The sequence below is a fragment of the Papaver somniferum genome, unplaced genomic scaffold, assembly GCF_003573695.1.
Source record: "Papaver somniferum cultivar HN1 unplaced genomic scaffold, ASM357369v1 unplaced-scaffold_19, whole genome shotgun sequence".
Classification (NCBI taxonomy): domain Eukaryota; kingdom Viridiplantae; phylum Streptophyta; class Magnoliopsida; order Ranunculales; family Papaveraceae; genus Papaver; species Papaver somniferum.
Genome location: NW_020628818.1, coordinates 14,971,746 through 15,039,988, shown reverse-complemented (window position 1 = coordinate 15,039,988; position 68,243 = coordinate 14,971,746). Strand labels below are relative to the sequence as shown.

Sequence of the window (68,243 nt, the reverse complement as noted above, 5' to 3'; positions counted from 1 at the left end):
TGGTTTATTGGGTTTTGAAAACTTTGGTTTTATGGGATAAAAGGCCAAGCCCACTGTTGGGTTTTGGAAAAATTGTTGTGAAACAGAGCCCAACTTTCGGCCTAGAGTTTGGGTACACGGCCCACTAACGACTTCAGCAAGCCCAGAAACTAACGAAGCCCAGCTGAGTTGGTAGGTTCAGTTAAACTTTTTTAGGTTGTTTGTTGGGTTTTTGAAACCCAAAATTTTGATAGGGACAATCCCACAGTTAAGCTCAAATACAAACCCAAAAGTTAACTTAAATTACAAGCCCAACAAAAAAATGGAAAAAATTATTACAAGCCCACAAATTAAAAATGGAAGCCCACAGGTTGGGTTCTCTTAATGGGTTTAGGCTTACTTGCTTAAGCACAGCCCAGCTGCTTAGTTTGGTTGCAAAAGCCAAGTTGGGCTTTGGATCATCCTAAGCTTTTGTCTTTGTTGAGGCCCAGTTGGGCTTGGCTCAACTTGTTAAGCTTGGCAGCAACTTCAGCAGGCCCAGTTGGGCTTGTGATTTTCTCCTCAGCAGCACAGTCCTGTTGGGCTTGGTCTTCAGCAGGCTCACCAGCTCAGGGCTTTGCAGCAGGAGCAGATCAACAGCAACAGGTGCAGAAGGCAGCAGCAGGCAGCAACAGGGAGAGTAACAGCCTCAGTTCCACCAGTTCACCAGCAACAGCAGAGGCAGTGCAAGCAGCATCAGCACCAGGTTCAAGGCAGAACCAGTAACAAAGGTGCAAATGGGCTAAGCAGTTCACAGCAGTGCACTAAAGCAACAGGCAAGAAGATGCTCTGATGCTGTGCAAGAACATCAAGCAAATAAATAGATGAAGATGCAAACAGCAAGAATGCACTGTACACAACAAATGATGCAAGTGCAGCTGCAAGCTAAGAGCAACAGCAAGCAAATGAGCAAGGAAAGAAAAACAACATATGCGCCACAACCGAGTCCCCGGCAGCGGCGCCAAAAACTTGGTGGCTCTCTAAAAGAGTCACAGAAATTATAACCGCAAGTGCACGGTGTCGAAAGTGGCAAATGTGCAAGTACGGGTCGATCCATAGAGACTTGGGGGAACAATTGTTGTTTTCTTTCTTTCCTAACTATCTCTAACTGCTAACAGAGCATGAATGGACTGAAATGAGAGCTGTGAGAAGTGAACAAAATCAGAACTAACAGTTATAACAAAAGTGAAAACATGAAAATTAAAATTTGAAAACAGGACATGAAAGAAAATTAACAAGAACAGGACATGGAAGATGTGAATGTGGATGGGAATGAAGTGTATGGAGATGGATGAGAATTCTCTTTCACCTAGCTAGTTAGCCTAGGATAAATCCTTGTCATGTGGCTGGTTAACTACCTAAAATCCTTAGATTAACCCCTAGCATTTCCTATCTGATTAAAGCATAAACAATCACAGGTCATTTAGGTTCCTAGGTTTCTAACTAATATGGTTTGTTCCTCCCTTAGATTATTACTAACTCCTAGAATTAATGGTCTGTTTAAAGCACCACTAATCACAAGCCAGTGAACCCTTGGAATGTCACTAACCTAAGTGTTTTGAGCTCAACAGGGTCTAACCCAAATGGCTAACCAACATGGTTCAATAGTCTTCTCTAAGATTTAAACAGGAAATTAAACTAACTAACATGTGAGAAACAAAAATTGAAAGATGGAATTAAACATCAAAGAACAAATATGAACAGAAATTGAAGAACCCTAAATTGCTTTGAAATGGAAATTGAAATGAAATTAACCCAATTAGGGGGTATCTCGGATGACCCAAGAACCGTTTAAAAATTCTACATCAGTTTCTATTTATAGCTTACATCAAATCCCTAATTTCTAAACCCTAAAATTTGGGGATTTTCAATTTCTCTCACCCATTTGCGAATTCAGCTCGACCCATGCCCTGTTGTTGTTCCCTCTGCTCCTCCTCAGCTTGAACTTCTCCCAATTGCGTCTACTGATGCCCTAGCTTTTCTCTTTCTTATTTGTAGCACTTAGGGTTGATGCTAAGAACAAGAGAGGGAAATACTAGGGAGCTGGATGATGGTGATGGCTCTGATTTGTTCTGGATAATGGAGATGGTGAAGCTCGAGGTGGTGATGGAAGAGATGGTGGTAGCAGTGGAGTTGCAGGCGGTATGGTGGTAGGACTGTGGAGTTTTTGGGGAAGATGAGAAGAAGAACCCGATGGAGAAGAAGGGTCTGTTTGGTTGGGTAATAGGGTTCGGTGACTAGGGTGTTAGACGGACTCATCAATTTTAGATGTTCTGATATGGGAAAACGTTGGATGAAAAGATGATAGAATGATCCAACGGAGCGATGGAGATGGGGGTGGAGCGACCGTTGGATGATGGATACATCAAAACTGACGGTCCAAGATGGGGTTAGGTACTATGGTGTTTGACAGGAGCTTTGGATTTTGATGCACAATGATGAGGTGGTCGTTGGATGATGAGATGGATCCAATCTGACGGCTCTCATGGAAATGGGTATGGATAATGGAAATGGATTTGGGTAAGGGTTTTGGGCCTTGGGTATGCCAAGCCCATATCTTCTTTAAGAAAATTCTTCCTCTTCAAGCCCACTTCTAATTGATCCGGCTCTTGCAAACATCATTCTTCGCTTCCTCCTAGCGGGAGTCTTTGCCGTTCCTTTGCTCTTTTCGCTCCGTGAGATATCCAGGCTTTATTTAGTACCTAAAAATGCAAAATTAATTAAGAAAAGTATTTATTCTTGAAAACAACGAAAACACAGAATATGGGATAAAATGTAGAATTAATGCACAAAAGATGAGTTAAATGCCAAGAAAAATATATAGAAATATGCACTTTTTAGCACTCATCATTAGCATAAAAGCATATGTGTTTCACAGTTTTCAACTTTTGCTTGCAATAGTTAAAATCGGTTTTCAACCTTTCTCTGGTAAAGGTTGGCTGTTGTTATTCTTTTGTTTTGCATAAGGCTGGATGTTCTCTCTGGAAGAAGATGCAAACATATTGGAGAAGATGATGCGAAATTTGAAGTAACGACTTTGTTAGTTAATCGTTTCATGTTTAAGAAAAGCCCGAGTTTATTGCATATATTTATTGCTTTTTCTTAACAAAATTTCGGTACAATTGATGTTTTATTCCATTATTTGTGTATGGATGTGTGTGTGATTCAATTGGTTCTGGTTAAGAAAAAATATTGTTATCTTGCTTTATTGTTTGGTATCAATCGTTTAGGCTTACAAAATTTCGGTGCAATTGCGGTGATTTAATATCTACGTTGTTTCAATTGCTTCCGGTTGAGGTGAATAATTATGCAAATTGATTTATTTTGGTTTGTATGAATTGTTTATGGTTTAACGAAAGAAAAGGTTTACGGGATTAATTGTTTAGTCCAATTCGATTCCGGATAAGAGAAACTAAGTTAATTCTGATCTTAGTTAGACTTATCAAAGTGGAGGTTTTGGTTATTCAAGTCTAATCGAATGCATTAACAAGGAATACTAGTTAACTAACCTCGTACTTGTCTTGTTTAAAATTGAAAGGTCTAAGTTATATGGATAATTAGAACCTGATGAGAAAAATAGAGTTATCTTTATTTTGGTCTTATCGAACAAGCGATTGTATTTATACAATCGGTTTAGTAAAGGAACTAAGGTGCTTAGTCGATTTTTGGTTTGCTAAACTATTAGGGAAAATTGCTTCGAGCAATTGTTTCCTTGGTAACGTATCAAAACAAAATTACTTTGTAGTTTCGGTTTTGATATTGGTTATTAAAAATGGTGTGTGGAACCCTCGTTCTTAACTCTTATAGGTTTGCAAGTCTATTTTGAGATTTGTAAGATCCTTTCGGTTTGTGATGAGTTCTAAAAAGTGCATATTTCTATATATTTTTCTTGGCATTTAATTCATCTTTTGTGCATTAATTCTACATTTTATACCATATTCTGTATTTTCATTGTTTTCAAGAATAAATACTTTTATTAATTAATTTTGCATTTTTAGGTACTAAATAAAGCCTGGTTAACTCACGGAGCGAAAAGAACAAAGAAACGTCAAAGACTCCCGCAGAAAGGCAGCGAAGAATGATGTTTACAAGAGCCGGATCAACTGGAAGTGGGCTTGAAGAGGAAGAATTGTCCTTAAAGAAGATATGGGCTTGGCATACCCAAGGCCCAAAACCCTCACCCAAACCCATTTCCAATATCCATACCCGCCTTCATCTTCAGCCGTCAGATTGGATCATCTCAGCATCCTACGGTCGCTTCATCATAGTGCATCAAAGTCTGAAGCTCCTGTCTAACACTACAACACCTAACTCCATCTTGAGCCGTCAGTTTCGTTGTATCAGGCATCCGACGGTCGATACCAGACTCTTCACTTGTAGCCGTTAGATCAATCTATCATTTCCGCATCCCACGGCTCAGCTTCGCGTATCATCGAGACTTGATGAATCCGCTCAACACCTAAGAACCAAATACCTATACCCTAACCCAAACACACCTTAAACCTAAAACTATCGGCTTCTCCTTCTTCTCCCCCTTTCTTCTCCTCTGCAACTCCACGACCACCACCTGCTCCGCCACCAACTCCTTCTCAATCACCACAACCACCACCATCTCTTCTCAAATCATCATACACACTCGACCCATCACCTATATCACGTTCTAATCTCTCTCAAACAACTAATTTCGCCTATTCTCTCACCACTGAACCCTAAGAGTGAGTTGGTGAAATTAGTTGATGATATAGATCAATTGGAGGCGTGGGAAGCATCAGAAGATCGTAAGGAAGCATGGGTGAGAGCTATCAAGAGTTTGCAGTGATTAGGTAAACCTAATTTCTATTTCTTATAAACCCTAATTTCATAATTTGGGGATAATTGGGGGAACATGATTGTACGTCTAATTGAAGCATGGGTTGATTGATTGGGTTGTTATCAGTAGGTTAGGTGAACCAATTTTGGGTTTAATTGTATTTTTTTACAAACCCTAATTTTGTGTTTTGTAAGTATAAATAGGGGGTGTATGTTGTGTTGTAAGGGGGATGCCTGGGCTAGCCAGAGCTTCACCCAAGAGGACTGGACTAGCCAGTTCCTCAACTGTGTTATTTTCAATTGTTTTGCACTGTCAATTATGTTCATGATGTTTTAATTCCATCTTCTATGGTTTAGATGAAGCTCTAGTTTGTTACTTGTTATTCATGCTCTTGATAATAATCTTGTTGTGCTTAAATTATTTATAATAGAATTCCATCTTAGGGGCTTCAACACTAGCCTTTCACAGTGAATGTCATGCATCCATTGTAGTTAGAACACTCCAGTGTTGTAGAACTGCAGCTCATGATTCATTACACATCTTGACCCTTTGATCAGCTGTGCCTTAAACAGACAGTTGATGCTTTGGAGAAGATACCTTAGCTGTTGTGATTGATTTATTCATATAGGAGTTACCTTAGATACACAGAAGACTTGCATCTCCCCTGTTATCAACTATAAGGACAAGGTTAGGATCACTAGTAGAATAACTAGTATAAGTTAGTGGTGGATTCACTGCCCTAGTACCTTCACTCTTAGTGTTTACACTCTGTGTTCTTTGGCTCACTTCCTTTGTTTCTTTATCACTGCCTTTGGCTCACTGTCACTGAAGTTCACATTCTTGTTTACTGTCACTGCTTAGTTTAGAATAGTTTAGGAAACTTCAACTTACACACCCTAGTCCCTGTGGATTCGACCCGTATTTGCACAAGCTACAACCGACACCGTGCACTTGCGGTTATAACATGTAGGCTTCTTATTCTCTTATTTTACACACATTCCCAAGCCTACCAGTTTGTCGTTTATTTTTTCGTTTTTTTTGTCATTTTGTGACAAAAAGGAGGAGAAATATATGGAGCAAACAAGTGATACTGGTATTGATTTATATTCATTGGTATCACTAAGGGAAAGTACATTGGTGCTTAAACGTTTATCTAACGAAAAGACTAAAGCATAGACTAAGGGGGAGTAGCATATCATATGGTACTTGTAGTTATATGGGCTACAAAGGAATAACAAAGACGTGCGGATTGAAAATCTACATATCTTACCTTTAGGGGGAGTATTAGATTTGTTATTATAATGTCAATAGCTGATAAGTGCATAATTCATATGATTTTAGTGCCCCTTCCATACTTGTTTTAGCTATTATTCTTGCATGTATTCGTATTATTACTTTGGTTTTCTCTTATTTGTATCAATTAGGTGAATCATCCAAAAAGGAGATACAAAGTACTGAAAATAGCTAGGAAGAGAAGTATTCCAAGTATCCAAGTGCCCAAGTCCAAGAGAAGTGGAAGAAGTGCAACGAAAAGGAGAAAAACGCTCAAAATAAAGAGACGGGACAAATACGGATCTTAACTCATTAAAATTAAAGATTTATCATCACCATCTTTAAGATAATTGAAATATAAAAAGAATTCAAAAAGAATGAGGTCATTCCGAGTTCGGATGAAGAAGTTGTGTCCAAAACAGTTTTTATCAAATACCGAAGACAGTGAAGTCCGCGAACTGGGTTCGCATACCGGGTTCACAGACTAAATTCCGAAAATTTCTGCTCGATTTTGAAGTTCGCGGACTGGGTTTGCGAACTTAAAAAATGGGAAACGTGTATTCACACCTTGGAAGACCTAAGGGCACGTTTGGTTTCGTTATGTCGTGTTTTCGGGTCGGGTTCTTGAACCGAACTAAATACTTGGAGACCAAGCAATGTAAACCTATAAAAAGGTATTAGGTCATATCATCGAATAGGATATCACAATTTCTACATCAAAACCTATGGTTTACACCTTTAGGGAGAAACCACCATTATTCATCTTCTTTGTAATATGAGTAGCTAAATCCTTGTTGATTAAGGATGAATTCAATGTTCTAAGCGTGAAGCTTTATTATTAATACAAATATATTGAGAGTTTTTATCATCATCGTTTGTCTTTGCCATATCTAGGGTTTATGAATGATTCTTAGATTTATTTGGGATGTATATTAGATTAGTTTATTGATTGTTCTACTGCTAGTAGAAGTTATGAGATAAGTAATCGTCGATTAACTCTCTACACAAGTAGAAATCGCAATACCTTACAGAGGGATTTTGAGGAGGAATCGTGTGTGAAGACAACACCAGCAAGTAAACCTTGATCTAAGAGTTTAACTACTAGGATCAACCTAAATTCACAAAGTGCAAAGCGTTCGATTGGATTACACCTTGAGTGATCTACTACTTGGTGGTTCGTTGGATAGAATCTGGTATGCGAGAACTTCCGTATCCAGTGATTGAAGGAGTTTTGGGGATAACACTGATCTAGCTGTTATTCTACGGTTGGTGATGAATGGTTCTTACGAACAATAGATAAGTATTCTAATCCTGTTAACACTTGGTAACGGCGAAGGATTCCCTGATCATCTCTTTTCTTCTTATTGTCTTTTTATCTATCTCACAACCAAACCCCCATTTGTTATTTACTTTATCTTGCTGATCAAATAACATATCAATTACACAGCTCTCTGTGGGAACGATCTCTTACTACCACTATATTACCAGTTAATTAGTGAGAAATATATTTATTAATTTGTTGAGCCTACGACAACCCATAAAATTTTGGCGCCGCTGCCGGGGAGCAGTCGCTAATTGATTTTTTATTTATTTAATTTTTTTTTTTTTTAGATTTTTGTTTTGGTTTTCTTTTTCTTGTGAGTCGTCATGTTTCTTTACGGAAATAACATGTACGGAGCACAAGAGTGGTAATCAATATGGTTTTCAATTTCATTCATATGACAACTACCAATCATCCTATGGGTATAATCAAAACCAATCTTTTGGTTATGATCAATATCCCACTGAACCTTTTGGTTATTCTCATACATATCAAGAACCTTATGACGGCTATGTAAGTGAACAATCACGAGGATGGAAGGATAGTTATGCTTCTGATCAATTATTTTCTAGTAATGTGCAGATGAAAGGGAATTTGTAACTAAAAAGTTGTGATACTGAATCAAAACCTATTCCTCTTTCTCGTGTTTTTCCTTCACTCTTTCCAAAAGAGGAGATTGTGCACAAGGGTGGAAAGCGTGTTAACATCAGAAAACTATATGCGCGATACAACCAACTGGAAAAAGCCGGTGCATAACAAGAGACTCTTGATGAAATTAAGAAGTCCATAGACATGGAATTCGAACGTCGTTGGGATGTTAGCGGTTTTGAGGTTGATAATGATTCCGATGAAGATGAACAACCTCTTGAAATTCCTTGCAACAATGATACGATTATTCTAACTACGGATCATAATAAAGATCATTCGCCTATTCAAAAGAAGGAGATTGGGTATGACATATCTATTGTTATAAACGGTGTAACGTACTCAAACGAAGAAATTAGGAGTTGTATCAATGAACTAGACGTTTTAAGGCAGGATTCCAATTCGGATAATGAGAGTGTTGATGAAGAGACTGCGATTGAGAATGAAACCAAATTTATTAAAGTCGTGGAAGACCAAATTGAGCTTTCCAAGGATTATAATGATGCTGAGATTCCGATCAACGTAGAAACTGACGAAGAATGGCTAAATAGTTTGATAGAAGACCACGATACAAATGAGGTAAATAATTCATTAAAATTCTTTAAGAATTATGAAGATCCCGTAATACAAGATATTGTGAAAGGTTTGTCTAATCCTTTGCATTATTTTATATCTTTTGATTCTCATATCCCAATTGAAATAGTTTCCAAAAGAGTCGTTAACCTGATTTTTAAGGAGCTACCTCACTTAGTTTTGGGTATATGTTGGTGTAGAACGTTAGTACTAGGGAATCACACAATGTATAAAACTTCTCAAAGGAAGAATATGATTATTCAAAGTCCGTCTTCTTTTCTTTTAGACGAGGACATATATAGGCCTTATTAGGCTTAAAGACAATATCTTCTAAGATTAATGCAAATAAAAGGAAATCTACCCAAATACGATATCATGCAAGATATCTCTTATTTCTTAACAAAAATAACAAACATGCAGATATTCTTGCATGGTTAACGAATATTCTTTCGCTGATCTCTTCCTTTCAAATAAGATTCTGCCATATCTTGCACTACATCATTCTCCCCGGGAAAGAGGAAATTCGCCCTCGAATTAGGCAGGTTAGGAAGATCATCATCGGACGAGTCGCTGTGGTAGGGAATTAGATGACGCACATTGAACACATCAGCCGTATGAATATGACTGGGAAGCTTCAGATGGTAAGCATTTGGGTTGAGTTTTTCAATTATTTCAAATGGACCAATCTTGCGAGGACCCAACTTGTTGTATGTACCCGCCGAAAAACGTTCCTTAATAAGCACAGCCCAAACGAAATCACCTACCTCAAATTCAACATGACGACGATGCTTATCAGCGGCCGTTTCAACATGACCGGTGCTAGGTCGAGTGAGGAACGAGGGTTAAACCCACAGACCACTTGAAAAGGACTAAACCCTGTGCTTCTATGAATTGCTCTATTGAAAGCGAATTCAGCTTGAAACAGATGTTGATCCCATTGCTTAGTGTGAGACCCAACCAAACTACGAAGTAAATTCCCAAGAGAACGGTTCACTACCTCTGTCTGCCCATCCGTTTGTGGGTGATAAGCGCTGCTGAATTTTAGCTCCGTACGTAACAATTTCCAAAGACATCTCCAAAAATGACTAAGAAATTTAGAATCACGGTCAGAAACGATGGATTCCGGAAGACCATGCAGACGGTACACATTTCTGAAAAATAATAGCGCCACATTAACCGCGTCCGTAGTCTTCTTGCATGCTACAAAATGTGACATCTTGGAAAATCTGTCAACTATAACAAAAACATAATCCATTCCCTGTTGAGTGCGCGGTAAACCGACGACAAAGTCCATACTAATATCAATCCATGGCTTCGAAGGAATTGGCAACGGCATATAAAGACCCGCATTCGTAGCTGACCCTTTAGAGATCTGACAGACGTGACAACGGGAGACAAATCGTTGGACCTCCTTAAAAAGACGCGGCAAAAAATAGGAGAAAGAGATCAGTTGGAATGTTTTGTCACGACCAAAGTGACCTTCGTTATGTATCTCCTGGATGATCTTCAACCTCAAGCTACAGGACGGGATGCACAGTCGAGTACCTTTGAAGATAAATCCGTCCAGCAAGGAGAATTGTGTATTATTGCCAGCACGTACAGCTTCCAATATGACAGAAAAATATGGGTCTGATTGGTATAATGTCGCAAACGAGTCAAACCCCCATACTTCAGTCCGCAGAGATGTTAAGAGGCTCCGACGACGACTCAGACCATCAGCCACACGGTTTTGAGTACCAGCCTTGTGTTTGAGGACGAACGTGAAATCCTGCAGATAGCTAGCCCACTTAACCTGGCGTGCATTCATCTTGTCTTGATTACCTATGTGCTTGAGAGCGTCGTGGTCAGTAAACAAAACAAAGTCGGAATGAATCAAATAATGACGCCAGTGCTTGAGAGTCTGTATGATGGCATAAAATTCCAATTCGTACGTGCTATAATTACGTTTGGCTCCATTCAACTTTTCACTGAAAAAGGCGACCGGCTTACCTGTTTGGGTTAAGACGGCACCAATACCCACCTTAGAGGCGTCTGTATGAACCTCAAATGGTAAAGAAAAATTTGGTAAAGACAATATAGGGGCAGAACAAAGCTTCTCCTTCAGCAAGATGAAGCTTGCTGTAGCTGCGTCTGTCCAAGCAAACTTGCCATCCTTCATGCAGTCGGTGATTGCTGCTGCAATAGTGCTAAAGTGGGGAATAAACCTTCTATAAAAGGATGCGAACCCATGAAAGCTCCTGGCCTCATGGATTGTTTGCGGACAAGGCCAAGTACGCACAACATCAACCTTCGATTCATCCACGGAAATACCATCCTTGGATATGACGTATCCAAGAAACAAAATGCGATCTGTACCGAAGACACACTTCTTTGTAGCGGCAAAGAAATTTTGCTGGCGTAAGACTACTAAGACCTCACGAAGATGACGCAAGTGCATATCCAAGTTAGTACTATAAACCAAAATGTCATCGAAATAAACGACCACAAACTTACCCAAAAATGGTTTTAATACTTCATTCATGACACGCATAAACGTACTTGGAGCATTGGAGAGACCAAACGGCATCACCAACCATTCATAAAGTCCTTCCCTAGTTTTAAAAGCGGTCTTCCACTCATCTCCAGGCCGTATACGAATCTGATGGTAGCCACTACGCAAATCCAATTTGCTAAAAATCGTCGCACCATGAAGCTGGTCCAGGATATCATCCAGACGAGGGATGGGAAAACGATATTTCACCGTAATCTTATTAATAGCATGACTTTCCACACACATGCACCATGAACCATCCTTCTTAGGAATGAGCAACGCCGGAACTGCACAAGGACTAAGACTCTCCCTGATGAGACCCTTGGCTAATAACTCCCCTACCTGACGCTGTAGTTCCTCGTGTTCTCTTGGGCTCATACGGTAATGAGCTCGATTAGGAAGAACCGATCCTGGTACTAAGTCTATCCGGTGCTGAATAGCACGAGATGGAGGCAACCCCTCCGGAAGGTCAACAGGAAAAATGTCTGCAAAGTCCGATAATACTCCCTGGATACATGACGGAACCTCCACAGCCGTCGCAGATGCAGGAGAAAGACCACACAAGATGAACACAATACCCTCATCTATCATCTCGGTCTCAAACGTACGCCAAGACAGAAAATTGGAAGCCAGGTTAGAGAGTGGTTTGTGCACAGCCTCCTTGGCAGGGACTAACGTGATGCGAGTCGATTTGAACCAGAATGAATATGTGTTTAGTTTACCATCGTGCATTACCTCCCTGTCGTATTTCCAAGGTCGTCCCAATAGCAAATGACAAGCATCCATAACCACGACATCACACCACAAAGCATCTTCGTATATAGAACCAATGGAAAACTTCACAAGACAACGTTTGGAAATAGTTACCTCCGAACCTTTACTCAGCCAGTGAAGAGAGTACGGACTAGGATGTTTCTCTGTTGATAACTTGAGATTTCTCACAGCTTCTTCAGACACCACGTTCTCACAGCTGCCTGAGTCAATGATCATTCGACAGACTTTGCCTTCTATGGTGCACGTTGTCTGGAAGATGTTCTTTCTGAGCCATGACTCGTCAGCGTCGACCTTCGGCGCCAGGAATGATGGTCGAGAAATCATCAAGCAGTCACCTTGGTCCCCTGGTAGAAATACTTCATCGAACTCAGTTGATGTCTCCTCCGCATCAGCAAAGACATCATCAGCAGCAGTAGTCTCTACGAGTAAAGCTTTGCCAGGTCGACCAGCCTTACGACAATCGTTTGCCAAGTGACCAGGATCACCACATCGGTAGCATTTAGGACCAGGCCTCTGAGACGTACTAACATTCTGTTGAGCGGAAGCAATCTGTGAAGGAGCAATAGTAGGACGGCCAACAGCTGCTCTAATTGACTTACGGGATAATTGCTTTTCCAAACGCAGACCTCGTTGGTGAACCTCAGACACAGAAAAATAATCAAACATATTTAGTGTGTCCTGGAAAGTCTCACGCAGACCACCTATATAGCGGGATACAAGCTGATCATCGGTGTCTGTAATACCTGACCGAGTGACCAAATCATAGAACTCTTTCGTATATTCATCAATGGATCGAAAACCCTGACGAAGATTTTGTAAACGAATATACAGTTCTCTGGTATAGTTAAATGGCAAAAAGGCTGAACGCATACACTTTTCAAGCCTTGCCCAGGAAGTAATAGGAGGTTTACCTTTCTGAATTCTAGATGCTTTCAACTGACGCCACCAAACAACAGCCCTTCCGCGAAAGCGCGTAGCCACAAGCGGAACCACTCGATCATCAGGAACCCTCTTAAATTCCAGAACTTCCTCCACGGTAGAGAACCAGTCTATACAATCTTCCGGTGATAAACCGCTACCATGAAACTCAGGAATCTTTATGCGGAATGACGATTCCCAACTCCTAGAAGCACGCTCACGCCCAGCAAAGGGGTTTTCAGTATCAGTATCGTCATCTGTTCCATCCGAATTGGATTCATCCGTAGGAGGACGACGGCGCTCATGTCGTTGTAAAAATGTTGCTACTTGACCGGAGAGCTGCTCAACCGTGCGTGATAATTCATCGTATCTAGTTCTCTCCATCACCTCATCAACTAGAGCTTCGCGAGGACCACCCTGACCTCTACCACGAACCATGTTGGAAGGATCGATACCCAGATTCTGAATACCAAATGGTGTAGAACGTTAGTACTAGGAATCACACAATGTATAAAACTTCTCAAAGGAAGAATATGATTATTCAAAGTCCGTCTTCTTTTCTTTTAGACGAGGACATATATAGGCCTTATTAGGCTTAAAGACAATATCTTCTAAGATTAATGCAAATAAAAGGAAATCTACCCAAATACGATATCATGCAAGATATCTCTTATTTCTTAACAAAAATAACAAACATGCAGATATTCTTGCATGGTTAACGAATACTCTTTCGCTGATCTCTTCCTTTCAAATAAGATTCTGCCATATCTTGCACTACATCATATGTGCTATTAATATTCTTAATAATTATTTTTCTTATAAGTATCCACCACTTGATGTGTTTGATTCGAGTATTGTGCAGGTTCACCAAGCTGAAGAACCTTTTGAAGTTCCCGAATTCAATGTTCTCTATCCACTTCCGAGAGTAGAAAGGACTAAGTGTGGGGGAAACTTCAGTAAAGTGATAGATTAAATATTTATATTTTGTGATAATGTATTTGTGAAGCTATTATTTGAATTTCAAATTGTTATTTGGAAGGATTACCAAATTTTCAGATTGTTGGTAAACGGACGATAACAATAACATCGGGCTTTGACGATGTTAAACCAAGCGCTAAATGGGAGGCAACCCATCGGTTTTGTATCTCTATACCTTTTGTTTTTATTTTTCTTAGTTTTTCATATCATATCTTGCATTCTCATCTTAGATTTTACAAGTCTTATATCTATAATGAAAGTTTTGACGAAACTATTCTCGTCAGAAAATTCTGACTGCGCACTTGTTATGGAAACAACTTTCGAGACTTCATACAGAGTCCGATTTGAGTGGTTGACCCCAACTTTGAAAGAGTATAGACATACCTTTCTTTTCCAAAAAGAAAATATGAATTCGGAGTCTGTTAAATTTGACCGATAATCCTGGACATTTGAGTTTTGGTATTTTTTCAGAACCTTTTCAGATTGCATGTCAGTCAGTCCGGAGGCCATAAAAGTCAGACCGCTTATCGAAACACGGTGCCTTTTTAACACATCATATATAAGACGTAGGTGAACAACTTTTCTTTAGGATGTTTTTCCTAGTTCCCTACCCATTGGTACATTTTGCGAGTTTAATTTGCTGTAATGTCAGAAATCAGAATTTTCGATTTTGAACATTGAGGACAATGTTGAGTTTAAGTGTGGGGGAGTAGTTAAGCATGTTTGGATTGCATAAAAAACAAACAAATAATACTCTTTGATTTCTTGAATTATTGAGACTTCATCTTTTGGAGTTAGTTATGGGCTATTTAGGATGACACTCTACACCTTTTAAAGGTTGAAACAATTCTTACGGCTATAGATTGAGTTCCATTTTGTCATTCCACAATCCTTAAATATGTATATGTTCATAACTGAATGCGAAAATAAGCTATGGTAGTCATTTGAAAGATTCATCCTTGCATTTAATCATTACTGAATCACTTTCTTTTTATTTTTGCGGTTATATGTTTCTCTAAAGTGATTTGGTGGGATCCTGATACTACCGTGAATGTTGTATCAAGGTAATCATTGGTTGAGTATTTAAAAGCCCCATAAGACAATTGTCTTACACTCATAAAGAGTGAGCCGAGAAAAAAAAAGAGAAAAAAAAAAGAAAAAGAAAAAGAAAAGAAAAGAATAAGAAAGAAATATATATATAAGACTCCTCTTCATTTATCGACACTAATAAATGATAGGTCTGGAATTGCCGACTAATCATAGCCGATGAAAACAAAAACCATATCATCATTATATAGCAAGTCAAAATGACTATTGATGAGGTTCTTGACACTTTGATAGCAGTATGTGTGAAACGTTGTCCCTGTTTCAAGGCAACTATCATGTACTTGCTGAAAAGGAACATGCGCTTAGAGTATCTAATCATGTGGTCGAGTTAAATGGGAGCTTCTCTAAACTATTGTGCTATAAAATAAAGATCCTTTGACGATATTCATACAAGTATTGTGGGTAACATCTTTCACTTAACTCAACATTTGCACACTTCACTTTTCTATTTCCATTTTCTTATCTATCCATGTGATTTCAGTATGCGAGTGTTGTGACAAACATTGTAACAAGTACGATGACTATCTTAGTAGAGTTTTGCAATCAGTTTGAATGTCACACGTAAGTAATTGCTTGTGTGTGCGGATTGAAATGTATGTGGGATGTTTGTGGCTAAAGAACTTATGCAAGCCAATTATTTAGCTATTACTTTGTGTCAATCCTTAGTGGTTCTTCCAAGGAGAAAAATTGTAGTAGGTTTTGCGGGTATACCTCTTGTACTCCCTCACGAGACTATAACTCGTCCACTAGGGACACCTAGGGGTTTAAAGGCCTATTATTCATGCAAAGAGTAACCGTGTCCTCACGACATGGAGTTGTTGTATCTAGTATTAGTTTTATTTAGTTTGCTCGAGAACTAGAAAAAGCTAAGTGTGGGAGAATTTGATAAGTGCATAATTCATATGATTTTAGTGCCCATTCCATACTTGTTTTAGCTATTATTCTTGCATGTATTCGTATTATTACTTTGGTTTTCTCTTATTTATATCAATTAGGTGAATCATCCAAAAAGGAGCTATAAATTGCTGAAAAGAGCTAGGAAGAGAAGTATTCCAAGTATCCAAGTGCCCAAGTCCAAGAGAAGTGGAGGAAGTGCGACGAAAAGGAGCAAAACGCTCAAAATCAAGAGACGGGCCAAAGACGGATCTTAACTCATTCAAATTAAGGATTTCTCATCACCATCTTGAAGAGAATTGAAAGATAAAAATAATAAGGTCATTCCGAGTTCGGATGAAGAAGTTGTGGCCAAAAACATTTTTTATCAAATACCGAAGACAATGAAGTCCGCGAACTGGGTTCGCATACCGGGTTCGCAGACATAATTACGAAAATTTCTGCTGGATTTTGAAGTTCGCGAACTTAGCAAATGGGAAATGTGTATTCACACGTTTGGTTTCGCTATGTCGTGTTTTCGGGTCGGGTTCTTGAACCGAACTAAATACTTGGAGACAAAGAAATCTAAACGTATAAAAAGGTATTAGGTCATATCATCGATTAGGATAACACAAGTTCTACATAAAAACCTAGGGTTTACCCCTTTAGGGGGAAACCACCATTATTCATCTTCTTTGTAATATGAGTAGCTAAATATTTTGTTGATTAAGGATGAATTCAATGTTCTAAGCGTGAAGCTTTAATATTAATACAAATTTATTCAGAGTTTTTATCATCATCGTTTTTCTTAACCATATCTAGGGTTTATGAATGATTCTTAGATTGATTTGGGATGCATACTAGATTCGTCTATTGATTGTTCTATCGCTAGTAGAAGTTATGAGATAAGTAATCGTCGATTAACTCTCTACACAAGTAGAAACCGCGAGACCTTACAGAGGGATTTTTTGGAGGAATCGTGTGTGAAGACAACACCAGCAAGTAAACCTTGATCTAAGAGTTTAACTACTGGTATCAACCTAAATTCACAAAGCGTAAAGCGTTCGATTGGATTACACCTTGAGTGATATAGTACTTGGTGGTTCGTTGGATAAAATCTAGTAGGCTAGAACTTCCGTATCCATTGATTGAAGGAGTTTTGGGGATAACATGATCTAGATGTATTCTACGGTTAGTGATGAATGGTTCTTACGAACAATAGATAAGTATTTCCGGTTAACATTTGGTAACGACGAAGGATTCCTTGATCATCTCTTTTCTTCTTATTGTCTTTTTATCTATCTCACAACCAACCCCATTTTTTATTTACTTTATCTTGCTGATCAAATAACCTATCAATTACACATCTCTCGGTGGGAACGATCTCTTACAATCGCAATATTACCAGTTAATTAGTGGGAAATATATTTATTAATTTGTTGAGCCTACGACATCCCATACAACAACGACATTTATGGATTGAATGTATATAGGTTATTGTGTTGTTGAATTCGGAAATCAAGCGTATGTATAATGAATTCTTGTAATTTGTTTATCCATATGATTTAATAGTTTTGTCACTGAAATTGACAAAGGGGGAGATTGTTAGAGAATAACTCGATTGAACCCACCAAACGTTGGTATGCCAAGTTTGGTTGTCATATTTTAGTGAACCAAAACTCATTTAAAAAGTCGCCTGATTATATATTAGAGTCAACTTCGTATAGGTTAGCTTGAAAGTATTAGGATATGAGACATTACAAGTATTGGGAAGACTTGAAGAAGTGAAGAAGTAAGGAGCTACAACGACAACGTCATCCTTCCACTTGAGGTTAGTGATATTTGACTTGAACAGTTTCATTCCATAACGTATCTTTCAAGTCTTGCATATTGAAAACATAACTGCGAAGCATGAATGATTATACTCTAGTTAGACGTAGTATTAAGGAATACAATACGAGGTTTATTGCTTAACTGTTAAACTTTGTATATAATATATCGACATAATCTTTTGAATGCTATTGTGATTATGTATGGGTATGAGGTGAAGATTTCATCCTAGGAAATAATGTTTTACATTCGTTTAAAGGAAGTAAATTCATGAACTCGTTTTGTAAATAGAAAGGGAAATCGCTAGGATTATTGGTATTGTGATTCATTGCATATATTTTAAACTACCAATATGTGTGATTAGTATAACCTCTCATGACTTGTTTATGTTCTTGGTAAAAATATTCACAAGCCATAACTTTTGTATTGGTATAACTTTTATTAATGAAACCGATCTTAAGTAATCACCTGAGATGGTATGATCGATTTAGTGTTATTGGTATGACCAACTCTAGGCAAAGCGTAATCGATCCTATGAAGAGGTGCAACCGATCACAAAATGGGAATCGATCCTTGTAAGAGGTGCAACACGTTTTTAGCAGATGGGGGAACCGATCCTATGAACATGTGCAACACGTTTTTAGTAAAAGTGGAACCGATACTATGGACATGTGCAGTAAATACAAGTAGTTACCATAAGTATGGGGGGAACCGATCCTAGTATCTAGTCAACCAAATTTTTTTGTAAAGCTAGTGTGACTATGCACAGTACTCACGTGGAGGTAGAACCGAAACTTTTTTTGGTAGAACCGTTAAACCCATGATTTGTGATTGGGTGTTCTTAATCAATCACATAGTTCTTGAAAGTCAGATGAACCAATTCTAAACTTTTTTGGAAGTGTGGCAAATCGGTTTCAAGATTGTAAGTATGAAAGAGGACTTACAAAGTAAAGATGTCGACATTCTTTGAACATGTGCAGTAATGCTTATCTTTTATTGTTCAAAGATATTCCTTAATAGCTAAAGAAAATCCCTGATCGAAATATAAGTTAAGAATATTTTAATTAAGGTTGTTAATTTTATTTTTAGAAAAATGAAAATTGGTAATGTGCATTTACTAATTGGAGATTTTATAAGAGATTTTCGGTCAATGTTTGGACAAAGCATTTCCAGGAATTATGGAAACCGAATCTGGAATACATTGCATGCCTTGAGAATATTTTTAGTTTTGGAAATTCCTTGGTGCTCAAACTTCTTTGGTCTATAAATACCAAAGTTTGCATTTCGAGCAAACTAATCCTCAGAGCCATTAAAACTACGTAGTTGTGTTGTTACTGGTGGAGCCGCCTATTCGGAGAGGAAAGTAACCTAATTAGGCGAAATCTCTTACGGCCGTTCAGTTTGAATACTTTTTTGGGATTGAGAAGCTCTATTAGTACCGTTGGTGGGAAACTAGACATTTGCGGTTTATTATTAGTTTTCGATTGATTTCATTGACTAACGGTTGTTGAACTTTGATTGCACCTAGTTTTTTTATGCTTGAAAATCTTCTCTTCTGATATAAGATTCACTCAAACTAGATCGAAGTTTCAACGGGGATCTTTAGACTATTTGTAGATCCAAAGACGTCTTGTGATAATCCATTATTAACAGACTCCGTTCTGTGCGTTATTGATCACAAGAGATTAAAGTTGATTGCGTGCAGGTGTTTATTGAATATCTAAGAAGATTTGAAGACAAAGAAGACTTTTAAGATTTCTGATTTGGGTTCATAATATTTGGTGTGCACAATACTTGTTTCGGTTAAAGAGGATCCAACTATAATCAGTTTATACTTGTGGTAGATTGGATTGATTAGTTGAGTATATCAGAATCAATACGATTCTTTGTGATTCAAGGTATTGATTGCAAAATCTAGGCGATTACTTTGGTAGTCGTTAGTGGATAGATCTAAGGACCTGAAAAAGGAGTTTTTTGAGATAAACAGAAGAGCCTTTTGTCGAACTCACATCACCTAGTTGAAAAGAGTTAATACCAAACATATTTTTTGTTCCTTTACTGTTTGGAATACGAACCAAAGGAATTGTTCCAAGTACGTGACTTGTTCATAAGTTGGAGGCGTGGGAATACAGACGAAACTAGGTGAACTATGAATTTAGTTGCTTGGTCTCAACTATACGAAGTTGGATTGATTTTGTATAGCGGCTTAATCCTGAGAATATTCAATTCTGGACAAGGTCCCGGGGTTTTTTTGCGTTTGCGGTTTCCTCGTTAACAAAATCTTGATGTGGCTTTTACTTTTCTATTTCCGTGATTATAATTGTTTATATTATAATTAGAAGTAAAATACACAAACGTTAATTCCTATTTAATTTATAGTAATCCTATTGTGTTTGGTTAAGTCCGAACCTTTTATCAAGTATACATACTTCGTTATTGTATTGTCTCGATCTCGTATCCATAAACGATCACAGGAAGTGTGAACCGATTAGTTACATTGTCTCGACTCAGTCCATAGACAATCACTTTCGGAGAAAGGACTTATAGGTGGAAAAGTTTTAGATTGAGGGATATTTGGGTACCCTCGTCTTTTCAACCATTGTAACAGCAAACCTTAAGTTACAACTAGTAACAACTTCTAAAAATTTAGCTCGGCCAGCAGTATGAATAACAGAAACAGTAACTTCCAGGGGATTCCACGCCACCCAAAGTCTACCATAAGAATTATTAATGTAGTTATCAATGAAATTCCAATTTTTATTAACATCAAATCTAATAGTATCCTTATTCAACTGATGAACATGAGTTTCAACAACACCTAAAATAGAAAGTTTATTTGATAAAGTAAATCTACTAAGCTCACGTTGCTTTAGAGGGTCATTGAGCCCTCTAATGTTCCAGCGACCTAGATTAAACATTATCATTAAGAAGAGAGAGTGGCCTCTTATGAGGCCTAGAAGATTTCTTAAGATCTAATCCCTTTGGTGAAAAAGCTGTAGAACTAGAGACACTAATAGGTTTAGGTAAGAATTTACCTCTAACTCCACCAAAACCAGAAGCATTTGATTGTGTGATTCAAGTACCATTTTTGCTTTGATTCTCAGTACATGAGTTGAAATTTTGGATCATAGTCTTCAAAGGACCCATAACTTCCTGTTGCTTCTCCCTATCCTCCTCAATCAAAATATCAAACATGTTCTCTGTGGTAATGCTAACTGAATTCTCAACATCCATGATTTCATTTTCTTTATTTCCACCGAGAGATATAGTATCATCTTCCATTTTTTCGTGATCCATCCATGATTTAGGATTTGTATTAATAAGTAGTTTATGCCAATTATTCTTAGACCCTTTGACAACCCATTGTTGTTCACCAGTGGTGGTGGTCTTCACTTGCTTAGCTGGTGTTTTAATCTCTTTAGTCTTAGCTTTTGGACACTTAGCCAGAGTATGACCAAAACATGTGTATTCAGAACAGATTTGTGGCTTTCATGAGTACTCAACATCAACATCTACAATATGCTTCCCTTTATAGTAAATAGGTAAAGAAGTAGGATAATTACAATTAATATCTACCTCAACCAAAACTCTAGCAAAGCTCATTCTTGATTTCGCCAGAGTAAAATGATCCATCATTATAGGCTTACCAATAAAACTAGCAATCTAAGAAAGGAAATTAGCAATCCACATATGTAATTGTACCTTGCGAAGATTTACCCAAGTTGGAACTGATTTAAGTTCAGCTAATTCTTGCTCAATTAGTTCATGCCATGGTCTGACTGGAAACAATTGATTAGCAACAAAAACAGGAACAAATTCGAAAGCACTGAGAAAATCATCCTCATTATCAAATTCAAAAACATAAATAGAGTCTCCATGGATGGTCATTTTCATCTCACCTTTGAGCTTCCAAGCACGAGACACGGAATTCTTAATCATCAAATAAGGTAATTTCTTACCTAAACAAACCCCAATCAATAAATTCTCACAGTTTGAGATATCTTCAGAAACATCTTCAAATTCAATGTCTGCAACTCTATTACCATCAATCGAACTAGGAAGTGTGAACCCTAGGTTAGCATCAGGAGCAACCTCTCTTCTCTTTTCAAATAAGTCCGACCAAACCATTTTAGGAGAAACCCCAGGGTGATTTCGATCCTCCCACACTTGATCTCTCTACCTTCTCGGAGGATGATGGTAGAGTGGAAACAACAAGAGAAACACCAGATCCACCATCTTCAGCCATGACGGAGGAGAAAGTAACATGAAAACCCTAGAGAGACGAACAAAATAAAATCTCCTTGATTCGGGGTCAAAATCGCCTGGCCAATCAAGGAGAGAGAAAGTTTTTCAGAATCATTACAAAAGGCAATACAACCTTGCACAAACTTTAGACTTGAGACTAATGTGATCGTTTAATTCGATTGGTGCTTTATCCACCAAACTAAGTACCTTTTTTAATCTGGCTAAATTGGGGCTTATGGTGATTAATTGGGGCCTATGTTTAAAAAAAAGGGTCATTAAGAAGTAATCTCTAGAAACCCCTTATCCAACTATTTTAGTGAATGGCTATTTTCCCTTGATTACTTAGCGTTAATTTAGTTGATTAGTAGTAAAAAAATCGTGTTAGATGTGAAATTAACTTGTGTTAATGAATCATCTAAACATGAAAAATTTAAAATTTTGAATTTTTTTTAAAAACACCAACCAAGAATCGGTTTATGTTCACATTAGTATCAACCGATTGTAACTTCAAAAACATACATAAATTTTTTGAAATTTGCTTTTACCCAGAATCGGTTTGTATTGACATGAAAATCAACCGATTATCCAGAATCGGATTATATGGACATGAATATAAACAGATTCTGGTAATTTTTTCTTTTTGATCGGGAAAGTATGTGTTGTTAAACATCAGATACAACTAACATTTATTCTACTCCATACTTATACTCGAGTTAAGAATGAGTATGATTTCAGTACTCATTTTCAAATCATTTGAGAATTCATACTCGTTTTCAATTCGAGTATAAAATTATACTCGTTTTCAAGTTGGGTGCAAAATCATACGTGTATAACACTATTTTCACCTGTACTCGAACTGAAATCGAGTAAGATTTCTTACTCATTCTGTGATCGAGTATTAACTAGAAAAAAAAAGTGGGTTAATCAGAATCGATTTACGTGGTCTTTCACATAATCCGATTCTAGCAAAAAAAAAAAAACATACAGAAGACTTGATATTTCACATAATCGGTTTATATAGGCACATACAGACCGATTCTTGATTTCTCTACAAATCCAAACTTGGACTCAGAATCGGTTTATATATGCGTACACCAAAAATCGATTCCTGGTAACATCAACTACAATCGGTTTATTCTAGTGCACATATAAACCGATTCTGGGTTGATTTTTCAGAAAATTAGATGAAGAAATTTCAGAGATTCATGGTTTAATCGTTGTTGAGTTTCTCTAAAGGAACAGACTAAAGAGAGTTAACTCAATCACTCTAATTTGTTTGTCGCCGATTTTTTTTTGCAAAAACCAAAAAATAAAGAATTGAATTGTTGTTTGTGATTAGGTTTTAGTTTTTTTTGTTTGATGAATTGGGTTTTAATTTTTGATTGAAGATTGTTAATAGAAATGATTTAGATTTTAGAATTTGTTTTAGGAATTATTAAGAATGTATAAGGATAATCTAGTATTTTAATATATTTTAAACACCCCTTATCATTTTCTATTGGGTTGATGAAGAAATCCATAAGCCCCAATTAATCATCATAGGCCCTAATTTAACCAGATTTTGTAAACAATAGTTCAGAAAACCAAGTTTCATATACCAGTGTTACTCCTTCTGTAGATAGTGAGATTTACTGTCTACGGCCGCAATAAGTCTCTTAATTTTGGCGAAACAGGATTTGGCAGAGAAACTTGACGAGACAACAGAAATCTTGCCGAAACAAGTGAGTAAATCGTGAGACAGTATAAAAATTAAGTTACTAAAATCAAAACCCGCACTAACATCTCTGAGGAGGCTCTAGCTCTTTTTTACTTTACTTAAAATTAGATTATTAGTGTTGTTAACTGTTAAGTAACAGTGCAACACTGCTTGTATCCATTATTGTTTTTGTTGCTTCTTGTGGACTGTGTACTACTGAACTATGAAGTACTCGCTGGGCTGTGTGTTAAAACAGCCCATCAAGTAGTCTCAATATTTCTTGTTATAAGATCGGTCATAGACTCATAGTCATTGATTAGAAAATATTATCGGGAGAAACGTGCAAGGAAAATTTCATTGATTCTGGGTAGTGAAATAATGGGCTCTCCCTCCCACACTAGGTTTGTGTGAAATTATCGTCCATGCATCGATATTTGGTTTTTAATTTTTTATGATATGTATTGCAATTTTTTATATTTCAAGTATTTATAGTCGTAGTTTAGTAATACAAGTTACATCTCGAAAGTTGAAACCCATTTTTACAATTACGAATAAAATTTGTTTCACATGGTTCTTTAAGAAATAAGGATGACTTCTCTTAAATGTAGTACAAGTTTTTGTTAACCATAACCCATTTAGAATAAGTACTTTATCTAGCCAAACGGACCTTTAAAATCATTACACATAGCCCACAAAATTATACATAATTATTATACATCGTCCAATAAGATGATCATTAAACCATAAATCAACAAAAGAAAAGTTAATTATCTAGTTTTTATAATTAAATTTATGTGAGATATTTGACATGATTAACATTTTTGAAGACTAATCAATATCCTCAATCAATTTTGGTGCAATCATGATTGAGAAAAAAAATCATCTTGGAAAAGTTTCTATTATTGATTGTGTTCATAGAGTTTGAGGAAAATGGTCCTAAGAAAAGAATCAAACACTAAGTCAATTCCGTTTCTATTGATGTTATTGTGGAAATTTTTGATAATTAGAATATATACCCCTTCTATTTTTTTATTATCAATATCATGATTAAGAAGAGAAAAAAAAATCATTTTAGAGAGAATTAGAATTATGATCTTTTTATAGAGAAAAATATGAAATAAGGTTTACAATTGTGTGAGCAATATAAGAGAATACTTAACTAATTTGAAATACGATGAAGTATGATTAAAATAAAAATTAGGGTTCATTTTGAATAAAGAGAAGAATTTAAGTTTGATTGTTAGTGAAAATTAAAACGTATTTGGATTCTCATTTTAACTTAAATTTTTTGGGTTATGGTTAATAAATGTGTGGGATATATTTACCTGGCTAAATTGGGGCCTATGCCACTTAATTGGAGCCTATAACTACATGACAAAATAGGGTCATTAGGAAGTAATTTGTAGAAATCCCTTATCCATTATTTATGTTAATATCTAATATGCCCTTACTAAACTAGTGATGATTAATTAAGTTAATTTTTATTAATTTAATAAGTGTTTGAGTGGGATTATATTGTTTGGATTAGAGTAGAAATTCATTTTTATTTTCTAAGGTTTGGAGCGAAAGAAGTAGAGGGAAAAAAGGAAAAACTAGGGTTTTTGATTTTCTTAGCAAAAATGAAAGAATATAGTGATGATGAAGACTCTAGTAGTGATGAATAGGTGGGTGCATCAGATTATCATGATTTCGATCCTACCGAATTGGAAAATTTGTTGAATGAAGAAGACAAAGTGAACCAAAGAATGCTTGGGGATATTATTCAAGCACAAAAATAATTTCGTCGGGAAGAAGAAGGTGATAATGCTCTTAATAAACAGGTATGAGTTATAACGATCTACAAACATGTATTTGCATGTCCCAATCGCTCAAAAAAGGAAAAAATTTCAAAACTTTAACCCAGAATCGGTTTATTCGATAACACTACATAAACCGATTCTGGGTAAAATCCCCAAATTTGGATCTATAATCGGTCTTTGTTAGTCACCATATAACCCGATTGTAATAAATTTTTTGTCTCCATAGGTACGTGACCAGAATCTGTTTTTTTTTTGGTGATGTTAATAACCCGATTTCTTCACTTAAATAATCAAGTAGAAAACACAAAGTTGACAATCGGATTATTTTCGTGTATATGTAAACCGATTTTAAAGTTCCAAGAGAAATGTGAACAATAATCGGATTATATGACACTAGAAGTGAACCGATTCTGAACTTTGAATTTTTTACGACAATTCTTAAATCGGTCTTTATAGTTGCACATATACACCGATTACTTGGAATCGGTTTATTCGACTGTAACATATAAACCGATTTTGAATCATCAACTTGTTGATATTTGTTGTAGGTTGTTGTGGCGTTTGAAGAAGATCAATCCGAAGCCGTATCTCTGTTGGGTCTTGATACCTCTGCCCACTATTTTACCGATTTGGAATGTAAAGATGGAAACGATGCAAAGCAATGGTTTATAGACAAGGGAATAGAGATCAAATGCGCATTAGTTTTAAGCCGTCATTCAAGCAAAGAGCGTTTGGAAATTGTTTGTGAGAGAGGTGGAAAGCAAGAAAGTAATTGGGCAAAGGAAAGACTGTACGTGAAGAAGACGACAAGGGAATACATTACTAAATCAAAGAAGTATGGTTGCCCGTTTAAGATTATAGTTAATAGACCCGAGAAACCCGATGGTAGTAGGGTATACAAGTTCTCTAAAGTGATGAATGGTTGTCACAATCATGATGATCCGGAATCTCTTGTTGGACACGCGGCCGTTTGTGGGTTGAAACCACATCAATTGGAAACGGTGAGGTCGATGAAAGCGTGTAGACCAAGTGACATCCTTAGGAAGATTAAGGAGGATGATAAGGATAACTTGTCTACTTTGAGGCAAATTTACACGGCAATAGCAGCCTTTAGGAGGAGGTCATGGGATGGTAGAGCGGTTATGGAACAATCTCAATGGTTAGCCGATCAACACGGATACACAATGAGGAAGCAAGTATTGGAAGGCAAGGTGACTCGTATTTTTTTGGCGCATCGGGAGATGATCAAGTTGGCACAATGCTTCTATCAAGTTTTGTTAATAGATTGTACATACAAGACCAACAAGTACAATATGCCGTTGTTAAACATTGCTTGACATACTTCCGACAAGCAAACTTTCATGGTAGCATGGGAGTTTATGAATCGGGAGAATGACGTGAGTTTTACTTGGATGCTAGAGACCTTGAAAGAGATATACCGTGGCGATCAAACTCCAAGGATCAAAGTAACGGATAAGGACCAAGCATTAATGAATGTCATTGGAGTGGTTTTTCCGGATACTAAGCATTTTCTTTGCACATGGCACATACAATGAAATATTAGAAGTAATTGTAGGGGTCATATCCAAAAGCCAAAGCCACAAAAAGGTACCACTCGTGAAAAGGCCGAAGATGAGCGTCTTCAAAAACTAACTCCGGAACAAAGAGATGAGGAAAAGATGTCCGATTCTTGAGGTAGTTTGTTGCAGCTTTTTCAGAATCGGTTTATATGGACGACAATGTAATCCGATTATTGAAGAAAAGAGTTCAGAGATTTTTAACTAAACAATCAGATTACATATGGTCCAAAATAATCCGAACATGAATCCAGAATCGGTTGATGTGTGTATTAATGTAATCCGATTATAGTTGATGTTCATCACATCAACCCAGAATCGGAGTATGTAGGTTCACAGTAAAAGCCGATTTTGATCACAATCGGGTTGCTATGGTTTACATATAAACCGATTATGGGTGGATTTTCAGATACCTTGATGAGTGAATTTCAAAGTTTTAGAGGTAAATCATTGTAGAGTATCTCTTAGAAGGAAGGGTTTAAAGGGATTTAACTCAATCACCCAAATTTTTTGTTTTTGGGTTGTTTTTTTTTATAAACCAAAAGGAAATTAGATTATAATTGTTGTTTGTGATTGATTAGGATTTAGTTTTAATTTTGATGGAAATTGAAAAATAAATTGAGTTTGATTAATGATTTTTGTATTTGTTAATTAAGTTATGATTTTGTATTTGTATTTGTGTTAGAATAATTAAGATATTTTTAGGTTAATTTAGTAATTTTACAATCTTTAGACACCCCTTGTCATTCTCTATTGGATGGACGAAGAAATCCATAGGCCCCAATTAAGTGGCATAGGCCCCAATTTAGCGAGGATATTTAAGAGAAGCCATCCTCCTCACATGTCAATTCTCTACACATTAATTACATAGTTGAAATGAAAACAATGATGTCCCAACTCGAGAAGTCAGATTTCAGTTTCAGAGCAGTTTCTACGCAAAGTATCCTTGATTTATGAGTGGTAACAACAACAACAAACAGCACATTAACCTAGCAAGTAGATCACAAAGAAAGTAGGCATAAACTGATAGCGAGCTCAGTACCTATCTGTGACCACTTGCCTTCAAAGTCCAAACTCGATTTCAATCGTACACTTAGCTTCGTGGGACTTCTGTAGGCTCCAAATTCTTCTATATGCTGGAAGCTTTCTTGGTTCCTTCTGTGAATTTGTATGCATCTTACTTGTAATGATGCGGCCTTCTTAACATATTCCCTTTTATCTCTCGATCAAAAAAATCTGCGACCACTTGCTCTCCTCACCCACATGTGGTATAAAGAAATTTTACTGGCTAATAAAGAGTTTCTCGCCAATCTCTATGTAAGAATATAAATTAATCCACAAGAATCTCAAGTTTGACTTATGGAAACAATGATATGAGAGTCTCCATCAGTCCATCTTCATTTTTACTCCATTACATACATTTCTTTGTTGCTTCAGATTCCTGAAGAAGATGAGGTTATAAGGAAAGAAAAAGGAGGAGAAGAAGAAAACAAAGAATGATGGAAACAGGGAGTGGAAGTGGTGGTGGCTCGATGGACCTTGTTCGCTTCACTGCACAAGTTCTCCGGGGCAGATGGTTCATGCTTTTTGCCTCCGTCCTCCTAATGGGTTGTGCTGGTGGGACTTATGTTTTCGGAATCTACTCCAAAGCAATTAAGAGAACTCTCGGGTACGATCAGACGACACTTAACTTGATTGGTTTCTTCAAAGACCTTGGAACTACTGTTGGGATTTTCTCTGGGCTTATAGCTGAAGTGACTCCAAACTGGTTTGTTCTACTTGTTGGTGCATCTTTGAACTTTGTTGGATACTTCATGGTGTGGATTAGTGTAAGTGGCCGTATTTCGAAACCCCACATTTGGCAGATGTGCCTCTATATCTGCATTGGTGCTAATTCTCAGAATTTTACCCTCACAAGTGTTATGGTCACCTCTGTAAAGAACTTTCCAGGCAACCGAGGAACACTATTGGGTCTTCTAAAGGGATTCACTGGCCTAAGTGGAGCCGTCATGACGCAACTTTACCTGGCCATCTATGGTAACAACTCTACGTCTCTAATCCTCTTCATTGCATGGTTTCCTGCTGTTATATCTATCTTCTTTGTCTATGCAATCCGTTTGATTAAAGTCGTTGGGCAGTCGAATGTCGAAGGGAGAGTTATTTACAAGTATCTCATGATATCTGCTGTGCTAGCTCTATTTATAATGGGTATAACCATAACTCAGAAACAAAAAACCTTCTCCCATGCCGAATATGTTGTAACTTCAACTGTTGTGTGTATCTTACTCTTCATTCCTCTAGCTGTATCAGTTAAAGAAGAGCTTGTACTCTGGAATCTAATGAAACAAAACTTTATGCCACCAAATATTTTAACTATTGAAACCCCATCTCTTGTGGACCCGATTCCTCTTTCATTGACTACGAGACAATCAGCAAGAGAAGAGAACCCAAAACCAACAGTTTCATGCTTTTCAGACGTTTTCAATCCCCCGGAGAGGGGAGAAGATTATACCATTTTGCAGGCAGTACTGAGCATTGACATGTTATTGCTCATTATCGGTTCATTCTGTGGACTCGGTACTAGTCTCACAGCGATAGACAATTTGGGGCAAATTGGTGAATCTCTTGGCTACCCAACACTTACTATAAGCACTTTTATATCGCTCATGAGTATTTGGAACTATTTCGGAAGAGTTTGTGTTGGTTTGATCTCTGAAATCCTCCTTACGAAATGGAGATTTCCCAGAACTCTAGTGACGACAATTGTCCTTCTTGTTTCTTGTATTGGTCATATTCTTATCGCCTTTCCAATGCCTGGTTCTATCTACCTTGCTTCAGTGATCATTGGCTTTTGTTATGGTGCACAAGTAACACTAATCTACACAGTCTTATCTGAGCTCTTTGGGCTCAAATATTACTCGACATTGTATAACTGTGGGACGCTAGCAATGCCTCTTGGTTCTTATGTGTTCAACGTAAGAGTTGCGGGGTTCCTTTACGACAGAGAGGCTTTGAAGCAATTGGAGGTTATGGGACTTGGTAGGGATTCAGTGAAGGAATTGACATGTATTGGAAAACAATGTTACAGGTTATGTTTTATTATATTAACAGCAGCAACATTTGTTGGAGCTGTTAGTTCCTTCGTTTTGTTTATTAGGACAAGAAAATTCTACCAAGGAGATATTTATAAAAAGTTTAGACAGGAGACAACCCTGGCCAACACACAAGTCGAAGCTTCCGAACTGGTTTCACCAATGGATTCTGATATCAAACGAAAGGTATCGGGTATGTGAGCAACGGGCATCCGATTCCGGCCAACAGTTCTCTCATCATTTTATGTTTTCTAATTAATTGTGAGTTAAAGTTGGATATCTTAAGTGTAACTCCATCTGTATACTCCACTGACTCTAGACTCTAGAGAGTGGTCTCACGAGAACCAAAGGTAAATAATCCCTTGTGATTGTTATACTGTTCTATTACTGCATTCTTGTGCAGTACATGTTTTTTTTTTCTTTTGCAGAGTAAAATGCATATTAGAGTGCAGAATTTTAGAACTTTATTTAACCAAAGGTTAGGTCGGACCACCACTAGTGCATGCGATTTTCTTTCTCTTTTTCATACAAGGCAGAGAATCTGGTGGTCATTAGAATAGATATAAAAAAGATATGGTGGTAATGGTCCTAAAGGAGAATCGTGATAGGGAGATAAAGAGAAGGTGGTGCGTGGTGGTGAGCAAAAAGATTCAGCACGCGGTTATAAAGAGTGTGTTTGATGCAGATGTTTCGAGGAAAGTATACCTACAAATAAAATCTTCCTTTTTTGTGAAGGTCCCATATAAAACAATTCACAATTGAAATTGAGATCGATATATGGTAATGTTTGCTATTTCGAATTGCGTTCATTTTTTTTTTGGTAAAATGTAGAGTCTTATAAATGGAAAATATCATCAAAATTCAGATGTAAATTCATTGTCGTTTGGGTTTTGCGGTGAAAATGACGAAAATCATGTCTGACCTTGACCTTGTCATCTTAGAGTGTTCCTCCTCATTGTTAAAATGTTTAAGAAATGTCAATTGAAACTTGAAAAATAAATATACTTGTAAACGGACGGATTGGATCCCTCGACCTTTTCTTTTACAGTCTATCTACCTTGCTGTCCTCCTTTTTCAGTGGCATTCGTACAAAAATGCGTGTGAAGGATTTTTCTAACTCATAAGCCCCGTTAAAAAAAAAGTAGTACCATCGTGGATTACCTCAAGTAGACCATGAGACGTTGTACTAAACTTGTTATTCTTAATTAAGCTACTAGAAACTGCGAATCACCTGCTGAGCAAAAATTATCCGCCGTCTTCAATCTCTCTCCATGAACACAATTATGATTTCTTCATTCGCAGAGGTGGTAGATAGGGAGAGAGGACGCTTTGAGCGTAATCCTATAGATGAATCAAGTAAGATTGAATTAATTACACATTTCTCAGGTTTTTTTTTTACATACGGCTTAGGGTTTTCAATTACACATTTCTCTGTTTGTTTATTATTGTCGCAGCTTTTTTTGTTGGTGAATGGGATGATTGTAATGATTATTTCACTGATAGCGATGATAAGAAGCAAAAATCAGAGGTGTAAGGAACATTTAGAACTTTTCTCTTATTTCATAAAAATAGAAAAGTTGGCCATCCTTAATTGAAAAAGACCCCTACTTCGTGGATTTACACCTCGCCATCTATAGATGGCCGAGGACGAGTAACAATGATGCAGTCATAAGTCTAGTTATAGCGAGCCATAAGAGTCCATTTGCTTTGTTAATTCCTTCGTTTGCTATTTACTCCTGTTGAATTAGCATGATGAAATAGGATAGTCGATGTCCTCTTTTGTAATTGTCTGGTTTGTTCTTCACTCTATATGTAATGAATTTTCAGATGGAGAGAAAATTGACATGGGTATCGAAGATGGAGCTTCAGCAAATCAAAGCAGCGAGAGAAGGATGTCTGAAGGTGACGTAGAGACTATGGAGGAGGACATATCAGGAGCCACTAAATCCACTAATGGGAATACTTCAGAGGAGGATATGTCAACTGAGATGAAGGATAAGAAGGAGAAGCGAAAGTTACAAGAGGATGGGGTCGAATCAGAACAGAACGAATATATCGAAACTGCAATTGAAGTGAAGAAGAAAAACAAGTCTATAAGCACAAGTGATGTTTAAGTAGTAAGTTCATTTTCATTCATTTATTTTTTTTGTTCTGTGATCCAATCTCCTACTGTCATACGGTTTCCTTCAATCATTGGTTCTACTTATGGAAAACATTAGTTCTAGTCAATTGGTTGCAAAGAACTTTCAGTAGAAACACAGTATACGTGGGAATAAACTGATCACGAGTTTAACAGAGAACTTCTCGTCCACTATGTAACAGGAAACCCAAAAGAATCCCAAGACCATTAGGTACAGCTCAAAATATATATGATGGTCCATCTTCATTTTCATTTTACTCCACTACGTATAGATTTTGTTGCTTCCGATTACTGAAATAGAAAAAAGACAAAAATAGGAGAAGAAGGAGAAGGAAAACAAAAGAAAAAAAGAGATGCTTGGAACAGGTAGTGGCTTGAAGAACATTGTCCGCTTCACAGTTCAAGTTCTTCGAGGCAGATGGTTCATGCTTTTTGCCGCTATCCTCCTCATGGGTAGTACTGGTGGGATTTATATTTTCGGAATTTACTCCAAAGAAATAAAGAAAACGATGGGGTACGACCAGACAACCCTAAACTTGCTTGGTTTCTTCAAAGACCTTGGAAGTAGTATTGGAATTTTCTCTGGTCTTATTGCTGAAGTGACTCCAAATTGGTTTGTTCTACTTGTTGGTACATCCTTGAACTTTGTTGGATACTTCATGGTGTGGATAAGTATAAGTGGTCATATCTCCAAACCCAACGTTTGGCAGATGTGCCTGTATATTTGCATTGGTGCCAATTCTCAGAATTTTACCCTCACAAGTGTTATGGTCACCTCAGTAAAGAACTTTCCAGAAAATCGAGGAACCTTATTGGGACTGCTAAAGGGATTCACTGGCTTAAGTGGAGCCGTCATGATGCAGCTTTACCTTGCCATCTATGGTAACGACTCCAAATCTCTAATCCTCTTCATTGCATGGTTCCCTGCAGTTATATCTCTCTTCTTTGTTTATGCAATCCGTTTGATTGAAGTCGTTCGACAGTCAAGCGTCGAAAGAACAGTAATTTACAAGTATCTATTAATATCCGGTGTGCTAGCTTTATTCATAATGGGTATAACTATAACTCAGAATCAAAAAAACTTCTCCCATGCCGGATACATTGTAACTTCAACTGTTGTGTGCATCCTGCTCTTTATTCCTCTGGCTATATCAATTAAAGAAGAACTTGTAGTCTGGAATACAATAAAGCAAAATGTTAAACCCCCGAAGGTTATAACAGTTGAAACTCCATCTCTTGTCGACTCGATTCCTCTTCCATTGACTACGAGACAATTAGGAAAAGAAGAGAACCAAAAACCAACAGTTTCTTGTTTTTCAGATGTTTTCAATCTCCCAGAAAGGGGAGAAGACTATACCATCTTGCAGGCAATACTAAGCATTGACATGTTATTGCTTATTATTGTGTCATTCTGTGGGCTCGGCACTAGTCTCACAGCGATAGATAATTTGGGTCAAATTGGTGAATCTCTTGGCTACCCAACACTAACCATACGTACTTTTGTATCACTTATAAGTATTTGGAACTATTTTGGAAGAGTTTGTGTCGGTTTTGTCTCTGAAATTCTCCTCACAAAGTGGAAGTTTCCCAGAACTCTGGTGATGGCTATCATCCTTCTTGCTTCTTGTATCGGTCACATTCTTATCGCCTTTCCGCTTCCTGGTTCTATCTATTGTGCATCGATAATGATTGGTTTTTGCTATGGTGCACATATAACATTAATCTACACGGTTATATCTGAACTTTTTGGACTCAAACATTATTCGACGTTGTATAACTGCGGCGTGCTAGCGATGCCTCTCGGATCTTACGTATTTAACGTACGAGTTGCAGGTTTTCTGTACGACAGAGAGGCTTTGAAGCAATTGAAGGTTATAGGACTTGGTAGAGATTCAGTGAAGGAATTAACATGCATTGGAAAACATTGTTACAGGCTATGTTTTATTATATTAGCAGGAACAACATTCATTGGAGCTTTAAGTTCCTTCATTTTGTTTATTAGGACAAAAAAATTCTACCAGGGAGATATTTATATGAAATTCCGACTTGAGAAAACCATGGCTAGCACAGAAGCCGAAAATACCGAAATGGTTTCACCGATAGCCTCTAATACCAAATGCAAGGTATCAAATTCGTGAGTAACGAGCGTCAAACTTCGGACAGCAGTTCACCTTTTCAATCTATTTTTATTTTTTTGTTAAAGTTTGATGTTTTAACATGTATTGCCATATGTATACTCTTAGCGAGGGTCTAGTACACCAATGTATTAGTACCACAAGTATATCTATAATGTGAAACGGTTCCTCATGCAAATCTTACAGACCAACAAGGGGTCTGAGATAAGGTGATCCCCTGTCTCCATACCTGTTTATCATTTGTATGGAATCTTTCTCTAGATATCTCATCCATGCGGAAAGTAACAACCTTATTCATGGTCTTAAGGTCTGCAAAGATGCTCCCAGTATCAGTCATCTGCTTTTTGCAGATGTTTGTCTCATCTTTGCAAAAGCTTCGTATACTGAAGATGATAATTTATTGATCTTGATTAAAGATTTCAGTTTGGCCTATGGTCAAGTTATATATCTCCAAAAATCTGGATGTTTTTTTAGTAATAATGTTCACCCCGACCAAGTGTGTCCCTTATCAATGATCTTAAAGTTAAGAAAATAGCTTTAAATGAGAAATATTTTGGCATTCTCCTCTTTATTACTAGGTCTAGAACTGATTCTTTTAATTATCTTAATGATCATTTTGATAAGAGATATTCTAAGTGGAAAGAATCAGGCAGGTAGATCTGTTATGGTCCAAAATGTGTTAAAATCTTCTCCTATCTATCACATGAACACTTTTACTATTCCAGATAATATCATTAATAGTATGAAATCTTCTCAAAGAGATTTCTGGTGGGGTAAGTCTAGACCAGGGGGTATTTACTTTAGAGCTTGGCCAAGGATTTGTACACATAAATATCAGGGAGCTTTAGGTTTTAGAAACCTCAAACATGTGAATCTGTCTCTTTTATCTAAAACTTCTTGGAACTTGATACATTGCCATTCTCTCCGTTATCCCAGGAAGGATGATTGTTTAGGCTTGGAGGAGAGTATAAGTAGAGGTCTTGATTTTATTGCTCAAAATTGTGTTTGGGAAGTTAAGAATGGTAAGAGTATTTCTGCTTTTGAAGATAGGTGGTTTCCTAACCCCGTTGAGCCCATACTTATAGCAAGCCCTAATCATAATCTTACAATCTCTGCTTTTACTGATGAAGACACTAAAAGTTGGATTCCCGACCTAGCGTGCCTTCTTTGCCCCCCAGAATGCTAAGATTATTGTTGAATCTAGGAAACCCTTTTCAGAAGATGATAGACTCATCTGGCCACATTCCAAAAATAGTCAGTTTTCTGTTAAGTATGCATACAAAGTCATTTCTGATGAGATCAATTACATGAGCAATAATCAAAGTAGTAACCCTTTCTATAAGGCTCTATGGAAATTTTCTATTCTTCCAAAAGTTCATTCATTTATCTGGAAGTGTCATGAAAACATTCTTCCTGATAAATATGCTCTTGCTTTAGGTACAATAATAACCATGACTCTTATTGCAACATGTGTAATTCTGGGAAGATAGAAACCCCTGAACACATTATCCTTCACTGTTTGTTTGCTAAGTCAGTCTGGTCTCTAACCTCTTATGTAGATTTAATTCAGCATGATAGTGATTCTCTTATTAGCATCCAATATTGGGTCATTAAGTGGTATACTGATAACACTTTGAGAGACAGGGCTGGTGCTGTTTTTTCAATTTCCTGGAGCATATGGAAAGATAGATGTTTTCATATCTTTCAAGGAAAATCACAGAATCATCATTCTACTGCTAGATTAGCCCTTAAATTAGTCAATGATACTGAGACATACTTAAGTAATAATGTTACTCATACAGCCAATATTCCTGAATCCGTTGAAGAAAAAATTTATCTATTGTTACTAGGTCTTTACCAGAAGATTGTGTTATTGTATTTAGTGATGCAGCTTTTGACAAGGATACTAAAATTTCAGGAATTGGTTTGGTGTTAACTAATATTACAGGTAATTTCATTGGATGCAAACTCAAAGCAGGGTCAGTAAGGAATGCTGGTAAGCAGAAAATTTTGCTTTATTGGAAGGAGTTCAGTGGGCGAAAGAAAAAAGATTGGAGAAAATTTGCTTTATTAGTGATGCGAGTCTTTGAACTTAAATAGGAACCAGCTACACTGGTACAATAAAACAGTCATAAATGACCGTAAAACTTTTATCTCTAGTTTTCAATTTGTACAATTTGATTTCTTAAGATGAAATCATATTATTCTAGCTAATCAAGCAGCTAAGTTTAACAAGGGGTCTAGAATCTCATGGGAATGGTGGGGAACTAAATGTCTCAGAGTTTCTCAATTACTCAATGTTCTTAACAAAAAGAAAAGAAAATCTTAGAGAGGGATCAGAGGGTGGTCTCATGAGCAGAGGTGGAGCTAGCTTGCATGGGTGTGCAGTCCAACCCAGCCGGCTCCCAAGCTTAATTTCTTTAAAACATGGGCTTCCAAGCCCATTTTTAATGTTTAGCTGTACCTCTAGCAAGATTTTGCATTATTATATCTTGCCCTGCCCTTGCTCATGAGAATCAAAGGTAAATAATATCCACTTGTGATTGCCTACACATTAAAGCAACACAGTTTTCTGCACAATTTTAGAATTTGATTCAACCTAGGTTGGATCAGATAACCTCCACTGGTTGAATCTGGCAAGACCAATCTAGAATTTTTGTTACAACAAAGTTAGTCCGTAGTGGATGATATTTCTTTCTTACGTTTGAATGTTAACAAGAGTCAAAGTGTTCCCCCCCCTTAAATTGTCCATGTTGTGCAATTAATTTTCAAAGTGCGTCATATAGCCGATCAATGTGAACACATTAAACTTCAAGGTCCTGCTTCTGTCGCCTTGAGGTCGGGGTGCTGGGTTTAATTTAAAATGCTGCAATTGATATGTCTGTCTGCAAGTCAAGATATTTTCACACGATGACAACAATAGAGTTGGTCATTGGTACTAGTCATGGCATAGCTGTAGGCGTTTGCCAGCCCATGAAGAAAATCACTGGTATGATTCTGTGGTAGGTCATGCTAAAGACCTATCATTTAGTATTGATTAATATGAAATTATGAATTATTCATGCTTCCATCACCTTGTTTGTATTTGCTTTGAATACAGAAGATTCATTCAGAGACTCAAGAGAGTTGACTTAAAAAATTGGATATTGCTTGATTTCCTCTATTTTTCTGTATATACATACTCTGCTCCATGTCTGTCTCTCATTAAACATTTCACAGTTTTCCAATTCCTTTAGACTTCTAAACAAAGAAGAACAAAAGGAGACGGAATAATGGCTTTTTCCGGTGGTGGTGGCCGCTTTGGCAAAGCGGATGTGGTTCCATTCACTGTGCAAGTACTTCGTGGGAGATGGTTTATGTTGTTCAGTGCTTTTCTCATTATGGGAAGCGCTGGTGCAGCTTACGTCTTTGGTATTTACTCAAAAGAAATCAAAAAAGTTCTTGGTTACGATCAAAAGACCCTTAATTTGCTTGGTTTCTTCAAGGACCTCGGAACTACTATTGGGGTTCTGTCTGGTTTGCTTGCTGAGGTAGCTCCACCATGGTTTACACTTCTAGTTGGTGCTGGACTGAATTTTACTGGTTACTTCATGTTATGGCTCTCTGTTGCTGGTAAGGTGTCCAAACCTCATGTCTGGCAGATGTGTTTGTATATTTGTATGGGTGCCAATTCTCAAAATTTCGCAAACACTAGTGTGCTTGTCACCTGTGTCAAGAACTTCCCTGAGAACAGAGGAAGCATGATGGGTCTGTTGAAGGGATTCACCGGCCTGAGTGGAGCTGTCATGACTCAAATCTACCTTTCCATTTACGGTGATGATCCTAAATCTCTAATCCTCCTTATAGCTTGGCTCCCTGCTGCTATATCCATCGTCTTTGTTGGCTTTATTCGGTTGATGAAAGTTGTTCGAGTTCAAGGTATAAACGAAATGAAAGTGTTCTTCAACTATCTCTACATCTCCATCGCGTTAGCTATATTCATAATGATTATGACCATAACTCAGAAACAGCATCCATTTTCTCATGGTGCATATGTTTCGACCGGAACAATTGTTTGTTTCTTGCTTTTTCTTCCTATTGCTATAACAGTTCAACAAGAGTTTATTATTTGGAATCAAAATCAGGAGGACCTGAAATCCCCACCTACAGCAGTTAAAATTGAGAGTTTCTCAGAAGCTGTGGTACCGAAGAGTTCACCGGAAATTTTAGAAGCAGATAAACCCAAAAAACCAGAAGTCTCTTGCTTTTCGAATATTTTCAGCCCTCCTGCAAGAGGTGAGGATTATACCATATTGCAGGCGTTATTTAGTATTGACATGTTAATGCTTTTCTTTGCGACTTTTTGTGGAATGGGCACCACTCTTACTGCCATGGATAACTTGGGACAAATCGGAGAATCTCTGGGTTATCATACTCGTGCCATAAGTACTTTCGTATCTCTTGTTAGCATTTGGAATTACTTTGGGCGAGTTGGTTCGGGTTTTTTCTCGGAATTCCTTCTCACGAAATGGAAAGTTCCCAGACCACTTGTAATGGCTTCCGTTCTTCTCTTATCCTGCGTTGGTTTTCTAATTGTTGCATTCCCGTTTCCTGGTTCAATCTACCTGGCTTCGGTTATTACTGGCTTTTGTTACGGAGCTGAATTGCTTCTGCTTTACACCATCATTTCGGAACTATTTGGTCTCAAATACTATGCAACTTTGTTCAATGTCGGGATGTTGGCGAGTCCCCTCGGATCATACGTTTTCAACGTAAAGGTTGCAGGGGTATTATACGACAATGAAGCATTGAAGCAATTGGGGATTAAAGGCCTCACCAGAAAAGAAGGGGATGATTTGACTTGTATCGGAACACAGTGTTTCAGAGAAGCTTTTCTTATATTAACAGCTGTGGCATTCTCCGGTGCCCTTACTACACTTTATTTGGTCGTCAGAACACGTAAATTCTACCAAGGAGACATATACAAGAAGTACAGAGAAGAAGCCATTACTACTAAGACAGATGAAACTGATATGGTTTCGTTCAAAGATAGCAACACCAAGTAGATTCCTCGCTACTTCTTCTTTTCCGCCGGAGATTTTCACAGGTCGACAAACAATTTGTAGTTGTGTTTGGAAATATAGCAGCCTATCATGACTGTAATATCAAAATGTCAAAAGTATCCATTGTTCTGTAATATCCATATATGTATTTCCAAACTTCATCTTTCTTTTTCTATCACTTGTAAAAAAATTAAGTTGAATATATGAATTGTTTGCTTGTTTTTTTCTTCCACAATTTGTTTAATAAAACAAAATTAACAAATGCATCCTGGACCACCATTTGCCTGTTTATTCAACCTTAGGTGTGACACATTTCAAACATATGGACTCCATGATCCATTATTTTGTGTTGCAAGTTGAAAAACGAATTACTTCTTCCAGTCTTCTGGCAGAAAACATAGCGGTTGAAAATGTGACGCCTACTATCAAACGGCTAGGCGACCGAGGCTGCGAGCACGTCTGTACTTGCTTTCTTAAGCATTACAGAAAAAAAAAAAATCAAAATGCATTCTAGAAGTGCACATGCATTTTTAGAATTCGATTCAACCAAGGTCAGATCGGACCACCACCGGTTGACCAATGAAGAATTTTTGTGTTATAGCAGCGTAGTTAGTCTGAAGTTCATGATATTTCTTTCTTATTTTTGAATTTTTATCAGATTCAAGTCTTCCCAATCAAAATCCGTAGCTGTTAGCTCATGTTATGCATTCATTTCAGCAATGAATTCAAGATGGAACGTTTACTTTAACTGGTCTGGATGATTTAATTAATGCTGCTACCTATACACTCTACACCTGCATTTGCATATGCCCAACACTCTAGTTCTAAGACAATGACAATTATAGGGTTCGTCATTACTAGTAGGTCCTCTCATTAAGCGTTGGAGGAAAAATCACAGGTAAGATCTGAGGTAGGCCAAGATAAAGGCCTATTATCCATTAAATAATATGGAGTATGAATTACAGAAGAATCATTAAGAGAAACAGTTGACTTAAAAAAATGATATACCGCTGGGTTCCTCCTCTGTTTCTCTATAAATACATACTCTGCTCTGCTCCATCTCTGTCTCTCATTAAACATTTCATATCATAGCTTCCCATTTACTCACTTTAGACATCTAAGCAGAGAGAAGAAGAAAAAGAAACGGAATAATGGTTTTTGCCGGTGGTGGTGGTGGTGGTTTTGGCAAAGCGGATGTTATCCCATTCGCTGTGCAAGTACTTCGTGGGAGATGGTTTATGCTGTTCAGTTCTTTTCTCATTATGGGAAGTGCTGGTGCAACTTATGTCTTTGGTATTTACTCCAAAGAGATCAAAACAGTTCTTGGTTACGATCAAAAAACACTTAATTTGCTTGGTTTTTTCAAGGATCTTGGAACTACTATTGGAGTTCTCTCTGGTTTGCTTGCTGAGGTAGCTCCACCCTGGTTTACACTTCTTGTTGGTGCTGCTCTGAACTTCACTGGTTACTTCATGTTATGGCTCTCGGTCGCCGGAAAGGTTTCTAAACCCCATATCTGGCAAATGTGTTTGTATATTTGTATGGGTGCCAATTCTCAAAATTTTGCAAACACTAGTGTGCTTGTAACTTGTGTCAAGAACTTCCCTGAGAACAGAGGAAGCATGATGGGTCTGTTAAAGGGATTCACCGGCTTAAGTGGAGCTGTCATGACTCAAATCTATTTAGCGATATATGGTAATGATTCTAAGTCTCTAATCCTCCTTATAGCTTGGCTCCCTGCTGTTATATCGATTTTCTTTGTCGGATTCATCCGGTTGATGAAAGTTGTTCGAGGTATAGACGAGAGAAAGGTTTTCTTTAATTATCTCTACATTTCAATCTCATTGGCTGTATTCATAATGATTATGATCATAGTTGAGAAACAGCATCCATTTTCTCATGGCGGATATGTTACTACCGGAACAATTGTTTGTTTCTTGCTGTTTCTTCCTCTTGCTATAACAATTCAGCAAGAGTTTATTCTTTGGAATCGAAAGCAAGAAGACATCAAATCCCCACCAACAGCAGTGAAAATTGAGAGTCCCTCAGAAGCTGTAGTCTCGCAAAGTTCTCTGAAAATTATAGATTCAGATAAACCCCAAAAAACAGAAGTTTCTTGTTTCTCAAATGTGTTCAGCCCTCCGGCGAGAGGTGAAGACTATACCATATTGCAGGCATTATTGAGCATTGATATGTTAATGCTTTTCTTTGCGACCTTTTGCGGAATGGGAACCACTCTTACTGCGATGGATAACTTGGGTCAGATTGGAGAATCTCTAGGTTACCCAACTCATGCCATCAGTACATTCGTATCGCTTGTTAGTATTTGGAATTATTTTGGAAGAGTTGGCTCAGGTTTCTTCTCCGAAATCCTTCTCTCCAAGTGGAAAGTTCCTAGACCACTAGTAATGGCTTCCATTCTTCTGTTATCCTGCATTGGTTTCTTAATAGTCGCGTTCCCGTTTCCTGGTTCCATCTACCTTGCTTCAGTCATCACCGGCTTTTGTTACGGAGCTGAATTGCTTCTGCTTTACACCATCATTTCCGAACTATTTGGTCTCAAATACTACGCAACTTTGTTCAACTGCGGGATGTTGGCCAGTCCCCTTGGATCTTACGTGTTCAATGTAAGAGTTGCAGGGGTATTATACGACAACGAAGCGTTGAAGCAATTGCAGATTAAAGGTCTTAGAAGAGAAACAGGGGATGATTTGACTTGTATTGGAACGCAGTGTTTCAGAGTCGCGTTTCTTATATTAACAGCAGTGGCATTTTCTGGCGCCCTCACTACACTTTATTTGGTCATCAGAACACGTAAATTCTACCAAGGCGACATATACAAGAAGTACAGAGAAGAAGCCATTACTAACACTGATGAAACTGATATGGTTTCGTTCAAAGATAGCAACACCAAAAAGTGAGCCGCATCGTCGATGACTTGTCACTATTAGCTTCATAGCTTGTCTTTCTTTTCCGCCGGAGATTTTCTTATGCCCCGGACTTGTTTATGATAAATAATTTGTAGTTATATGTTTGGAGCTTTAGATGATGTTAAATAATGCAGCCTTTCGTGACTAATAAAAGGTCATTGATTGTAAGAAAAAAAATTGGCAAAAACAAAATATAATCCACTGTTCTGTAATATCCAAAATTTGTCCTGCCTTCTTTGTGTTTCTTTCACCTTCCAAGTTGAATATATGAACTGTTTGTTTGTTTTCTTCGACAATTTGGTGCATAAAAGAAATGCCTTCTTGGAATCTTGGACCACAAATTGGCTGTTTATTCAACCTTAGGTGATCCACATTTCAAACTTATAGACTTATCCCATTATATTATATATTGCAAGTTGAAAAACGATCTACCTTCCAGACTTCCGGCAGGAAATATAGCCGTTGAAATAAAAAATGACTCAAAATATCAAAGGGCTAAGCATTCGAGCACATGTGAACATGCCGCATTGAATGCGGATACAAGATGGGCGCTGTCGAGGGCGCTGTCGAGCATGCAATGCTGAAGATAAGAGAGCATAATCCAACAACCATTTACTCGAACTTAATGATATTTTTCGATTCCAGATTTGTCAATGTCGAAAATTATTTTAAGTTTGGCGCCAATTATTTATGTAGAAGACAAAAAAATGTGTATAGCAATTAGGAACCACATGCTTCAGCCAGGAAGGTTTCTAACTTATTTCCTAAACTTTTGGAAGGATCCAAATTTGATTACATAATCTGAATATTAAACCATTATCATTAGGAGCTTCTGTGAAAGTGTTGACTCGTTGCATTTTTTAATTAGGATCAGGATTAGAATATATAAGAATAAGAGCATTATTTGAATGAATCTCCAACTAAATAATCACAATGAATAATTGTATGTGAACCATCAATACACGTAGTAGGGAAGTTTGAGTTGCATTATTGATCAAGATGGAGGTTGCGCATCAGAATGCATGGGTTGCCCTAGCCGACAATGTTATTTTCTTAATCTTATTTTCTTGGATCTTAACATGTAACCCGTACATTTGGTTTATCATTGAACTACCAAAGTCATGCATGCTCATGTCCACTGTGCAAGAAGTGCTAGGAAGTTTACAATTAAATCAAGTCAAAAAACGTCGTTGTAGATAAGTCTTTAGTCATACTCCAAGACGTTTTTGATGACCAATCGCGCGCTCTGAGTCCAGAATGGTGAGTGAGTAGTATTTGTCCATCATCTCATTAGCTTGGTCAACTGATTTTGATTGGGTTGGAAATCAATGCCATGAATGCCACTTTTTGCATCCACTGGATAGGGATGGAGATGGTAACGGGCAAGTTGTGGCATTGTCCCCATTTGTCATTGAAAGTTTATCTACTAATAGACTTTGAAAATACAGAGAGAAATGTAGATAAAGTTTAGTGTTTAATGTGGACAAACATGAAAAATAAAGTTAGTGTTGCGATATTTGTCTTTGCATTTCATAGTCTGCTGCAGGGCTTATCATGTTTAGTTGGCGTGTATAGAAGTTGAATTCCGAACAAGGTTGATATGCTCCCCATCTGAAAAAAGGCGTAAAATGAAAAACACGGTCTGAAACCACTTTTAGAGCCAACTAGCCAAGACGTTTTTAATGACCAAGACAAATCGGTTGCTCTCTGTGGTGTGTGAGTGTGACCAAGGATTAAGGAGGAGAACTTATCCTTCTTATCTTAGTCAACTGATTTGACTGGAACAGAAGTAATGCCACGGATTCTTGTATCCATGCATGAATGATGTCAGATGGAGGTGAAGTGTCCCACGACTCCCACCATTTATGTAAAAATAACATTAATAGGCTCAGAAGATATAGATACTAAAGTTGACTTTTGGCGTTTTGTGCAGAACTACGAAAGATGATAATTTGTAGGTTTTCTTTCCTACTCGGATTTCCTCTTGAAATTGTTTACCGGAGTATCTCTATAGCATGACGATGTGAAGGCCTGGTTTGAAACATTTTTTGCTTGTCTGAGCTTAGACCAAAGAATTGGCAGCAAAAATCAAAACAGGTTGCGGATGATTGGTTCAGACTTCCTAGTCCAAATTTTTGTTGTTCGTAGAAATGGCTGGTGCACATGAGCAGAAACTCCCATCCTACTTTTCTTTTTCATGTCCCATTTCCTCTACTTTATTTATTTTTAAGATCTTTCTCTGAAGCTCTCTCCTACTTTGTTTGAAAACATCCGCTTAATACTTGATAGACATTAGATGCTAGACTTCGTCTTTAGCACATAAAGAATTTGTGTCATTGTGTGCCCGTTTCACATGCTTTCAGGCCCATAGAGGTCCCATGCGTGCTACAAAGTACAAACTACAAAGAACCTCCAAATCTTCATGGCCCATCAAACAGGCGTTCTTGTTAGAATTGCAACTTCAAATTACAAGTCAAATATTTTTCTGCAGTGTAGAAGATGCAAAAGGGGGTGGTCGACATGGTTGTGAACACCAATTCCATATTAAAAAGTATCAAGCCAACCGTCCCTACTAACTTAGTTCTTTGTCGAGGCCTTCATCACGTCCAATTTGTAAAGCTTAATTCAAACGAAGTTGCTGATGTTTAGCAAAATATCCTCTTACATCAAAACTATTTGATTGGTGAGTAAACTAAGAGATTCTCAAAACTTATACCATATCAGTGATTCATCTGTAACTGTAATTCCTTGTTCAAAGACCATTTGTAGCAACGTGTTTCTATCGGCCCAACACTACATTCCTCGCCAGTAAGCCCAATAAACAACATTTAGAGGAATTATTAGGGGTGAGCATTTTACCCGTAATCCGCGGATTTAATCGGAACCAACCGTATTTTCGTGGATGGATGTCCGGACCGTTCACTAATGGGTTGGACGTAGATGAGATTTTTGAAATCCAACGGATAACGGATTGGGCCTGGATACAACCTTGAAAATCCGTTGGACATCCATTATCCGTTAGATTAAGCGCATTTATATAGTTTCTAGAAAATATATAGATAGTTTTGGAATTTTTAGGGTGTCTGCTTGGAGTGTTGTCCATGGCACTGTTATATTATATATATGTATAAAATGTGTAGGTTCTATAAGAAGTCATCCATATATGATTTATTTTTTCATTATAAATTTGAACTTACATAAATCCATTGGATTATCCGCACCCAATGTGTTCATCCGTGCATCCATTGGATGCAAATCCGTTGGATGTTGGATTGGATATGGTTGTCAAATTTAAAATCTATAGTGAATTGGATTGGATGCGGATGAGGTAAAAATCGGTCCATACCAGCCCATGCTCACCCCTAAGAATTATGGAATTGCTTGATGGTTGGTCTCAAAATTGTTGTACCCCTGAGCCTATAAATTTAAAATTTGTATTCTTCCTCGCCTTAACACACCGAATTTCAGCAGCTTTTTATTTAAGCGTGATAGCATCATATCATAGATTTGGTTTTTTATTTTGAAAGGTTTAATTAGCAGAACTCACATGAATAGTAATCGAGAAGCTAATGACGTTGGGTCTTTTATCAAGATGATGAATTGTACTAAGGAGATTCATGGATAGAGTGATGATGGGATGGCGATAATGAAACATCTTAATCAATCAAAGTTAAACCCCAAGAACACGAAAGACATCCAAATAAACTGAATAAACCATATATTTTTTTGCCAAAAACACATAAACGCCTCAAGAACAATTATATTATTTAGATAAAACACATCTAAGTATTATTTTGGTGAATAACATACATGGAACCATGTAGTGCTCATGGTTCAAACATTTTGTCCTACAACTTTACGAACAAAAAAATGTTCCATCCTGTATTTGTGAAACGCTTCTAACCTAATAATAAAACTTCTAAAATTTAGGTTCACACGTTTTTTTAGTAAAACTTAGAGCCTTAATTCAAGCATAACTCACTCGATAATGATTCTAAATAGGTAAATTATACATCTATTTAAACATCATTAGATGAGATACAAAAAATAAGTAGAATTTGAAGTCGACATTATTCTCTAGAGTGTCCATAAATGGGGATCAAAGTGACACATTAACATATAAGGTGTAATTTGAATTAGGTTCAATCTTTTTTTTTAGAAAACCTCCAAACCTTTAATATTTGTTTTTCAGATTTGACAATCCTTGTTCAGCTAATCATAACTCAATCTACAAAATCTAAAATTAACAATATTTATCTATTTAGAAATGTTATTGGATAAACTACAATTCATAAGAAACAAAAGTCTAAAACAATCTCTAAGATGCCCTTAATTGCGATAAAAGTGAAGACAATATAATTAGATTCAGACTTATTTGTTTAGAAAACTTCCAATCTTTTGCTTCATTTTTCTGATTTGACGCGCAATGTTCAATTAATCATAACTCAGTTAATAATGATCCAAAATGAAAAAATTATCTTTCCGTAGAAACGTCATTTGATGAGCTACAATTTATACGAAAAACTAAATCCTAAATCAAGTTATAAGATCTCATAATGGACTTAAATTGAGGAACATATGTAATATTTGGTAACTTTACTTTGAGCCTAATGGTGGACTCTTAGAGATTGATTTAGATTTAGGTTCTTCGTATAAATTGTAGTTCATCTAAGGACGTTCTACATAGGTGCAATTTTATATTCTGAATCATTAGTAAATGAGTTCTAATTGATTGAGCACGGGTTGTCAAATCTGAAAATAAAAATTAAAGGTCCTAAGGCATTTTATGGAAAGAATCTTGAACCTAATTCTTAGAATTTGTATGAAAAAAATATTTGAACCATGAAAACTGCATGCAAGTTCGAATTTGGTATTCACTAAAATACTCTGAAGCTGAAACTTCTTAAAAAAATGCACAAAAGGTGTTTTACGTGTTCTTGACTAGAAATAAGATATTTTTTGGGGTTTTATTTAAGGAGTTATTCATGGTCTTGATGTATTTCCTTACTTAATTTAAAAATATTATATATTCACCATTGTACCACCACTTTATTCGTGGACCTATTTGATATAAATAAAGAAATATAAATTAATTTTTATACCGGTTGTATATGTTATTTTATCCTTGAGTTTTAGTTAATGCCAAATAGTCCAATTCAACATATATGATAATTAAGATAATTCATTTATGGTTTTCCATAATTTATACATCATTGTATCTGAATTAAATAAGTGTTAGGAAAATTGTTTTGGAAAAAAAATCATGAAAAATTTGTAGTAGCTTAAAAGCTAACCATCACACCCAAGTAAAGACAAACTAACTATTAAACTAAGAATATAAGTAAGGAGATATTAGAGAGAGAACTTGCACTTCATTGATAGAATCTTCAAGTTCGGGTCTTTCAGAGAGTCAAGGACCGGGACTTTAGTTTTGAGGCTAACATATTTATAGGCTTGAGGGAGTACCTCTTCAATTATCCAACACTCCTCAAGGGGTACATTAGCTAAGTTACATAAATCCTAGAGTATTTCTAATCTTGGACTTTAGATTGACACCTTTACATAATACTAGACCTTTGGATTTAGGAGGACATATGGAATATCGTACGCACATTCTAAAATAAAATTCATTACCTAAAGGGGGAAATATTTCTCAGTGATTTCTATGCACGATAATCTTATGTCTTGTCTAGTTTCCGTTGTGGTTTGGCGTTGTCTTGTCTGATGTCTTCAGAAGGTTAGTTGGTACACTTATTTCCTCAGAGTTTTGCGCCTATTCTAAGGATGGGGTTATTAGAGTTTCGGTTGCTTCTGATATACGGATTTTATTTACGCAGATTGATGGATGTGTAGCGTCTGTTCGGAGACTATTGGATATACAAGTCTTTTGAATTTTTATGTACTATAAATATAATCTTTGTCTTTATTGGTCTTTATTGCTTCGTACTATATCCTCAACTCAACTTTTTTTCTTGATCTCTTGAAATGGTTGGTAGTCGAGCTCATAAGTCTTTCGTGCATTGTTGTGTTTGGATTTTGTAGGTTTCTGCTTTTTTGTATTCCTTTTTCTTCCGTATCCATGCGGTTTTTTACCCTTCTTCCACTTTTGTTTTTTAAAAGGCCATTAGAAACTCAAATCTATTGGACTTACCAAAAAAAATAGAAACTCAAATCTATGATTAGTGACACTTTTCTATAGGAGATAACTGGTCGAGTTTCCAGAGTCTTAGCTTTCGTTCATGATAAAGCTTTGGTTGATAATGTCACTTCTAAAGCTTGTTGTTATGGTTCTCTTTGTGTTATTTTTGGTTCTTCATATCCTTCGGAGAATCTTGGCGATTGGTTGGCGTGTTTGTGCTCATGTTTCGTTTCCTATATTGGGTTTTTAAAAGGAATGTTGGATATATTTTGATGGAATTATTTCTCCTTATCTTCTTCTAACATGTTTTTTTTGCTTTCGATAGGCATTTATTGATCATCTCGCGTTGGATGTTTGGAAGAGGCTTCAATTATTGAGAGGAAAAGCCGATTCTTTCGAGGAAGCATATAGATGTATGTTGAGGCGAGAGCCTGAGGAATTTCATTCTGTTAGGGACACTTTTGTAGAGAATGGTGGTGGTGGTCCGCTTCCAGCGCAATACAAAAAGCCCGAATCTCATATTTGCCATTCTCACTGGCTTGGGGAACTCCTTCACTGTGTGTCCCTTCAGAGTCTTCTTTAAATGTTGCTTATATTGCTTTATTGTCCTTCGTTTTTTGGACATGGAAATTTTTTTAATGAAATATATCTCGGGATGAATGAGGTTTTACATCGTCTTATTCATGATCCGTAATTTTTCCAGTGCTTTATCCCCGAAATAAGCGTTTGTCCATCGGATAACTTTCACATCTTCTCGTCTATTTTTATTTTATTCTGTTTTGTTCAGTGCGGAAGGAATTACCTTTCCTCTACATGAAATTCATAAGATAATCGGATCATTTTCTTTCCCATTTTGCAACTTTACGTGGACTTTAGGTGCCACGTCCTCTATTGCTAGTAAGGGGCAATTCGGTTAAGCAACTTTATATCGACATATGATGATCCTGCTTAGATTCTCCACTATTTGTTGGAGGTTATGACAATTAATTCGCAGTAATGTGTAATGAAAAGATGAGGGTACTGAGTACATCAAAAATCTTTCTAATTTAATGGACTTCAAGCATACGAGTACGGGAATAGTGTTTTTACAATTAGAATAACTTTAATACGAAAATAGTAAAAGCATATAAACACAACAGTTTTGTTAACGAGGAAAATTGTTTGGAAGAAAACCCTGGACCTAGTCCCGTTTTAAATACTGTCAGAGTTGATCTTCTGTACAAATTGACTACCGCAACTTTGTATACTTGAGACCAAGTAAACTATTTCTTACTTAGTTCTTTCAGTATCCCTGTACTTATAATCGATCAGGTATATGAGCATTTCTCAGTTGAACCACGAGTTTTGTTGTCTCAAGCTTGTTGTCAATATTAGTTGATCAAAACTATATCTTGATTTCTAGTCCACTAAGTCAAGTCTCAGTCTAGGCCAGAAATTGTAGTTGAGTATCAGATATCATCCTTGAAGACTGAAGACCGATGAAGACATTTAGAGAACTTATGTATTAGGTTTGTGAAGACTGAACCATTCTATTTTACTCACTATCTCACCATTCTATCTATTGAGACTATGTTGTATGACTTTTAGTAGATTTACAAAGAAGAAGTTTCGAGTCAAGCTTATCATGTTAAAGATCTCGAAATATGATTTAGCAAAGATGTTCAAAGGTCCTTAACAATATTAGTTCTAAGAATTAATTTTTGGATCAATTGAAAATTTCCCATGAAAATGATTTTATCACTTGGGAATGTTTCAAACACCATAAGAGAGAAATATCGAACTTACTAATATTTCTACTCGGGGTAGGTTGGCTAACCAGTTCGCAAACCATAGATATCTGAATTTCAGAAATACAGGGTGGTTGGCGGACCAGTTCGCAAACCGCAAGTTCAGTTGGGAACAGTTCAAAAACCATGGTGGACTGAATTTTCAAAGTTGGTATAATAGGCTAACAGTTGGTGAACCCAAGAGAGATATGGCTATATAAGGAATGGATTTACACTAATAATGCAAGCTTATCCTCCAAATCAGTGCGTGTCTTGTTGCTATTAGGGTTGGATTGAAAATCACCTATAAACATCATGCTGCAATACTTTGACCAACATAGAAACATGATCCTGAAATGCTCTTGCCATATTCTACACATCCAGTCTAATCAGCACCTGAGTAAGCAATCAGACTACTATCAGTATCCATAGAATATGGTAAACCATAGTCAACTGTTATTTTTACATATCATATGATTCCTTTTTCATCTTTCAGATATGATTCTTTTGAATTATTTTGTAATCTTGCATAATGTCTTATACTGAAGGAAATATCCATTCTAGTTGCGGTGAGATACAATAGACTTCCAATCATATATATATTTCGATCAAGTGATCTTTCAGAGGAATCAGCTTGAAGCTTTCCAGGGGTTGCAGGGGTTTCCATGGGAGTTTCTTCATGAAGTTCAAACTTCCTAACAAGATTTCTAGCATATTTTTCTTATGATATAAAAATACCATTTTTATGTTGCTGAATTGTAAATTTAAAAAGTATGTTTTAGAGCAATGCTTGGTTAAACCCACAAGTTTTTGCTATCTCAAGCTTGTTGCCAATGTTAGATGATCAAAACTATATATTGATTTTAGTCAAGTCACTGACTTGGTTAAAATTTGGTAGTTGAGTATCAGACATCACCTCGAACACTGAAGATCAACCAAGACATTTGGAGAACTTCTGCACTAGGTATGTGAAGACTGAAACCATTTTATTTTGTTCGCTATCTTACCATTCTATCTGTTGAGACTATGTCGTATGACTTCTAGTAGATTTACAAAGAAGAAACTTCGTATCAAGCTTATCTTGTTAAAAATCTCGAAATATGATTCTAGTAAAGATGTTCAATGTTCCTTAACAATATTAGTTCGAAACAATTTATTGTTTGTGAATTAATTTGTGGATAAATTGAAAATCGCCCATATAGTAATTTTTTCATTTGGGAATGTTTGAAATATCATAAGAGAGAAATTCATGAACTTATGATATTTCGGCTCAGGGTAGGTTGGAAAACCACTTTGTGAACCAGAAATTTGAGTTTCAGAAATGCAGGGAAGGTTGGCGAACCAGTTCGCAAACATTAAGTTCAGTTAGGGACAGTTCACGAACCATGACGAACTGAATTTTTATGTTGTTATTAAAAGTCTAGCAGTTGGAAAACCCGGTTCACAAACCGTAGCCATATGAGCTCGGGAATCTTTTAGGGTTAGCGAACCCGGTTCACGAACCGTAGTACCCTGACTCGTGAACGATCCTTACGGTTCACGAACTGTTTCACCAAAGGTCCTAGTAGAATCTAGCAGATGCTCAAAGACTTATTTTTTTAAAATATTTTTAACATTGTTATGACTCTCTTAAATACTTCTAAGACTTCATTGATCACTTAAACACTTATGTGTGTGCATATGATTAAATTCTTAATTATTTTAATGAACATCAATTTGCTTATTGTTCACATGGCATATTTGCCAAACTGAACAGTCATTATACACGGTTCCGTAAATGAACCATAGTGTATTTTTGTTATATTATATTTTCAACCTTAGTATTTGCTTGATTATCAAGTTATCTTAGTTTGAATTCTAAGAAACCCTCAACCTTGAAAAACTATAAATATAGGTGTTGTTTCATTTGGGAAATTTAATCAATGACACTTTGTGTCCTAGTTAATTGCTAGAGTCTTCCTATATTGACCTATGTTTCCTATGAGAAACATAATTAGGTCTACAATAAAGACTTATCTTTGGGGATTCGTGAAGCCAGGTCCAACTATCTTTACCTTGATAGTTCGTGTGTCCTGATCTTGTTTTTCTGTTATCGAGGTTCTTGTAATGTCTTTCAGGTAAGATAGATAGAAATCGCAAAGTTTTCTTCGTCTCAGACTCCTTGATTCCTCAAGATAGATATCTGAAAATTGATCTTAAGTGATTTTTTTGAGATTGTTCTAGAGATGTAGTAAAAGATCCATGCTTCTCATCTAAGTAAGTGTAAGTGTTCCGGATTATGAGGTTTTCTAGATTTGTCTATTGCAAACATATTTCCAAGCCTTGATCTTTGATCTAAAGGGAAATAAAATAAGCTTATCTGTTTGAGGAATATTGGTATCAAAATTCTTCACTTAAGTTGAAGAAATTCTTAGGTTGTAAAAGACGTCAGCTAAGGGAATCAATTGCGTGACTTGCGAGGTTCAAGGGACATAAGGAGCACGATTATAACTGAATTGCTTGGAGAGTGAGTTTGGTCTCAACTACATTCCAGTTCTAAGTCTGATAGTAGGCTAGTGTCTGTAGCGGCTTAATGCAGTTTGGTGTTCAAATCTGAATGAGGTCTCGGGGTTTTTCTGCAGTCACGATTTCCTCGTTAACAAAAACTTTGGTGTCTTATGTTTTTCCTTTTCCGAAATATATTGTTTATCTTTATAATTGGATTGACGCAAGCAGTACGTAACCAATCTTAGTAGATATGTACATCTAATTGCGATCAATTATGAGACTCATTTATTATAGAATTCGTATCTTGAAAGATAGATAACAATTTTTATTACTTGGTAGAATCCATATTGGATTATGTGGATACGAATAGATTGATCTTGGATACTGATTTTTGAGATATTCCAAGTACTCTTCTTTATAATCAGGTTCACGGACTCCTTGTCTATATACGTACTGATTGAGAAGAGGTAGAGATATAAACTCTATATACATATTGTCAAGGATAATTAAGTTGGTATACTTTCCATTGTATTAGGTTTTATCCATACATGTTTCCGAACGAAAAATTTGGTGGTGTATTTGGTACCCCCGCGTTTTCAGTATGGCAATTCCCCTACATGATTCATTTCGAATTCATTCCTCATAAATGTTAAGAATTCATCAGCGGGATTTTTATAGGTTAATGTGTAGATGATATTATCAACGTATATTTATGCAACTAAAATGTCTTTACCATTCCATTTATGAAAAAGCGGGGGTCTAACAACCACACCCAATCTTTCGCTTAGCAATATGTATGGAAAAACTCCAATATACTTTCTAGAGAATCGACTAGACAGTCAGACTCAATCTAGATAAAAGTACATCAAAGAGTTTTATATATCAATCTATCAATTTGATCTATACTCAAGCAAATAGAAATTTGCGAGTCTTTATCAAAGAGAGATAACTTGGATGGTACCGAAGACCAATATCCAAGTGTCAATCAATTTAAATCAACGACCAAAAGGTCGGATATTCTAATTGATTGAACAACGCACAACCTGTGATATTTCAATTATATAACAGACACAAGAATATAATGCGGAAAATAAATAACACATACACAAGAATTTTGCTAACGAGGAAACCGCAAATGCAGAAAAACCCCGGGACCTAGTCCAGATTGAACACACATTGTATTAAGACGCTACAGACACTAGCCTACTCCAAACTAACTTCGGTCTGGATTTTAGTTAAACCCAAACCAATCTCACACTGATCCAAGGTACAGTTATGCTCCTACGTCTCTGATCCCAGCAGGATACTACATACTTGACTCCCTTAGCTGATCTTACCCACAACCAAGAGTTGCTACGACCCAAAGTCGAATACTTTAATAAACAAATCTGTATCATACATGAAAGTCTACAGTAATAAATAAATCCGTCTCCCACGAATATGCCTACGAGTTTTGTTCTGTCTTTTGATAAATCAAGGTGAACAGGAACTAATTTATAATCCGGACTTATATTCCCGAAGAACATCCTAGTATTATCAATCACCTCACAATAGTCTTAATCGACGCAACGACAAAAGATATTGTGGAATCACAATAGATGAGACGAAGATGTTTGTGATTACTTTTTATCTTTCCCATCGGATATAGAAATCTAAAGCCAAAGTACGATAGAAACAGCATGATCAGATCACACAACTACAAGAAAGTGGCATCGGTCTGGCTTCACAATCCCAATGAAGTTTTTAAGTCGTTAACCTGGTTTGGAAGAAGAAACCAAAGGTTAAAGTAGAATAGACTCTAGCTTAGCACAACTATTATCATACAGAATGTGTGGGGAATAGGATTCCCAGTTGCTAGAGTTCTCCTTTATATAGTCTTTTAAATCAGGGTTTGCAATCAATGTTAGCTTAGTAACAAAGCATTCAATATTCACCGTTAGATGAAAACCTGATTAGATTCAAGCTAATATTTATCAACTGTTAGATCGAAAACATAGCTTGTTATACACAAATGAATTGCATGTTTCTAGGCTTGTGTAACCGTACCCCAACTTGTACATTAGTTGGTTCAACAATAGTTAACCAAATGGTTAGCCATATGATCACTTTCATATCAACCATATTCTTCTTCAACATAACTAGTTCAAATGACTCAAATGAACTAGTTATAGAGTTGTTCAATTGCAAGGAAATCTTATGTACTACACAAGACACAACTGAAGCAAAAACGATCTGTTTCACTTGAATCGGTTCGTGAACTATATAGACACGGTTTGCAATTGCATTCCATATTTAATATGTATAATTTCACAAACATCGCTTTTATATATAACCTACTCAAGTTCGCGGACTGGGTTCGCGGACTTAAGTTCCCGGATGGAGTTTACAAACTCCAGCATAAATTTTCGGGTTTGAGAACTTTGTCAGTTCGCGGACTGGGTTCGCGGACTTAGCTCACGCACTACTCTGGTTCACTTGATCAACAAAGTTCGCAAACTTCGGTTCAAGGAATAAGGACTTATACATATATGTGTTTCCACAACAATGCTTATATCCTCCAATGGTTATATAATCTAAACTCTCATTTCAATCATTGAAACATTCTCGGAGGACGTTATATAGTTGTTATTCACAAACCATTTTTCATCAAAGAAATTTTCAAAGTGATTGAAACATAACATGAATTTCGTCACTAGGTAAATATGAACTTGGATAAAGCGAAAGCTTATCAACACATATTTCGAGAAATCGAAAGGCGAGATAAACTCGGCTCGAAATACCAAATGTGTATAATCTAAGTTTATATAGCAAAACGACTTTTGTCTCAAGATAGGAGATAAATAGACGTTTGAGTGATAGATAAGTTCAAGTCTCCACATACCTTTTAGTCGATGAAGATCCACCAGTTCCTTGAGTAGTCCTTCGTCTTGTATGATGATTTCCATGGAGTTCTTGAGCTCAACTACACTTTCTATCCTAGTCCGAGACCTTAGCTATAGTATACTAGAAATCAAGACTTATAGTTTTGATCACTAACATTGAAAAACATGCTTGAGATAGCAACTCATGCGAGTTCGACCGAGCAATGCTCTAACAATTTAGTAAACAAAGTTTGACAGCACCTCCTCTAGAGAATCCTTTTCGTAATAAAAAGGAAGTTAACTTTTCATACCGATCTCTTGGATCTTGTTTAAGACCATATTGTGATTTATTGATTTTAGGCTTATGATCTGGATAAAGAGGATCCTCAAATACCTTAGTTTAAGAAACATAGACTTCTTCCTTATATATCCATTAATAAAAGCAGACACAATGTCCATTTGAAAGAGCGTAATTTTGAGATTGCATGAATAATTAGCAAGAGAAGAATGGATTCTATCCAAGATACATGAGAAAATATTTTATCAAAATCTATTTCCTCTATTTGTATATATCCTTGAGCTACAAGTATGGCTTTGTTTCGTATAATAGTTCCACGGTTACCCGACTTGTTTTTGAAAATCCACTTTATACCAACAATATTGTTTTTTTTTTGTTTTTTTTTTGCTTAGGGACACATTTCCATACCACTTTTGGTTCAAATTAATTATGTTCCTCAAGTATTTCATTATCCCAAGCATGATCTCAAGAGCTTCATCAATATTCTTGGGTTCAGATGTAGATTAGATCGAAAGCATAGTGACAAATATTTTGAAGTTGTCCTCGATTCATGACCCTAGTATTCAATGATGTGATATTCAGAATGTTTAAAATGAACCCATTGAGGGGGTTTATGAGCTTCATTCTCAATGTTTTTCAGGACTTTTGACAACACTATCAACATCATCTTTATCATCTGGATCGTTGACGGTAACCTGCACATTCTTCCTCAGATGATACTCTTTGGGTTTAACGACTGTTTTAGAAAGCGGTAGTTCAGTTTATCGATGGGTTTCATCATGAATTTGGTTTGAAGATTGTGTACTCTGAAAGCAAGACTGTCAAAAGCGTATCCAACAAAGACACCTCATTAATTTTGGAATAAAAATTTTCCGTTGTGTGCTCTATCTTTTAGAATATCACATTTGCTTCCAAAAACTTTAAGATAACCTGGATTAGGTTTTATTCTGTACCACAATTCATAAGGACTATTTAGTGTTTTCGATCTCAAATATACTCGATTTATGAGATAATAAATAAGTGGTAAGTTTTTGTTTTGAAGTATTACTCTAGTCATTTCTTGAATATTTATATTTTTTCACAGAAACACCATTTTATTGAGGAGTAATAGGAGAAAAAGGGGATGAGAGACTCCCAGTTTGTTATAATACTAATATAGACGTTTTCATCTTGGAATTATGTTCCACGATCGCTTATTATTTTATTAAGTTTCGAACCTGTTCATTTTAGATTCTATTCACAATATTCTTGAACTCTTTGAGAGTGTCTTTTTTGTGTATAAAAAATGCGACCCATATAAATTGAGTATAGTCATCAACCATTACCAAGACATATCTTTTACCTCGAACAGTAGCGTGTTGAATATAACCAAAAATATCCATGTGTATAAGATCAAGATGAGCTTTCGTAGTTATCTCTTGCAAAAGTTTATGTGAAAGTTTTGCTTGTTTATCCTTCTGACAAGCACCATATACACCTTCGAACTTAGCATTAGTTTAAAACACCTTGGACAAGTTCACGATTAATGAGCTTTCCAAGTATTTCTATAGTTGATATAATTGGACCTTTCATTCCATAAGTAGGTAGATTCTACTTTGATCAGGTTATAATATAAATTTAACTAAATATCAAGAGGATAACAGTCATCCATACTACGCCGTCCATGAAAGATGATCTTTGCAGACTTATCCTCAAATGTCGCAGCTTGTATATTGAAGATAACCTTGTGAACTTAATTTTTCATAAATTTAACTTGCACATACAATATTTGGCTTTCGTTTCTTTGACTTAAACAACATCATGTATTTTTCAGGTATATCTTGTAGCTTTATAGTCCCCTTTTTTCTTATAATAAAACTACTTCCATCTCCAAAGATCCTTCTCCGTACTCTTTGGTTTTTACTAACCATGAGAGATCACCTGTCACATGTATACTACATCCACTGTGCAGAACCACTGGAATGGAGAAGTGGATTTGAATGCAATAGCACCCATACATTTTTCAACAATTTTCTTACTCTAAAATTAGATTGTGGTAGTTGGCCAAAGTTATCTTTGTTCAACTGATATCTCCGAGCTTTTATAAAGTTTTTTAACTTGCTAAAAAGAAGTTGATCTAGTTAAAAAAGATCATTTGCATCACAAATTTTATGTTTATAATCTACTTTAAGGGCTTTCCTTTTGTCGCATCGCATATGGTATGTACTTCACTGTAATCAATATGCTCTTTTAAAACTTATTCGGAATATGAATCACTGATATATTACCCTTTTTAACACATTCTCGGTTATCGTTTTTCTTCTTGTAGGTTTTTTGATGTTGCAGTGTAGTACCTCAAACGTCTCATGTCCTAGATTTGCAGCATGTTGTTAACCATACCTCTTCTAAACGTAATATCTGCATTTGTATCATTCTTTTGAAGAGGATGATACCAAATGTTAGAAGTTTGTATAATCTTTTAGATAAAAATGTGAGGAATTTACTTCACAAAAAAAAGAAACCGTATCAGGGTTTTTTAGATACTTTATTTGTTTCACCACAATTGCCAATATGTTATTATTATAATCTAGTTTTCCACATAGATTTGGGGTAACCATATATTCGGGATATCATATCTATGTTATGTAGGCAAATGTCATACTGATCCACACTTATGGATAACTTGAACCAATTTTTGTTGCAAAGTTAATGCCATCCAGATTAACATTACCATTTTATGTAGGTGTCCGGATGGATGGAGAACATGATGTGGTCCTTGGTCTCCCAAAATCAGAAAATATGGATTCAGTAGCTTATGGCATGTAAGTTTAATCCTTATTACTCTTTATTTCTCCATAGATTATTGACTAATACTGACTGGGGCCATTTTGTATTGTTCATGAAGTTCTTTGTTTTTTTTTCTTTCCTTTTTTGGTTTTCATACCTATAAATGAATATCAGATTGTGGAAGCTGGAGCAAAGAACTTGTCTCTATCAGGATGTTATAAAAACTCTTTGATCTCTCCCTTAAAAAGGCTTTTGAGCTTGAGGCCAAGGAAATATTATATTCAATATAAATTAAAATGTAAAGTGGCTTTAATTATTTGTAATCGGAAATACATCATCTTGCAGAGATTCTCTGTTGTTATGATGATGGATCATCCATAACCACTCACCCATACAATCCCTTCCCAAACAGTCCTCTGAATCCTTATTTCTCAGCACCGGTACTTACTCCATCATCACCACTCACTCTATCATCTCCACCACTACCACCACTTACTCCTCCATCATCTGTTACACCAGCAACACCACCACCACCTACTCCTCCATCATCTGTTACACCAGCACCACCACCACCACCTGAGAAGGCTTGTAATCCTAAGAGATTACTTCTAATCATATATATTGTTGTTTTTGTTGTGGAGATCTTAAGTTTAGGGATCAGGAAGAAGGAGGAGAAGGAGTTCGTGTCGATTTAAGAAAATCAAGGTGGGTGTGTTTGTTGATGTCGTTACATCTTTAGGTTATTCGTAAGTAACAAGAGAAAGTATAAACATTTCTATGTTCCTAATCAATCCTAACGAAATTGTATCTAGTAATCAAATCAAGCAACTTAGAGTTTTGGAACTAAATTTGACAACCAAACTTGACATACCAACACTTGATGGATTCAACCGAGCAATGCTCTAACAATAAGTAAATTGTTAACTGTTATTACAACATCTTCTAATGTTAAAATTTAAATTTTAGAAAAGTTACACAAAAAAAAGATTAAAAATAAATAAATCACTCCTTAAACTATAGAAGATAAACACACAATGGTCAAAAAAAAAAACTCAATTCTCATTGACCAAAGACATCCACACATTATTTTGCAGCATCAGCATTACTATGGCATTTAGAGATGTGGATCCTGTATTATTAAAATAATTCATTTCAGACTAAGAGATACGGAATGGTAAATTAAAATTCTACACCAAATGAGACAAGTTGATACTAATTAATAATAAGGTGGGATACTTCGTGACTGTAGTAATTAGAAACAAATGGATGGTTCCCCATTGCCATATATATATTCTTTATGTTTGAAATTCGTTTGATTTAAGTCGTTCTTCACTGGAGTCGAAATAAGTGTAGCTTACAAGTATCGCTTGATATCTGCTTTGCCAGTTCATAATGGTATAACCATAATTCTGAAACAAAAGACCTTCTCCCACGCCGGATATGATGTGCATCTTAATCTATATTTCTCTAGTTGTATTAGTTACAGAAAAGGTTGTACTCTGGAATCTAATATAGCAAAATGTTAAACCGTTAGAGATTATAATTATTGAATCTCAATTTATTCTTACGGTTTTGGTTCTTCTTCCACAGTGGGATGTTATCAATGCCTCTCGAATCTTATGTATTCAATATCATAGTTTTAGGTTTTCATATGATATAGAGGCTTTGAATCAACCGAAGGTTATGGGACTTGGTAGGGATTTAGTTAAGGGATTGGCATATTACAAGTTATGTTTTATTAAATCAGTTGTGGCAAAATTAATTGGATCTCAGTTTTCTTCGTTTTATTCATTAGGACATAAAAAGTCTGCTAAAAAGACTTTTATAAAAAGTTAGACAGCAGAAAACCCTGACCAACAGGGAACCTGAAACTAACGAAATGGTTTCACCGATATGCTATACACCAAAAGTAAGGTGTTGGATTCTTGAATGATGAGCATCGAACTCTAACCAACAGTTAATATTTTCAGTTGATTTCTTATTTTGATATATTTTTATTGTTTATTAAAGTTGGTCGTTTTAACGTGTGTTTTCCATCTATACACTACACGGAGTATGGTCTCATTAGAATCAAATGTAAAAAATGGGAAGGCACTTGTGATTTTGATACTCATAAATTTGAAATCAACTATTCTTAACTTCTAATCTAACTGCCTTTAAATCTTGTAAAATACTATTAACTCGTCGATGGATCTTCTTTTGATATATTATCTTTGTGGTTATTAATATAAAAAAATTTGATGCAAAAGAATGTTCTTTTAAATCTTATAAACCAATAGTACATTGTTCGTCATATGCATACATGGTCAGATTTGAAGTTAGGAATAAAATATTTGCAAGTTTTAGATTTTTGAATTTCTTAGCGTTCTTAGCTAGAGCATTTTGTTGCCTTATTACAATCTTCACCGATATGCTGACTTTTACAAGTATGATTAATATCATTGCCAATATGTTCACTATTTTCATTGGTAACCATAGGGGAACACTACTATTTTAACACCAATTTTGCATTATAAATAACTTGTTGAACTGTTATTACAACATCTTTTAATGTTAAAGTTTACATTTTAGAAAAATTAAGCAAAAATTAAAGAAAAAAATGCATGAAACTCATATAAGTTAAACATAGCGTTAAAAAAACTCACTTTTTATTGACCAACGACATCCAAATATTATTTTGCACCATCGCCTTTATAATGGCATGTTAAGAAATTTGATGCTCCATTATGAAAATAGTGCCGCTCGGTCTAAAAGATAAGTAATTGAAAACTAAAATCCCACATCATAATACAAGTTGATACTAATTTATAATAATTTTGGATACGTTACTACAATAATTAGAAACAAACAAATAAATTATAACAAAGGTTTTTATCAGTAGTAGACCTTCTTATTTTCATATTGTCTAACAAATAGAAATTTGTCATTTCATTGTTATTTTTGTTAGTGAGCTCAACCATACAATATGTATCAAGAATCTGGCATCATTAATCTACAGTTTGGAGTTTCCTAATGGAACAAAGTTAAATATATGCGTCATAATATATTTCTTCCACTCATCACTAAATTATTCTCATTTCATTATTTACTCCAAAGGATAGATGATCATTCATACCCTAAATTCAAATAATATAACAATTACGATTGTATATCCAGATTCAACTCACACTTACAATGAAATCGAATATAAACCAATGAAGGATTTGTGGGAGAAGTTCTTAAAAGAACGAGTTACATGGAGAAAAGAGTGGCTTCAGCAAATTAGTACTATATAGAAAATTGATAAGCACAATATCTTTATCACCATACCCGTGCTTATTATCTAGCTCAAGTAACTCAAGTCATGCCAAAATCAAATTTCTTGTATTTTGAGTCGAGGGATGTTCTTTATATTTACAGTGGTAACTGAATTAACAGTAATTGCGGTGCACTTCTCTTTTCTTTACCACCATGTTAAGCCTTTTTTTTTCTTCTTTCTTTGCACCTCGACCAACTCTAATACTTAGAGGGTGTTTGGGTGCACTCATAGAATTTGTTTTTAAACTTCTAGAAGCAAAAAAAGTCATAAGCGTGGTTGACAATAAAATTTGAGATTGACTTCTAGAAAAAGAAAAGAAAACTTTTTGTGAAACAAACTGAAAAAGCGGGGGTATAACAACCACACCCAATAATTCGTTCGGCAATCTGTATGGACTAACTCCAATATAATTTCGAGAGCACCAGCTTATAAAGAGAGCTCAATCAAGAAATATATCAAAGAGTTATATCTCAATTTCTCAAAACAATATGCAATCGAACAGATAGAAATCTGTGACCCGATTGATATGAAAAATAACTTGGGCGGTACCAAAGGCCAATTCCCAAGTGCCAATCAATTCCTATCCAACAATCAAGGTCGGATTTACCGATTAATTGAACTATGCACAACCTGTGATATTTCAATTATATAAACAAATATAATGCGAAAAAGAAATAACACAGACACCAGAAGTTTTGTTGACGAGGAAATTGAAAATCCAGAAAAACCCCGGGACCTAGTCCAGTTTTGAACACCACACTGTATTATGCCGCTACAAATACTAGCCTACTACAAGTTAACTTCGGACTGGAATGTAGTTGATCCCTAACCAAGTCTCACACCGATTGAGGTACAGTCGCGTTCCTTACGCCTCTAGAACCACGCCGGGTTCTGCGCACTTGATTCCCTTAGCTGATCTCACCCACAACTAAGAGTTGCTACGACCTAAAGTCGAAGACTCATAAACTAATTTGTCTCCCACGGATAAGTCTATTCTGATAGATAAATATGTCTCCTACAGAAGCACCTATGAAGTTTGTGTTCCGTCTTTTGATAAATCAAGGTGAACATGAACCAATTTATAATCCAGTCTTATACTCCCAAAAAGCAGCCTAGAAATATCAATCACCTCACAATAACTTAACTATATGGTAGTAGAAGAAGTTATTATGGGATCACAAAGAATTGGACGAAGATCCTTGTTATTAATTTTTATATATTACCTATCGGAGATAAATCTCGAGTAAATCTTAGAGAAGATAAAACTCAATACGGTAGAACAAGTAAGATCAGAACATGCAACTACAGATAAAATAGTTTGGTTTGGCCTCACGAATCGCAAATGAAGTCTTCAATTTGTTAACCTATAATGGTTTTTGGAAAAACATAGGTTAAAGGAGAATCGACTCTAGATGCAACTAAGACACAAAAAATTGTCGGGGTTAGGTTTTCCAGTTGCTAGAGTTCTCCCTTATATAGTCTTTCAAATCAGGGTTTGCTTTCATCAAAGATAAGATAGCTGAGTAACAAAGCATTCAATATTCACTGTTAGATAAAAAAACTGATTTTAGATTCAAGCTAAGTCTTCTTAAAACCAAAGCAATATCTCTTCATCGTTAGATGGTCTTATCTTGTTAAACAAAAATGAAATATACCTTCATTTGGATATGGGTAACTGTACCTAAACGTGTATATTGAGTTGGGTCAATAATAGTTAACCGAAGTTAACCATATGAACACTTTTGTCTTAACCACATTCATCTAACACTTCTAGATCAACTATGATGATCAATCAATCATCAAAGATAATCAAACGAATCTAATTGTGCTTCAAATAGAGTTTTTCAATTTTTCATTATTTCACATAAATATATATGAACCAATTGAATCGAAATCGGATTGATTCGTAAGAATCAATTCATGAACATTACGCCACAGTTTGCAAAGATTGCATTCCTTAATTCATAAATGTATTTTTTTCATGAGTATGAAAAACATACCTAACCTATTTTAGAACTTTAACCACTAAGTTTGCAAACAGGTACGCAAACTATAGCTTCCGGACTTTGGTCTTGTCCAGCAGTTTGCAAACGGGTATGTATACTGCTGTCCCGAACCCTAACTCAGGCAGAACCGTTCGCATACTGGTATGCAAACTTGGTTCTCGGACTTTAACAGTTAAAATCGTTCGCATACTAGGTATGCAAATAAGGTTCCCAGACATGAATCATACTAAAAAATTTTGCATACTAGGTACTCATACTATGCTGTATCCATACAAAGGTTTTTGTTCTAAACTCCCATTTCAATTATTGAAACATCCTTAGAAGACGACAATAGTTATCTCACACAAACTATTAGCTTATAAGTAATTTTCAAGTGATAGAATGATCAATACGAAACTTTCTGATTCGACATCAAATGATTGTCTCACACAAATCATGTAAGATGTTTCAAGGCAATTTTCACATGATCATCTTTTGACTTATTATTTAGTTTCCAACAAATAAATTGTTTCCAACTAAACTCGTCAAGAATATGATGAACGTAGCTAAATCAAAAAGCTTCAACACATATTTCGATAAATAGATAACCGAGTTAAGCTCAGCTAGAAATATCAAATGTATATAATTTAAAATTCTATATAGCTATACGACTTAGTCTCATTAGGATATAGAGTGGAATAGACTTCTGAGTGATAGATAAGTTTTAGTCACCACATACATTTTGTTGATGAAGTTCCTCCAAGCTCTCCTCAGTAGATCTTCGTCTTCAATCGATGAACGCCTTGAATTCTAAAGATCAACTACACATTCTATCCTAATCTGAGACATAGCTATAAGTAGACTAGAAATCAAGACTTATAGTTTGATCAATTAAACTTGACAAACAAGCTTGAGATAGCAACGCTTGCGGGATCGACCGAGCAATTCTCTAACAATCTCCTCCTTTGTCAATTTTAGTGACAAAACTATCAATACATATGGATTACAAAATAAATAAACTTTGTAGCTTCTCATCCATCATGCTTGATTTTCTTGGTTCTTCAACATTCCTTGGATTTTTCGCGACTCCAAGTACTTCAGTGATTCTGAACGTGTTCAACTCAGCATCATTGTTGTTGAAGATCCGTAGCCATAACAATAAGAAAATATATGAAAAACATTTGTTCTTAATCATTGTTATACAGTGTCATAGTATTATCATACATCATCAAAGTGCAATTGCATTATAACTTTGACAATAATACTACGGTGATATGTATCACTCCCCCTTAGTCAATACTTTCATCTCACAATGAAAACCACTCCCTCTTACATAATTGTTAGAGCATTGCTCGGTCGAACTCGCAAGCGTTGCTATCTCAAGCTTGTTTGTCAAGTTTAGTTTCCAAAACTATAAGTCTTGATTTATAGTCTACTTATAGCTAAGTCTCGGATTAGGATAGTAAGTGTAGTTGAGATTTAGAATCCACGGTGTTCATCGAATGAAGACGAAGAACTACTCAAGAAAACTTGTGGAACTTCATCAACAAATAGGTATGTGGAGACTTGAACTTATCTATCACTCAAAAGTCTATCTATTCTATATCCTATTTTGAGACAAAAGTCATATTGCTATATAAACTTCAATTATACACATTTTCTTTTTCGAGCCGAGTTTATCTCGCTTATCTATTTCTCGAAATATGTGTTGGTAAGCTTTTGCTTTGGCCAAGTTCATATTTACTCGTGACAAAAGTCAGGTTGATAATTTCAATAACTTGAAAATCGCTTTGATGAAAATAGTTTGTTGATAACAATTATTTTAACATCCTCTAAGAAAGTTTCATTGATTGAAATGAGAGTTTAGAACAAATAACCATGTTTGGATATAAACATAGTGTATTCTCACATTTGTGTAAAAGTCCAAAACCGGGAACCTAAAGTATGCGTACCCGTACGCGTATAGGCGGTTGTTGAAAATCCGGGTAAGTATGCGTACATGTACGCACACTGGCAGAAGTTTCACGTCTGTGAATTTCTGCTGGAGTTTGGAAGTAAAAAAAAAAACTAAATCCGGTCACTTAAGTATGCGTACCCGTTTGCATACTTAAAAAGGTTACTTTCTAAAATCGGTTTGTTCATGAACTAAAACATTTATATAATAAGGAATGCAATCTTTGCAAATCGCGGCTATAATGTTCATGAATTGATTCGAGTGAATTAAAATCGATTTTGCTTCGGTTGTGTCTTGTATACTACTATGAGATCTAAGCAATTGAAAAACTCTCTAACTAGTTCATTTGATTCATTTGAACTAGTTATGGTGAAGATGAATAAGGTTGATATGAGAGTGCTCACATCTAACGATGAATATTGAACGCTTTGTTACCAAGGTAACTTAGATTGCAAACCCTGATTTGAAATCTATATAAAGGAGAACTCTAGCAACTGGGAAACCTAATCCCCACACCTCTTGTGTGATACTAGTTGCATAAGCTAGAGTCGATTCTCCTTTAACCTTAGGTTTTTCACGAAACCCTGTAGGTTAACGACTTGAAGACTTCATTGGGATTGTGAAGCCATACCGACTTGAATATGTAGGTTATCTGTAGTTGCGTGATATCATCTTGTTGTTTTCTATCGTGTTTGAGTACAATCGTAAGATTGGCTTGAGATTTATATCTCCGATAGGCAAGATAGAGTAGTCACAAGCACCTTCATATCATCGTTTATCATTCCACAATATCTTGTTTCGTTAATCGATTAAGATTATTGTGAGGTGATTAATAATAATAGGCTGATCTTTGGGAATATAAGTCCGGATTGTCAATTGGTTCATGTTCACCTTGATTTATCAAAAGACGGAACAAAAACTCGTAGGTATATCTGTGGGAGATAGATTTATCTATTCAATAGACTTTTCTATGTGATACAGATTTGTTTATCAAGTCTTCGACTTTGAGTCGTAGCAACTCTTAGTTTTAGGTGAGATCAGCAAAGGGAATCAAGTGCGTAGTATCCTTCTGGGATCAGAGACGTAATAAGCACGACTGTACCTTGAATCATTGTGAGATTGATTAGGGTTCAACTACATTTCAGTCCGAAGTTAACTTGTAGTAGGCTAATGTCTGTAGCGGCTTAATACAGTGTGGTGTTCAAATCTGGACTAGGTCCCGGGGTTTTTCTGCATTTGCGGTTTTCTCATTAACAAAACTTCTGGTGTCTGTGTTATTTATTTTCCGCATTATATTTGGTTATATAATTGAAATATCACAGGTTGTGCGTTGAGTCGATCAATTGGTAAATCCAAACTTTGGTTGTTGATTGAAATTGATTGATCCTTGAACATTGGTCTTTGCACCGTTCAAGTTATTTCTCTTGTATTCAATCAGGCTCGCAAATTCCTATTTGTTTGATTGCGGATTGAATCGAGAGATTGAGATATAACTCTTGGACATACTTTTTATTAAGATTGAGTCTGACTGTCTAGTTGATTCTCTTGAAAGTATGTTGGAGTTAGTCCACACAGATTTCTAAGTGAAACATTGGGTCAGGTTGTTAGACCCCCACTTTTTCAATAATGATCCGTAAACCATATGTATGTAGTGTGAACTACCAAATAATTCTCTCCCTTTTGTCAATATAAATTGTCAATTGTACGAAAATTACGGGATCACGAAGAAATTATCAAAGAGATAATTCATGACTAAAAGAGAACATATCAACTTTGTTTCGATGATTTCACATAGTCGAAACTTAGTGTATTCATCAAGGAGTTTATAAATATACAAGATAACTCCTACAATATTCCATAGCCTCACTCCCCATAAAGATTTGGAAATTAAGCACAAGCTCAATTAAGAAGTCTCCCCCATAAAATGTCATTCCCGAAAGAACAACAAGAGCGACCTTACTTTTACAAGAAAAGAAAGATTTCTTTGGACATTAACAAATTACATGGCAGCAGTCTAATTCCACGACGGAGAGTCGGCGTGGCATAAAGTGAAGATTGGGGATGAAACATGAATTTGTATCCCAAATAACTTAGAATTTAATTGAATAAATATAAAACATTGCAAGATCAAAATTGTTGGCAATAACTATGTGTAATAACAATATTTGCTATTCCAAACCCTAGTTATCCTCTCCATGACTCCATCATAAAAGATATTATCGATATCCTTGATCCTTTTGACCGTAGAAACTCCATGTTCATGAGTTAGAACATTCACCTTTCGATCAACACTGCGAGAAAGTTGCATGTCCTTGATGCAATCAAAGATGAGCTTCTTCTGGTTTCGAATCAGTACCTTTTGATTTTCAAGGATTTTGGTATGA

The 68,243-nt window shown here is 36.2% G+C and overlaps 6 protein-coding genes across 9 annotated transcripts; 5 read left to right on the top strand and 1 right to left on the bottom strand.

The window, feature by feature from the left end:
• Positions 1-9,399: 9,399 nt before the first annotated feature.
• On the bottom strand, positions 9,400-21,777 carry LOC113338571. Its single transcript, XM_026583962.1, has 5 exons — positions 21,367-21,777; positions 21,226-21,312; positions 20,733-21,087; positions 20,232-20,554; positions 9,400-13,323 (listed from the first exon to the last, which is right to left on the bottom strand). Exons 1-5 carry the CDS (start codon positions 21,775-21,777, stop codon positions 9,400-9,402), a joined length of 5,100 nt encoding a protein of 1,699 aa, XP_026439747.1.
• A 6,314-nt stretch (positions 21,778-28,091) lies between these two features.
• Positions 28,092-30,909, top strand: LOC113339071 (protein NUCLEAR FUSION DEFECTIVE 4-like). Its single transcript, XM_026584474.1, has one exon. The coding sequence runs from the start codon at positions 28,463-28,465 to the stop codon at positions 30,257-30,259; it is 1,797 nt and encodes a 598-aa protein (XP_026440259.1). The 5' UTR covers positions 28,092-28,462; the 3' UTR covers positions 30,260-30,909.
• Positions 30,910-31,190: 281 nt separating this feature from the next.
• LOC113338389 lies at positions 31,191-34,511 on the top strand. 4 transcript variants are annotated; one of them, XM_026583826.1, is made up of 4 exons: positions 31,199-31,414; positions 31,513-31,588; positions 31,886-32,175; positions 34,032-34,511. In XM_026583826.1, the coding sequence occupies exons 1-3, from the start codon at positions 31,406-31,408 to the stop codon at positions 32,170-32,172; spliced, it is 372 nt and encodes a 123-aa protein (XP_026439611.1). In that variant the 5' UTR covers positions 31,199-31,405; the 3' UTR covers positions 32,173-32,175; positions 34,032-34,511. The 4 variants fall into 4 exon arrangements, with proteins under 4 accessions (XP_026439608.1, XP_026439611.1, XP_026439610.1 ...); XM_026583825.1 differs by lacking the exon at positions 34,032-34,511 and adding an exon at positions 32,516-32,565; XM_026583824.1 differs by lacking the exon at positions 34,032-34,511 and adding an exon at positions 32,381-32,504.
• Positions 32,552-34,336, top strand: LOC113338570 (protein NUCLEAR FUSION DEFECTIVE 4-like). Its single transcript, XM_026583961.1, has one exon. It carries the CDS (start codon positions 32,552-32,554, stop codon positions 34,334-34,336), a length of 1,785 nt encoding a protein of 594 aa, XP_026439746.1.
• Positions 34,512-37,410: 2,899 nt separating the features above from the next.
• On the top strand, positions 37,411-39,607 carry LOC113339082 (protein NUCLEAR FUSION DEFECTIVE 4-like). The gene has a single exon (XM_026584482.1). It carries the CDS (start codon positions 37,606-37,608, stop codon positions 39,376-39,378), a length of 1,773 nt encoding a protein of 590 aa, XP_026440267.1. The 5' UTR covers positions 37,411-37,605; the 3' UTR covers positions 39,379-39,607.
• Positions 39,608-40,356: 749 nt separating this feature from the next.
• On the top strand, positions 40,357-42,591 carry LOC113339068 (protein NUCLEAR FUSION DEFECTIVE 4-like). The gene has a single exon (XM_026584471.1). It carries the CDS (start codon positions 40,527-40,529, stop codon positions 42,294-42,296), a length of 1,770 nt encoding a protein of 589 aa, XP_026440256.1. The 5' UTR covers positions 40,357-40,526; the 3' UTR covers positions 42,297-42,591.
• The last annotated feature ends 25,652 nt before the right edge of the window (positions 42,592-68,243 follow it).

What these genes read in the sequence shown, in the direction of transcription:
- LOC113338389 (XM_026583826.1), top strand. An exon ending in AAGAAGCAAAAATCAGAGGT is followed by an intron (nt 31,589 to 31,885) that starts GTAAGGAACATT and finishes ATGAATTTTCAG; the next exon opens with ATGGAGAGAAAATTGACATG.
- LOC113338571 (XM_026583962.1), bottom strand. Translation starts at nt 21,777, where the DNA reads ATGGTTTGGTCGGACTTATTTGAAAAGAGAAGAGAGGTTGCTCCTGAT. An exon ending in TTGCTAGAGTTTTGGTTGAG is followed by an intron (nt 21,088 to 21,225) that starts GTAGATATTAAT and finishes ACTCTGGCTAAG; the next exon opens with TGTCCAAAAGCTAAGACTAA. An exon ending in CAATGGTTGAAAAGACGAGG is followed by an intron (nt 13,324 to 20,231) that starts GTACCCAAATAT and finishes TTTGGTATTCAG; the next exon opens with AATCTGGGTATCGATCCTTC.
- LOC113339071 (XM_026584474.1), top strand. Translation starts at nt 28,463, where the DNA reads ATGATGGAAACAGGGAGTGGAAGTGGTGGTGGCTCGATGGACCTTGTT.
- LOC113339068 (XM_026584471.1), top strand. Translation starts at nt 40,527, where the DNA reads ATGGTTTTTGCCGGTGGTGGTGGTGGTGGTTTTGGCAAAGCGGATGTT.
- LOC113339082 (XM_026584482.1), top strand. Translation starts at nt 37,606, where the DNA reads ATGGCTTTTTCCGGTGGTGGTGGCCGCTTTGGCAAAGCGGATGTGGTT.
- LOC113338570 (XM_026583961.1), top strand. Translation starts at nt 32,552, where the DNA reads ATGCTTGGAACAGGTAGTGGCTTGAAGAACATTGTCCGCTTCACAGTT.